The 72,089-nt window shown below is 41.6% G+C and overlaps 1 pseudogene; it reads left to right on the top strand.

The window, feature by feature from the left end:
- The first annotated feature begins 37,706 nt into the window (after nt 1-37,706).
- Nucleotides 37,707-37,824, top strand: LOC126485335 (5S ribosomal RNA; annotated as a pseudogene).
- The last annotated feature ends 34,265 nt before the right edge of the window (nt 37,825-72,089 follow it).

Genomic DNA, 72,089 nt, shown 5'->3' with positions numbered 1-72,089 from the left:
TTGAATTTAAGTTTTCAATATTTCTATGTTCTTGGCGAGCCTGTACCACGAACACATCCATATCGCAGCCACCCACAACCTACCACACGGAAAATTAAACAATCCGTTTTCACCTCATGGCAGGAAGGACGCCGTCACACAACACGTTTACTGCGCCACGCTTTTAACTTAGATCGTTATATAGATGCACTTCTGGTTTTCCCATTTTCTCGACGAGTACCATGAGAAAAAGCATAAAATCATCAGTAGAAATGACAGTATGATATTTGGAAATCTGTAACGGGTTACAAAAACGAAGGTTAGAGTTTTAGGTCCCGCCGCAGTCAACGTCATTGGAGACGAAGCATTTGTTAAGAGTGGGCGGGAATGGAGAAGAAAATCATCGAAGGAATCGTCCTGGCTTTTACCTAAGAAATTTAGGGAAACTACGAGGAAAATTAATTTGGGATCTGAACGCCAGACCTCGCGAATGCGACTCCAGTGTCGTGGTACTGCATCACATCACTCGGTATCAGCGTCTCAAAAAGTGTTATACTAAACAATGACTTCATGAAACTCGTATAGCGAGGGAATAATTGTTCAACTTTTGGTGGTTCTGCCTTAATCATCTTCTATAAATCCGCCACATATTTATCGTTATTTGGCTCACTGTTTCTTCTTCTCCCTCCGCCCCCTCCCCTCCCCCTCTCACGCACCTTTCTTACAGATGGGCAACCGCAGAAAGACTCTTCTAGATAGACTTCCCTTGTTTCAATGATCTTTTGAATTCTGTAATACCAGCAATGAAGTAACAGCTTTCCAGAACTAATTTCGCGTCTAATTCCTTATCACGAGTTCCGCTCAGAAAAAAGCACGAGGTCTGAAGGTGCCGACGTACAAAGCTGACTTGTTTGTATATGAAGATGTACAACTGTCTCAGTACTGGACAGAATGAAAGAAGGCTAGGACAGATTGACTGAGTTACTAATTTTAAATCTTCCACATTTATTCAAATAACAGAACTTGTAAAACAGGCAATTTCAGCTCCAGTAACAAGACCTTAAAATGGTTACCTGACGTTATCAGCAGCTGGCCCAGTACCTTAAAACACTACAGTAAAAACAAAGCTCACAAACAATTTACTAAAGCCCCTCGGGAGTACAAATTGACATAATCAAATCAGAAAACACTGTGCAAAAACCGGAGCTTTTTAAAATACAGCTTAATAGTTATAAAATCAATACGCAAACAGAATATGAAAATAATGACAAAGCTTATGAAACAAGGTTCTGGGATTAGATAAAAGCCAACCTTGCTGAAACTGGCTCCTTTTAAACAGCAGCAGCTGAATATTAGACAGAGAACACAACAACATGTTAACAACATTAGCAAAGGTGCCTCTCTCTGAGGCTTAATAGCTTACACGGAACAGAAACTCTTGCAAAGAGATAGCTACATAACAATATGCAAGAAGCCAAAACAGCCCCTACTGGCCACTGGGAACTGATTTAAAATAGTAGCAACCCTTAATGGGCAACAAAGTTTAGATTATCTGTGACATATAACCTGATAAATAGCGGCCAGTTTATTTAACAACTTATTACCAATAACAGTTCAGTAGCTACAGGTACGCGAAGGCAGAATCAGGATTGCAGTACCTGGCCGAAAATCAATCCTCCCCAGTACATGCACACTTGCGGGTCCCACAGTTTAAGGGTCAGAATGTCAGAATTCTCAGCTACATTTGCGAATAGAATACCAGCGAGTCACGCATTCCAAAACATCAACCGCCTATTCCGGACCGATAGAACAGCGGGCTGCCTCCACTGTTGACACTCGTTGCCGCTCGCACTCTGCTATCAACAACCATCTCCTCGGCTCACAGCGAAGCCACCACCCGGAGCCGCGAGATATCACCGAATTCGCCAGAGGGATCAAATACTATCTCTGTCCAGGGACTCAATGTGTGTTCTTAACCTTGTTACGATTACAATGAACAATAGTGCTGTGCACTTACTGCTCTTAAATATTGTCAGATTTTCAACGTTGTTTAGCCGGCCGGAGTGGCCGTGCGGTTCTAGGCGCTACAGTCTGGAACCGCGCGACCGCTACGGTCGCAGGTTCGAATCCTGCCTCGGGCATGGATGTTCGTGATGTCCTTAGGTTAGTTAGGTTTAAGTAGTTCTAAGTTCTAGGGGACTGATGACCACAGTAGTTAAGTCCCATAGTGCTCAGAGCCATTTGAGCCAACGTTGTTTTCTGCTTGGTTAAGCCTCTATTACGGCAGTAAGTGTCAATTTTCTGACGTTTTCAAATCAGGATGTCGTATGATGTCCTGGCTAAATGGCGTGTATGACATGTGAAGTTGACACAACAAATATTTTTCAACTGTGGGGATAGTTCATGATCGAAATCGGTGGTGTATAAATATGTTGTAAGACAGCACAATGCATATCATGCCTTTCTTCAAGCCGATGCTGTTGACAGTTGCCTGAGAAAAATTTTTGGTGCCACGTCTGATAAGCCAAAACATTATGACCACCTGTTTAATATCATGTTGGTGCACCTTTGGAAGGTAATTCATCGGCGATTGAAAAGTTCTCGGCCCACCCATAAAAAACTTGTCCTAGCCGAAGGTCAGTTTAGCGGGTAGTAGTGCATTCCTTCTCCAGTTTACAAAGCAAATTTTTCACTAATATCTTTTGTTTGTTCAAGTAGTGGAATTTCAAGTGTCCGAGGAGTACAAATTTTGAAAAATGGATAAAGATGGTAAGCATGCGGTCACCAAATACCTGCTGAAATAGGGCAAACGTGCACAGGAGATGCATAATGTCATGACGGAAACATTAGGGAAGAATTCTCCTTCCTATTCCACCGTGAAAAACAGGGTGGCGAAATTCAAGCGGGATAACACCTCTGTCCAAGATGCACCTCACATTGGAAGACCGGTAATGGCGAGTACGGAGGTAAATGACACTGCAGTCCAGGTTATCATCGTGACAGACCGGCGTTTGACAGTACGCTGCATTGCTGAGAAAATGGGAATGTCTCAGTAACGCGATGGACACATCATAAGAGTTGTACTTGACACGCACAAGGTCTCATGTCGATGGGTAGAAGAACGTTGACAGCAGAAAAAAAAAAAAAAGTCGGAGACACGTCACGTGCGCCGAAAACTTGAGGCAGATCGTGTGACGTTTCTCAAATATTTTGTGACAATGGATGACGTATGGCTTCACCACTTTCAACCCCAATCGAAGGTTGATCGAAACAATGGAAACACCCCGCCCCACCTCACCCATTCCCAAGAAGTTCAAACCAGGCGCAACAGCTGGCAAGGTGATAGTCTCTGTTTATTTGGGATTCGTGGGCTTTCATCCTGGCTGAATACCTCAACTAAAGCGTTTGAGAGAAACACATCGGGTTGTTGACCGAACGAGTGCTCTTTCATCAAGACAACGCACTCGCACACAGTTCCGTCATTGGGATGTCTACCATAGAGCCCTGTGGCTTCGAACCGCTTCGGAATCCGCCTTGTTTATCCGATTTGGTCTCCTCTGAATTTCATCTCCTCCCTAAACTCAAGAAACATCAGTCTGGAACCATTTTCAGTTGGATGATGACGTCATGGTTGCGATGTAGGACTTTTTTTAGGTGCAGGAAGAGACGTTCTACAAGGAGGGTACAATGCGGCTGCAGCACCGGTGCCAGAATTGTGTGGCTCTAAAAGAGAACTAAGTTGAAAAACAACCACAAACATTTGGACTACCGACAATTTGTATTGGGTGGGCACATAACTTCTCAGTCATTACAAGTAATACCAGATTCTAAGCGCAGGTCACACATACCTGTAAATGAGGCACCAGTGATTACTGGGCGCGGAACTGGCGCACTGCGTAATCCCCCTTGTGTTCCATCCGGTTCGGATCTGGCGAGTTTGATGGCCAAGAGATCAAAGTGAATTCTTTCTAATACTTTTCAAACCACTGCAGCACGATTCTGGCCTTGCGACACGGACGTTTATCCTCGTGGAAGATACCACGCCGTTGGGGAAGACATCAAACATGAACGGATTCAGGTAGTCCGCAATAACGTTTACATAGCCCACAGGTGTCACGATCCCTTCTGTCACTGACACAAGTCGCATGAAAGCCCAGGAGTACATCCCAAGAAATTAACAGTGCACACGCCGGCCTGTGTCGACGGCGCGGTGCATGTTTACAGCAACTGTTCGTCTGGATAACGGCCTATCCGCACAAAAGGATCATCTGCCTTAACAATATATTTGAATCTTCCTACCAGGTAATACGTTTCCGTTTCTCTTCTTATTGAACCAAGTAGTCGCCAACATATTTTCGTATCTGTTTTGTCTTGGTTTTCGTCTCTAAATGCTAACGCTGCGCTTATACCGTACAATGAAAGATCAGTAGTCTTTTATATAATTGGGACCCACAGAGCGGAAAATAAGCGGAAAAAATTTGACAAGTTTTTTCCTCCTTAGTTTCACAGACTTAAAACAATGGGCGAGCTAAAGTTTCACCGGAAAGTGTAAATTAGAAGCCGGGAGAATGTTCCGGCCATTGTACTACTTAGGTCCCCTAATTAGGCTCATGTATTGTTCTGCGTCGTTGCTACATTGCTGAAAAATTACTCATTCGTCGTAATTTAATCCAAGCATACCGTACATGCATAACGTCCGAAACAGCGTATCTTTGTAATATCGACCACTCGCCTTCCCTTGCAGGATGTTCATTTAAACAAGCAGACTGTTACTTGAAGAGAACACCATGTACCTCTTAACAGTTTTATGCTTATTATAAAAGTTATTTTTATGTGATTCTGTATTTTCCGCATACGAGTTACACTATATGTTTCTCCTCTCAGCAGCCGTAACTTTAGTCACATGGTGATAAATGCTTTCGTTTCGTAGAAACTGGGTAGCACTATCGCCATAAGATTGTGTAATGATTTATCGCAGATTTCACGCAATCAGAGGCTGCATTTGAGACTGACGATCACTCGGTGTATGTCAAAATGCTGCATCAAAAGCCATTTTGAATGATTCACACTGACATGCTGTGGATCATTCCAAATGGCATGTGATGCAGAATACTGTTTTCTGTATGTGGTCACAAACATAAAAGCCGGCCGCTGTGGCCGAGCGGTTCTAGGCGATTCAGTCAGGAACCGCGCTGCTCCTGCGGTCACAGGTTCGAATCCTGCCTCGGGCATGGATTTGTGTGGCGTCCTTAGGTTGGTTAGGTTTAAGTAGTTCTAAGTCTAGGGGACTGATGACCTCAGATGTTAAGTCCCATAGTGCTTAGAGCCATTTGAACCTTCGAACAAACATAAAAGAATAAAATGGACAGCTACAGAAACACTGCCTTTTGTTCCTTTCCTTACTGCATCGATCCAAACTGCCATGATTATTAGATTTTAATTCCGTTTACGTACCGAATTATCCGTCTGATTCCCTTGTATGCCATCTATACCCCGCCATCGACTCTTTGCGAAGGGATTTCTTAGGCGGAAGTAATCACGATAAAAAGATTGGAATGTGATAGGGAGGCTTGGATATTGGAATGCAGTAGGGCTCTTTGGAGACAAAAGGAACTAAGTTGATTTCTGGCCAGACGAACATAGAGTAACATTACCAATAGAAAATAGTATAATAGGAGCAATATCCGTTATGATTACGGTAGTAGAGAAAAACAATGAGCTACTAGGAACAGTTCAATGGAGGAGTGCTCTCACCAGAGTCAACGATAAACCAAAGCAACTACAATTCTACAGATATACCTGCCGACGTCAAAACTAGAAGGTGAGCAGATAGAGTACGAGTATTTGAGGATACTGAATTGTCAACACAGTTTGTTGCATTACATCAGAATATCGACTAGGCAATAGGCCTGGAAGAGGAGAAAGACACTCTGCCTCCAGCAATACATTTTAGCTAGTAATATCAGTTACACTGTTAAATAATCGCAAGATGAGATGATGCATATGGAAAGGCTGGGAATGTGCCGGCTAAATTACATTATGGCAAGACAGAGATTCCGAAGTCAGATACTGGATTTTAAGGTATACCCAGAAGCATATCTACAGTCAGGTCACACTTTGATAATGATGAAGAGTAGACTGACGTTTAAAAGAATAGAAGAATCTACGTCCAATGAAATAGGGTGCTAAAATATTGAGGTAAAAAAGGAATGTAAGGCGGAATGGGTACAGAAAAAATGTGAAGAAAGTAGTCGTCACAGGACGAATTCAGCATACAGAATGACTTCCGGAACATGTAAAGGCCGCGTGGGGGATCTATAAGCTTGTACGATATACCCTACCTACAAATCCCTTATCGGCCTCATCCTAGCGTGCAGCCAGTCATCCCTGAACCGTGACTTTACTTTCAAAATCTTTTCTTAAAGAATTTACTTTATTTACTAGCGATTCATCAAGAAAATTAACACATTTAATCACACTATGTGAGCGTGGAAGTAGTTGCCAGTGGGTAACTGATGAAAACAAATTTCTTTCAACAAATGGAAATTTTATTCCTAAAAACTCTTAAAAAAAACATTTAAGAATTATAATCAGATAGCACCCTCTAAATATCAAGTTACAATTTATTCAGAGGCAGTATGAGCTTTCGGGCTGAGAACCTTGCCGCTCCCTTTTAACACGGCCGTAGTCACGACCGCTCACAACAAACTCTGAAAGACTACACTGGTGCAAATCTGCAACACACCAGATTACTTTAAACTAAAACTTTTAACAACTCACACAAACACACAAACTATGCACCCCATAGGAGGGATGGAAATGGTACAAAACACATTAAAAAAAAAAAAACCTCTTTCGGTGGAAGGGTGGCAACTTTATATACTAAAATGACCATTTAAATAAAAACCCATGAAATGCAGTCTTACATAAAATGTACAAACATGCTCTACATTACACATATGCCGCCTCTCAAGATGATAGGCAAGATAAAAACATATTCCAGGAATTCGGCCTTTACACTTCAAGGAATAAATTCGTTAACACCGAATCCGAAAAACATGACAGAGGCAGCTATTAACATATGCCAGACCGACAGACAGACGACAGACAGACACTAACTGCCTAACAAATGCGGACGGGAGACAGATGAGCAAGCTGGGAACGAGAGACTGACCAAGAAAACAAGTAGAATTTAACAAGTAAATGAATCAATATATCACGAATCACTTAACTTCTAATAAACTGCGATGTCTGGCCAAGACTTGGTGCAGCACGCCCAAAACTTTCTCCCGAACCGTCCGCTGCCAGCCGCTTCAGCGGACGCAGGAAGGCGCGCCGATCTCCCGCCTCGCGGCGTCGCAGCTCACGCCGGCCAGACCGATGTCATGGGTTGACTCCTATTGCTCTCGTGTCGGCCGCGAAGCCACTACACCTCGCTATACGGCGCGGCCCACTGGACTGACGTGGCGACCTCTCATGCGCCGACGCTCAATACGGACAAGTCATCTTGTGTCCCAGTGTGAGACCGACCAACCGATCGATCCAACCGCCAATGACCGTTGCCCGAGCAACTCGAGCAGACTCGCGGCCTAACGCGCAGACTCAGATGTAGGAACTCTGCCGCGACCGGGCGACCACTCGCTGAGTTCTGTTACTGGCGGAGTGGCAAGACTCTCATTTTCTGGCTTTAAAGTTTGGTCCTAACGACACACACTGACTGCCCCATACCGACCCGGCTGACCAAATGACCAGACTCGCCGTGACTGACAGACTGCCGAGCTCATAGCGCCCCTTAAATGAACGTCAACAGGCAACCATTCCCCTTTTCCACCAGAGGGAGATACCAAAGCTGCGATTACCACAGCGTCGCCGCCGCCAGAAACAGGGGGCGACTGCTTCACACTACGCGCTGCGGCGCGCTCTTCAAACCAGCTATTTTTACCACGCTTCAATCCCCCTACAGGTGGAATGTGCCGGATAAATAAAATGAAGCCACAGCTACAGACTGTGAGGCATGGACTGTAAAGACGAAAACTGATTAACAACTGAGTGAAGTTCAGCCAGAAATGGAAAGCAATACGTTAGAAGTTGCTAAAGTAAATACATTATTGATATTTCAGGTGTAATTCCTTCAAAATTTTGATGAAACTGAAGTGCCTTTACGTATGATGTTGCAAAAATTTCAAATTATCGATCTGAAGTTATTTAAAAACGCGGCCTCATTGTATAGAGGAGTAAATCATACTGAAGATCAGTAATATTTAGCCAACAGTTACGTGGATGAGGCGGCAGTATTGTATGTTGTTGTTAGAGCCGCTGCATATCATATATATTCATTACTTAGCGACGAATATTCCACCAAACTCTAGGTTCAGTTTTATTACTGCTTCAAACGTTTCGTTACTCGCATGTTTCTGGTTTTTCTCATACGCAGTGTCTCATGACGACTCGACAATTTTAGAAATCATCCAATTTTACTTTCCATAGACGTTTCGACAATTCCGTGAATTCACATACCTCGCGCGAGCAGTAGACGGCGTGAGGGATTCGTACGGGAACTACTGTAAGTGTCTCTCACAACAATCAGTACGACCTATCTACGTTTCTTTAATTTCATTTGCACAATTAAACTGTGACCTGAGTGGAGAGATTACTTCTATTTTACAGCACATCGTTATATTTTTGGGTTGCATTAACGATAATTTAGCACGTACACTATCATATCTCTTTGTCAAAGTTGATATGTCAAATATCTATGTCAAAGAAATTTGATGGTGTTATAGGGAACCTTGTCAAATCTCGCCTGTCGTCAAGTAAAGATGATCAAATTTAGGGCCTCGACGTAGATTTGATCATAAAAGTCGTTCGTCATCTGTTCACTGCAACGTAAGTGTAACCGCTTGGAGCGCTGGCATCGCAGCAGCTATTTGACGTCGCTGTAGCGTGTTCGTAAACATGGCTTCAAAGTTAATGTGTTCCTTCGACTCTTATTTTTTTATATAAACTTGTTTCGACTATGGTGGGGGTTTGAGCAAGGGGCATTGTGCATATTATTAATTGTGTGTTGGTAGGCAGATGGAATATGCCGCAGGCGACTTCATGTCCACAATCACAACTACAGCCATCCACCTCTACATCTGGAAACATCCAGGCAGCTATTCAGAAAGCCGGATTTGTTTAAACTAGTTTTTCGTTCTACTTTGTTTTTGAACTCAGGATGTCACAAGTTAAAAAGTGCTTCACCTGTTTCGTGCTTTTTATTCATTTTGTAGTTGTTGGAACACTAATTCCATTAAATTATTCAAAAATAAAAATGGTTATTATTGTCCTTATAGTATAAAATACATTTATTTACCTTTAAATATTCTCCTTTCAGTACTTCATAAATAGCTTCACACGTTTCTGAAATTATTTTGGTTAATGTGGAATGTGATATTCGAGTGCTGTGCTGTAAACTGGAGTAGCTCTCTCTTGTATCAAAAAACTGCAGTGTCAAAGTTTTCCTGTCTTCTGCACATACAGCATTTCTCAAGAGAGTATTCTGTTTTGTAATGTGAGACCCCACTGTGGTGAGCAAATACTGAGATACACTCTCATCAATTTGTAAGTAATTTATATATTAAGACTTGACTTGCCCCATTTGCAGCTCTCGTAACAAATTTTGCTGAACGCTTTTATTATCTCGACGTAATACCTATGGCTTAATCCAAGTATGTTTCCTTTTTTCCGCCGTTTTTCTTTCAAATACACAAACGATACAATTGTGGTACTAGCAATGCAACGCATAATAATAAGTTGTCCGCCATCTTGAAATCTGAAGAGAAATATGACGTCAGTGTAATACCCCTCTTTAGCGCCACGTCAAAGATCTTTGTCAAAGAAATTTCACGAATATTTGATCGCATTTCTTTGTCAAAGAAATATGATAGTGTAATACCGGCCTTACGCCTTGCATCTCGCCTATCGAAGTCGGACGAGGTCAGATAGCTTCACGCAGATGATGAGTCACGTCTTCTGCAACAGATTTGCGCTTACGATGGAGCATGATCTAGTAGTACGACTACAGTGAAAATGTGTCAACATCTTACGGGCTATGAAATCCTCAGTAGTCAAAATCATCTATTTAGGAAATGAGACTTATTTATCTTCTGCAAAAATTATGTCTTTTATTTATTTAAACTGTTTAGACCCATAAAGGGTCACACAAAGCAAACTACGATCTGTGGTTGCTATTTTTCTTGTCCTTCCAGACTTGTTTTATCCACTCGCTATGTTTAGCTCGACGCTCTTCCGTCCATTTTTCCGAGATCTTTTGGATTTTTCTTCTGGTGCAACTTCCCAGCACTGTCTGAGGATTTTTCGATCTGCGATGTCTGCGGATGTGGTTTTGGCATTTTTGAGATCAGTTTGAACTTGTTTGATCCAGACTGTTGTCGTTTTAGTTTCTGTGAGTGCATTAGAATTTTCTTTGTTAATCTGTTGTCACCCAGTCTCATGATACATCCATAGAACTTCAGTCGTCGTTTGCGGAAGTCCGTTTCAATGTTAGAGTATTTTACTGTTGTCGAGTTTGTATGTAGCCGATATCCTTCGTCTGTGACCTTTGGACCCAAGATTTTGCGAATGATTTTCCTTTAAACTTTTTTGATGTTGTCAATATCCCCCTTGTAATTGAGGTTTAGGGTCTTACTTGCATACAGTGTTACGGGTTTAATGACAATCACATAGTGTCGAATTTTTGTTTTGATATTCATGCTCCTTTTGTTGTAGATGTTCGCAATTTTTCCGTATGCTTTTCTCAGTTTGACTTCACGTGATTTTTAGGCTAATCTTTCTGTTCATGTGGGGTCGATGATTTCACCCAAGTATTTAAAGTGATTGACTCTTTTTATTGTGCCGTATTCTGTGAGCAAATGTTCTGTTTTGACGTGTTTTGTGGCTATAAATTCAGATTTTATGAAAGAGATTTGGAGCCAGACATTTTCGGCACATTCTTTAAGTACTTTGATCTGACGAACTGCTGCATGTTCATCCTCCGAAAAGATTGCGAGATCGTCAGCGAATGCTAAACATGCGACACTGATGTTTTCCCGTTTTTTCCTAGCATGATGGGTCTTCAGCTGTTTCGCTTTTTTCCGTTCCTTTTCCCATTCTTTGATGACCCTATCGAGAACGATGTTGAAAAGTAGTGGGGAGAATCCGTCACCCTGTCGGACGCCGGTTTTGATGAGGAAAGTTTGGGAGATTTCTCCGCTGAGCTTGACTTTGGAAGTTGTGTCGGTTAGGAGTCGTTGTGTTTTCCGGACAACATTTCTTTCTTCGAGTGTATTAAAGAGCGACTGTCGATCGATGGAGTCGTAGACTTTCTTGAAGTCGACGAATGTACAGATGGTTGGGAGATTTCGTGTGGCTCGAAGTTTTAATGTGGATTTCAGTTTGAAAATTTGTTCAGTGCATGATCTGTGTTGTCTAAACCCTGTCTGGTTTTCACCAATTAGGGGCTCTAGCTGTTCTTGTGCTCGTTGTAAGAGGCAGGCGGAGAGTATTTTGTAAGGGGCGGGGAGGAGGGAGATTTCTCTGTAGTTATTTTCGTCGAATTTGTTTCCTTTTTCATGGATTGCATGGCTGAGTGCACATTTCCAGTCGTGTGGGTGTTTTTCACTTTGCCATATTTCTTGGATGATGTTTGTGATTTCCCGAAGAGTAGTGAGGAGAATCCGTCACCCTGTCGGACGCCGGTTTTGATGAGGAAAGTTTGGGAGATTTCTCCGCTGAGCTTGACTTTGGAACTAGGGGACTTTGGACTTTCGGACTAGGTTTTGGAAACGTTCGGGTGGTCTGGGGCAGTTGAGAAGGTCGGAAAAGTACCGTGCCAGTTCTTCGCGGTTTTATTGGATGGTGAGTGCAAGTTCTGTGACGATTCCATCTTGTGCTGATGCCTTTCCATTCTTGAGGTTCTTGATGTTGTGATGGATTTCTTCTTGTGTTGGTGGTTCTGCACAGGGTTTTGTGTGCTTTGGGACTAGGTTTTGGAAACGTTCGGGTGGTCTGGGGCAGTTGAGAAGGTCGGAAAAGTACCGTGCCAGTTCTTCGCAGTTTTATTGGATGGTGAGTGCAAGTTTTCCATCTCGTTACCTAAAAGTCAGATTTTGCGGTGAGTAACCTTTAATTTTGCTAGCGAAAGTCTTGTAGAAATGTCTGCTGTTGAAGTTCCTGAAGTTACCCTCTATTGATTTGAGTTGTTCAATGATGTAGTCGCGTTTTGTTTTCCTGGTTGTTCTGTCTGTCTGTTTGCGGATGTTGAAGTGCTTTTGGGTTTCTGGTGACTTGTGGCTGTTGTATTTTGGAAGGCGAGTCGGCGATTAGTGTTGACTTGATCATAGTTAGAATTCTATCAGAGGTGTTTTACCTTCTTTTGCAGTGGGATCAGTTCCTTGGCCCTTCCGATTATTTTCTTGCGCAAGTCAGTCCAATCATCCGCCGGTTCTTTCTCCCATTCTTCTGCGATTTCTGTTTCCTGAATTTTCGATATATCAAATGGTCCAAATGGCTCTGAGCACTATGGGATTTAACTTCTCAGGTCATCAGTCCCCTAGAACTTAGAACTACTTAAACCTAACTAACCTAAGGACATCACACACATCCATGCCCGAGGCAGAATTCGAACCTGCGACCGTAGCGGTCATGCGGTTCCAGACTGAAGCGCCTAGAAGCGCAGGGCCACACCGGCCGGCACAGAATTCTTGCCAATGATTTTTCGATAGATATTTTCCTTGACAAGTTGAGCAATGAAGTCTCCCATTAAGATTTTCACGTTACCTTCATGAATTTTTCTTAGGGTCTTTTCGAGTTGGTTGCAGAATTTTTTGATTGTTCTTATTGTCCACGTTGGTGGGGGCATGTGCGTTGATGAGGGTATGCTTTTTGCTAAGTCAATTTTTGAGGGGTGAGATTTCTTTGACAGAGTTGATGATAGATCTATGCACAAGAAAAGCCATGTCGAAGATTGGTGCATCTTTCGCGTCTTTCTGTTGTGTTTTGCTCTTGAAAATGCAGTAATTTCAGCAGTCCATGGTTTCGTCGTGAATGAAGGTTTGAGTGCAAAGTAATATATTAAATGCGTAATGTTATGACTATTAACTGAGGAAATGGTAGAATGTACAGACAGATTGAATCATACGCTGAGAGGAAATTTGTAAAGTGTAATTCGCAAGTTTATGGTACTGGGGAAAAAAGAAAACTGTTACGATAATTCAGTTATGTAAAAAGAGAGTTATTTTGACATTTGTTTGTCTTCTAAATTTGTTCATTTAATAAACTACTCAGTAAAATCTACTAAGACGTGATTGGTCCATCGTAAAAGATGCGGGATAGCACGGGTTTCTACTGACAAGTCATTGGCTGTAACGTTTCTCAGCCAATGGGAAGAGAGTATGTTCATGTCCATTTGGTAAGCTAGAAGAATCTGTTTGTGGAATCTAAGCGAAGTTCGGAGTTCAGCCACCAATTACAGTAGGACGTCTGCATTAGCAGCTACCGGTTCTACTACAGCTACTGCAGTAGAAAAACATTCGTCTTTTAACAGGGCAGGTTTGTGGATTGGACTGCGGAAGAAGATACCACCGAAAGGTGAGTGGACATTTTCTGTAAGAAGAAAAATTAAGTACACCATCGCCCCAAGGAGTGGCGATGTTAGTCCTTGCCAACGGCTCTGGTGAATAAAGTACTCGGAATAAAAAAAACAAGAAAGAAAGGCAATTTCAGAATCAATCGATAGTGACGTGGAAGTTCTCATACCCAGTGTAGAGCCAGTTCGAGAATATTTTCCCAAACAAGCGGCATATCATTTGGCGTAATCTGCCCCTTTCTTTTGAGAAACAATCCATTTCCACTGTAAAAATTTATTTTTACTTTTTTTAAAGTCCGTCTTCGTAGCCGAGGGTTTGTAGTCCGGCTTAAAGCCTCGTCACGAGGAAGTGTTGACGCTGAGCTGTGCACCGTAGAAAGCAAGACAAGTTTGTCGTATTGGACGTTGAATATTTGACTGTTGTATGGTTGTTTTTGTTAATGTGCATTATTCGAAGGTGTCGATTTTAAGAAGAGATACTTTGAAGTTCAGTTTTGATCGTGATCGTGTAAACCCCAGATGGTGTTATTGGTGTGCATATTTCGCAGTTCATTACAGGTGCTTACGTGAAACTTAAGATATTTGTGAATTTGCAGTTCTTTAATATAAGAGACAAGAGACAGCATGAAACACCACATGACAACGGAAGTCTAAGTGGGGTTTAGGTAACATAAGTTGGCCTAGGATTGTGCACCATAAGAGTATTCAAGTTCTCCTTTGAAATCCAGTGTGGTCATGTAGGTGAGGCTTTAAGTGACTATCGAGTAATTTCTGTTTATCAAGAGGGATGTAGTGACGGAATCCGTTGTCTGGCCTCAGTGGAGCTAGGTATTTTAGGACTGGTATATTGAAACACATTCCATCATTCACAGTTATACCAGGCCACCGTGCACTAGTTGATGTGTGCAAACTGTAATTACTCTGAGCACTAGGATGGGAAAAACCGACGGGTTAAAATCGATACCGGTATTTCCGTTCTAAATAACTTCGTATTTTTCGGTATATGTTTGGTCTCAGTCATAAGAGGGTATTTCATTTTTTGCTAATGACCAGGTAAAAAACCAGCATATCAATTTGCCATAGCAGCAGTGCAAAACTTTTTTTTTAACCAAGTAATGTATCATGGAGATAATTCCCTCTTTTCAACTAAATGGAAGACAGTTTGTTTATTGCCAAACACATTTGCCTTCTTGTATTCGTGAAGCGTTTTCAGTGACCAGTAATACATGTCTGTTTTATGTACGAACAAATAAGTTATTTGGCCTTTATAAGTATGTTACCATGCTACGTTTTGTTTCAGGTTTGAAACAACTTTTGCAACACATGTTTCGTGAGGTTAAATTATCGTCCGGTGTTACTTATCAGAATTTAACCTCAAGAACGTTGTGCTGCAAAAGTTGTTTCTGACCTGAAAAAGAAGAGTAGCTATAACAACAGAAAACAGAATAAAGTAACGTACTTGTAACTGCTATATAATTCATTTATTACATAGATAATACAAACCTGCGCTACAGACGACTGAAGATGTTTCACAAATAAAATAAACGAAACGCGTATGGCAAAAAACAAACTGCCTTTCACTTAGTTGCAAAGATGGAATATACCCCAATAAATTTTGTTTAATTGATGAAAGGAGAAAATAAAAAAATGCAGTAAATGAAGCAGGCAAAAAGGAATACAAACGTCTCAAAAATGAGATTGACAGAAGTGCAAAATGGCTAAGCAGGGATGGCTAGAGGACACATGTAACGATGTAGAGGCGTATATCACTAGGGGTAAGATAGGTACTGCCTACAGGAAAATTAAACAGACCTTTGGAGAAAAGAGAACCACTTGTACGAATATCAAGAGCTCAGATGGAAACCCAGTTCTAAGCAAAGAAGGGAAAGCAGAAAGGTGGAAGGTGTATATAGAGGGTCTATACAAGGGCGATGTTCTTGAGGATAATATTATGTTAATGGAAGAGGATGTAGATGAAGATGAAATGGGAGATATGATACTGCGAGAAAAGTTCGACAGATCACTGAAAGACCCAAGTCGAAACAAGGCTCCGGGAGTAGACAGTATTCCATTAGAACTACTGATAGCATTGCGAGAGCCAGCCCTGACAAAACTCTACCATCTGGTGAGCAAGATGTATGAGACAGCCGAAATACCCTCAGAGTTCAAACAAGAATATAATAATTCCAATCCCAAAGAAAGCAGGTGTTTACCCATGTGAAAATTACCGAACTATCAGTTTAATAAGCCACGGCTGCAGAATACTAACATGAATTCTTTACAGTCGAATGAAAGAACTGGTAGAACCCGACCTCGGGGAAGATCAGTTTGGATTCCGTGGAAATGTTGGAACACGTGAAGCAACACTGCCCTTACGACTTATCTTAGAAAATAGGTTACGTAAAGGCAAACCTACGTTTCTAGCATTTGTAGACTGAGAAAGCTTTTGACAATATTGAGTGGAATACTCTCTTTGAATTCTGAAGGTGGCAGGGGTAAAATACAGGGAGAAAAATGGTATTTGCAATTTGTACAGAAAGCAGATGGCAGTTATAAGAGTCGAGGGGCATGAAAGGGAAGCAGTGGTTGGGAAGGGAGTGAGACAGGGTTGTAGCCTCTGTATATCTGTATACTGAGCAAGCATTAAAGGAAACAAAAGAAAAATTTGTAGTAGGAATTAAAATCCAAGGAGAAGAAATGAAAACTTTGAGGTTCGCCGATGACATTGTAATTCTGTCAGAGACAGCAAAGGACTTGGAAGAGCAGTTGAACGGAATGGACAGTGTCTTGAAAGGAGGATATAAGATGAACATCAACAAAAGCAAAACGAGGATAAGGAATGTAGTCGAATTAAGTCGGGTGATGCTGAGGTGATTAGATTAGGAAATGAGACACTTAAAGTAGTAAAGGAGTTTTGCTATTTGGGGAGCAAAATAACTGATGATGGTCGAAGTGGAGAGGATATAAAATGTAGACTGGCAATGGCAAGGAAAGCGTTTCTGAAGAAGAGAAATTTGTTAACATCGAGTATAGATTTAAGTGTCAGGAAGTCATTTCTGAAAGTATTTGTATGGAGTGTAACCATGTATGAAAGTGAAACATGGACGATAAATAGTTTAGATAAGAAGAGAATAGAAGCTTTCGAAATGTGGTGCTACAGAGGAATGCTGAAGATTAGGTGGGTAGATCACGTAACTAATGACGAGGTATTGAATAGGATTGGGGAAAAGAGAAGTTTGGGCACAACTTGACTAGAAGAAGGGATCGGTTGGTAGGATATGTTCTGAGGAATCAAGGGATTATCAATGTAGTATTAGAGGGCGGCGCAGAGGGTAAAAATCGTAGAGGGAGAGCAAGAGATGAATGCAGTAAATAGATTCAGAAGGATGTAGGTTGCAGTAGGTACTGGGAGATGAAGAAGCTTGCACAGGATAGAGTAGCATGGAGATCTGCATCAAACCAGTCTGTGGACTGAAGAGCACAACAACAACAACAACAACAAATTTTACCGCAACTAAGGGAAGACGAAATCGGAAAAAATAAGGAGTAATGTTTATCCGTAAAATTTCTATTGCTTTGAAATATTGGTTATTATATAAATTCAGAAACGCGATCAGTTCTGTTTTAGTAACAACACCGAAAGATGGAAACTAGCAACAAAAGCATAAGAGTCGGTACGGCATTGCTGAGACAAAAATCTACCTGTTACCGTGTGGCGTGGCCTATTAGACGTTATGCATGTAGTTTATCGCTATCGTCACCGGACATTAGTTTTATTGCAGAATAGCACCTCCATAACTTGGAAGGATTTTACGAAGTGTGTCGACAGTGCAGTACAACGCTCCGTTTGCTTTAAAGGATAAACAACGGAAGGACGCACAATAAACTTGAGACGTCTTACACGGAGGAAGCATCCATAATGTTCTTTAGAATTTCTTTGACATACTTACAATATTGGTATGTTATGAACTCGGGATAGTATTTAAAGCCTTAATTTTTTGGTCACTTGAGGATGGAAACTTGATACCATACAAAAGTGAAGATGCAGGAAAGTAATCAGCTTGCGACCTTTCTCTCTCGCCGTCGTCGTACCCGTCTCCTTCACCTCCACCACCTTTACTGGACACAGTGGTACCGATTTCTGCCTCAGCCTCAACCCCCACATCAATAGAAATCTCTTACTGCTTCATCTTCATTAGATTTTTCCATTTTATTCTGAGACGACATTTCTTAGTGGAACTAATAGCAATAAAAATCGAAAATCGGTTGTTTCAGAAACCGGTTATTTTAATCGGTTTTAACAGTCAGGTTAAAGTGGAGACGAAACGAAACGGTGCTACAAAAACTTACTGTTGCAGCGATAACCGCCAGCCGGCCGGAGTGGCCGAGCGGTTCTAGGCGCTTCAGTCTGGAACCGCGCGACCGCTACGGTCGCATGTTCGAATCATGCCTAGGGCATGGATGTGTGTGCTGTCCTTAGGTTAGTTAGGTTTAAGTAGTTCTAAGTTCTAGGGGACTGATGAACTCAGATGTTAAGACCCATAGTGCTCAGAGCCACTTTGATAACCGCCATCTCTACTGAGCACGGTCGTGCTGAGTGCTGGCGGCGGCGCATGGCCCGCTGCCGGCCAGGGGCACTGCCGGAGCTGTAAACGTGACGCCGACGCGTGCGGCCGCAGCGCAGTTCCCGCATGCGACGCCTCACAGCCTCATGGGAACGGAAAGCGAGAATGTCTCACAGGCTGAAAACTCAAAGATTAGCGTGCAGATTACAGTCAGTGGAAGATTTTTCCTAACAGAAAATAGCGAAAACCCTGCAGTTCGTCTACTGAAATCCGTAACGGATGACATAGAGAGGCGGACAAAAAAGTATTCAGACACTGTCAGAGAAGTAAACCTTAAACGAGTTTTTAGCTCAAAATATATATTTTATTCTTTACAAATGTGTAATACGTAAGTCAATCTGAACATATGCAGAACAACAAGTAACAAAACACGCATATGTAAAAGAAAGAAGAAAATCGAAATATGCAATACACAAAAGTATTCCGACAATAATGCGTCCCTTTCTCTGTATTACAGCCCTCAGTCTTTGTGACATGGAGTAAACAACCTTTTTCGTTTTATCCGAACCGATATTCACCCATTCTTTTTCTATCAGTACACGGAAATGTGTCAAACTGCTCACATGCCGTTTGTGTAGCCTCGTTTTCAGTTCATTGCAGATGGTTTCGATGGGACTGATGTCCGGAAACTGGGATGGGATAATGAGGCGATGAGGCTTGTTGTACAGGATCCACAGTTTGACAATTTTCGCCGTATGCTTAGGATCATTGTCTTGCTGGAAATAAAAGTCACCTCCACTATCCAACTTCGCGGCACTTTTCGTCAGATTTTGTTCGAGTATATCGAGATAAACAAATTATTCCATGGTGCCTTCAATAAAGACAAGCTCGCTAACAGATCTGGAAGACATGCATCCCCATACCATCACACTGCCGCCTCCATGTTGATGGTTGCTCGTATCTTTTTAGCGTTTCCACTCTGTGTGTACTTGACTCCACACTAAACTGCGGCATCCAGGTGGCTCGACGTAAATTTTCTTTCAATCACTCTACAGAATCTTGTTCTAAAAGGTCACATCCTTGCCGACAAATTCTTCTGCAAAAACTATCCGCCTTTTTGCGTTACACTTACTGACGAATGGTTTCCGTCTTGGCACTCTGGGATTGTACCCAGCACTGTTCAGGCATCTGCGCACTATTCTAACACTAACTTCGGTACCGGTTCAAATGGTTCAAATGGCTCTGAGCACTATGGGACTTAACATCTCAGGTCATCAGTCCCCTAGAACTTAGGACTACTTAAACCTAACTAACCTAAGGACATCACACACATCCATGCCCGAGGCAGGATTCGAACCTACGACCGTAGCGGTCAAGCGGTTCCAGACTGAAGCGCCTAGAACCGCTCGGCCACCAGCGGCCGGAAACTTCGGTAGCAACGCCTTCTGCCAGTTCTGCCGAGAAGGCAAGGCCCGTTGTCCGCGAGTTGTTTTTCACCATTCGAACTATCTTCCTGTTGCCTCTGTTCGTGAGTTTCTGATGACGCCCCCGTCGTGGACGATTGACAAGAGTTTGTTCGTCTTTCCATTTCTGGACGATACTAAATATACACTCCTGGAAATGGAAAAAAGAACACATTGACACCGGTGTGTCAGACCCACCATACTTGCTCCGGACACTGCGAGAGGGCTGTACAAGCAATGATCACACGCACGGCACAGCGGACACACCAGGAACCGCGGTGTTGGCCGTCGAATGGCGCTAGCTGCGCAGCATTTGTGCACCGCCGCCGTCAGTGTCAGCCAGTTTGCCGTGGCATACGGAGCTCCATCGCAGTCTTTAACACTGGTAGCATGCCGCGACAGCGTGGACGTGAACCGTATGTGCAGTTGACGGACTTTGAGCGAGGGCGTATAGTGGGCATGCGGGAGGCCGGGTGGACGTACCGCCGAATGGCTCAACACGTGGGGCGTGAGGTCTCCACAGTACATCGATGTTGTCGCCAGTGGTCGGCGGAAGGTGCACGTGCCCGTCGACCTGGGACCGGACCGCAGCGACGCACGGATGCACGCCAAGACCGTAGGATCCTACGCAGTGCCGTAGGGGACCGCACCGCCACTTCCCAGCAAATTAGGGACACTGTTGCTCCTGGGGTATCGGCGAGGACCATTCGCAACCGTCTCCATGAAGCTGGGCTACGGTCCCGCACACCGTTAGGCCGTCTTCCGCTCACGCTCCAACATCGTGCAGCCCGCCTCCAGTGGTGTCGCGACAGGCGTGAATGGAGGGGCGAATGGAGACGTGTCGTCTTCAGCGATGAGAGTCGCTTCTGCCTTGGTGCCAATGATGGTCGTATGCGTGTTTGGCGCCGTGCAGGTGAGCGCCACAATCAGGACTGCATACGACCGAGGCACACAGGGCCAACACCCGGCATCATGGTGTGGGGAGCGATCTCCTACACTGGCCGTACACCACTGGTGATCGTCGAGGGGACACTGAATAGTGCACGGTACATCCAAACCGTCATCGAACCCATCGTTCTACCATTCCTGGACCGGCTAGGGAACTTGCTGTTCCAACAGGACAATGCACGTCCGCATGTATCCCGTGCCACCCAACGTGCTCTAGAAGGTGTAAGTCAACTACCCTGGCCAGCAAGATCTCCGGATCTGTCCCCCATTGAGCATGTTTGGGACTGGATGAAGCGTCGTCTCACGCGGTCTGCACGTCCAGCACGAACGCTGGTCCAACTGAGGCGCCAGGTGGAAATGGCATGGCAAGCCGTTCCACAGGACTACATCCAGCATCTCTACGATCGTCTGCATGGGAGAATAGCAGCCTGCATTGCTGCGAATGGTGGATATACACTGTACTAGTGCCGACATTGTGCATGCTCTGTTGTCTGTGTCTATGTGCCTGTGGTTCTGTCAGTGTGATCATGTGATGTATCTGATCCCAGGAATGTGTCAATAAAGTTTCCCCTTCCTGGGACAATGAATTCACGGTGTTCTTATTTCAATTTCCAGGAGTGTAGTTTTTCGGCTCCGGTTCACGATCTTGCCTATTTCTGCATATGATTTTCCCTCACTATACAGCTGCACAGTAAGCCTTCACTCTTCCATTGTCGTCTTTCTACCTTTACAGGACATGGCTCTACGTTCGTCTTTTTTGACGACGTCGGTGCTTTCCTGTAGTACCAGACAGCTGCCTTGCGTACATTGACTGCTTCCTGCCGCCGAGTTGTGCCGTCAGAATGCGGTTACGTTGTCCAGTGGGGCGGTGACTGATTTCTTTTGTCCCGCGTGAAACACACATTTGTGATGGTAACACAGGACTAATCGTTCCACGTATAGGATATGGTGACATTCACATACTCGACGTCTTTCGAAATATTCCCTGCATTATGGCATATACGCAGATACACATTTCGTGTATGCATTAGTCGCAATTGACCTTGAGATATCCATGTGACCTGCGTCTGAATATTTTTTGTCCGCCTCAGCACATATTGTGGAAACGGGCGCATCTGAAGACCGTGTTAAAAACACCATAAGTATAGGATAAGATGAAAAGCTCATCGAGCAGCTGGAAATGAGACTTCCAAAACGAGATTCAAATCACGTCGAATCGAATTGAAAGTAAAGAACAAACTCACAATATATCAGAAGGAAGAAAAGAACCCACCGATAACCCTAACACCAGTCGCGAAAAGGAAGATATCAGAAGCAACCCGTTCCTCCTATCAGAACATAAAAAAAAAATCGTAGAAGGCCCGTCAACTAACGGTATCACACCGAGAAGAAGGAAATATGAAAAAGTAACGAACGTACAACCCTAGGTATGGTAGACTGGGCCACTGAAATGGAAGCCGGAGAGGAAAATCAAGCACTGATAGACAATGGATCACTTGAAATGTTGGACGGCCGGAGTGGCCGAGCGGTTCCAGGCGCTTCAGTCTAGAACCGGGAGACCGCTACGGTCGCAGGTTCGAATCCTGCCTCGGGCATGGATGTGTGTGATGTCCTTAGGTTAGTTAGGTTAAAGTAGTTGTAAGTTCTAGGGGACTGATGACCTCAGAAGTTAGGTCTCATAGTGCTGAGAGCCATTTTGAACTTGAAATGTTGATCGATGGAGAAAATGATGACGAAAACCTTTACGGAATAAGTCCTGAGTCATTATGGTAGACAGTGGAGATCAGTGGTATTCCTGTATTGCAAAAGGAAATGAGTCCAACCCAGTAGGATCCGACTTAGTTTGAGGAAGACAAAATTTGTATTGTATTTGAATCTTGTGGATATCGTAAGACAAGTTTTGGAAGTATGCTACAACTAATATTTAGCAGGCAAATAATTTATTTCTAATATTTTTGAAACTTGATTTAAATTGTGCTAGTAACACTAATTTACAAATATGAACACTATGTCCTAGCTACTTAAATCTTTGCCATCTCTGTCAAGAATGTTACCAAAGTACACTCACTATGTGCGCTACATGTCTTATATTTGCTTTCGGCTCTGTTTAAATCACTTTCAGTAAGTGATATTGCCTAGGTGCTGGTGTAAGTTACCCTAGGTGTGGTGTAAGTTACATTTCATCATCATCATCATCATCATTTATTGCCTTATCGGGCCTTTAAGGCCTACAGCAAGAAGAACAAAAGGAAAAGTAAAGACAAAAAGACTTACAAAAGTACTCTATACAGTAGTAAAAGTTACATATGTACATTACAGCTTAAAGAAAAAACGAAAAAATAAACAGGGCATTCAATCAAAGGTTTAAAAGGCAAGAGGGATACATTACAGAACAAAAAAAAAAACAAAAAAAAACACACACGCAGTGTCTGTCAATTACACGAGAGGAGGGAGCTGTTGCAGATGGCAGTCCATCTCATCCGGTCGTTGGCGTCCTCCTCCACGGCTGCTGGTTCCACTTCTTTCAGGATCGTTGTTATCCTATCCTTCCATCGAGTTCTTGGGCGTCCTCTAGGGCGTTTTCCTGTGGGTTGAGAGTGGAGGACTCTGTTTGGAAGGGATCCGTCTGCCCGTAGGATGTGGCCAAACCATTGGAGTCTCTTCTGCGCCAATATTCGTCCAATGTGTGGCTTTCCATACCGCTGGTATAAATCTTCTTTTTTTCTTCGTTCCCATTTACCTTCCATGGCATTGTAGATGGGTCCATATATCTTCCGAAGTACCTTCCTTTCAAATGCACATATTGCTTCTTCTGCTGTTGCTGATGTTGCCCAAGTTTCACAGCCGTATAAAAGTACTGGTCTCACCAGTGTCGTGTATAGGTGGATCTTGTTCTTCTGCGATATCAGCCGAGATCTGAAAAGATTGTTCAGGCTAAAGAACATGCGATTAGCATTTGTTATACGTTGCTGTACTTCTTTCGTTACTTCACTTCTATTTGTTAGTATGGAGCCCAGGTACTTGAACTCTTCAACTCGTTCGAAGGTATGCCTGTCGACATCAATGGAAGGAGGGAGATCTCGGCGGCGTGATACAACAAGATATTTAGTTTTTTCCTCGTTCACCACCAGCCCAATTTTCTCTGCATTGTGGAGGAATCGGGAAGTATCCCTGCGTACTTGCTCTAGAGTGTCGCCAAGGATCACAACATCATCAGCAAATGCCAAGATTGTGTCTGCTCCCACCATCTCCATCTCTCTGGTTCGACAAGTGTCACGGCTTACTTTTTCCAGGGCCAAATTGAATAATATTGGCGCCAATGGATCTCCTTGTCTCAATCCATTTTGTATACTGAATGATGGTGATAGTTGATTACCAAACCGCACTTGGGCCGTAGACTGAGAGTAGCAAGCAGCAATTAAGCGGATGTATTTTGATGGGATGCCAAGTTCCTCTAACGTTTCCCATAACGTGGCGCGGTCAATGCTGTCATAAGCTTGTCGAAAATCGATGAAGATGAGGTGTAGATCCTTATTGAATTCGTAGAATTTTTCTATCAACTGCCTCAGAGTAAATATGTGATCAATTGTCGATCGTCCAGCAACGAACCCACATTGATAGGTCCCTACAATTCCTTCAGCCAGTGGTTTCATGCGGTTTAGTAGCAGTGTTGTAAAAACTTTGTAGCCAATTTCAAGTAACGAAATCCCTCGGTAGTTGGATACATGAGTAGCATCTCCCTTCTTGAATATGGGACATATGATTGCTCCCTTCCATTCCTCAGGAATAACTTCTGCTTCCCAGATGGTAGAAATTAATCGTTTCAAAGCACCCACCAGTGTTTCCCCTCCCAAGCGAAGCATCTCAGCTGTGATACCACTACCTCCTGGAGCCTTGTTGTTCTTGAGTGCTTTTAGGGCAACACTGATTTCTTCCTCAGATGGTTCAGGGACTTCAACTCTGTCAAAAACGGGCATCCGTCTGTGTTGTCCCTACTGGTGGGTTGTCGGGATTCAATAGGTTTTCAAAATGTTTTTTAAATAGGGTTGCTTGCTCTTCTGGCGGTACAACTTTACCCGTCTCATTCGTTAGGACCAATGTACGTTGTCTGTATGCGCCTCTGGCGAATCTTGAGGCCTGGAAAAACGAGCGTGACGACTTTGCTTCTTCGACTGCAATCAACAGACTTTTGTGGTGGTCCCGTTTCTTCTTTCTCATGAGTTGGTCCGTGTTACGCCTCGCTTCGTAGTAAGCTACCCTTGCTTCTTCCGAGAGTTGCTGTAGCCATTTTATCCTCTTCGCTGATCTAATCTCAACAGATTCTCGACATTGTTCATCGAACCAAGGTTTACTTCTTCGTTTTGCATCGCAAACTAGTTCTTCATTTGCACTTTCTAACACTGCATTCCTCAGCAGCATCCATGCGTTCTCCACACTGGTAGGGTTCTCTGTTATTGTGAGATGTTCTGCAATTTTTTCTTGATAGCGCTGTCTCACTTCTACATCTTTCAACTTATTCTTGTCGAAGCGGACCATCATTTCAGAATTTCTTCTCCACATGGTTGAAAGTTTCAGACGTAGTTTGACTACCACTAAGAAATGGTCTGAATTCATATCTGCCCCGCGAAAGGATCTTACATGCTCGACACTACAATGATGTCTTCGGTCAACAAGAACGTGATCGATCTGGTTCATCATACTTCCATCTGGGGATATCCAGGTTACTTTATGCACTGCTTTGCGGGGGAAGTATGTGCTTCTAACGATCATTCTCCTTGTATCGGCAAGGTTAATTAATTTGATACCATTCTCGTTGCTTGTTTCATGGATACTATCAGGCCCTATCGTTGGACGATACTGCACTTCTCTTCCCACTTGGGCATTGAAGTCTCCCATTATCAACTGAATTGAGTGTCTTGGGAGTTTGTCTACTACATTTACTTTCTTTTAAAATAAGTACTATCTACAGATTCCTCTGTAACGGAAATAAATTTCTGAATATTATTGCACTGTTAAATATCGAAAGAAGAAACAATTCATTTCCATTTAAGGTGATTTCTGAGATCTTTAAAAGCTTTTACTGGAACCTAACGCTATGTATTGTTATACGGTTGAGGAACTGGAGCAGAAAATTGCGCAGTCTGGTCAAGTTTATGAAATGATCCGTGGGTATTTGAAACGTACCTCACTGCAGTCACTATTGTAGTAGTACTACAGTATTGCCTCCAAATGTAAGGGCGATATGTGAAACGCCTCCTTTAATACGTACGCGCCCATAGTAAATTTTAACACGTACCATGCTGAAATAGCATTGCATTTCTGATTAGATTAGAAGTTGTGTGAAATATGAGCCAATCAGTGGGGCAGTTAATCTAAGAGTTTATATTTCAGATACATTTGTACCACCTATGAAAAAAATATTTGATACTGAAGTCAGTGGTGCTCATTTGCTGATCCATATTTAATGGAACGTTGTCGTATGCTTTCACCCACCAAATTTTTTTTGATACACCTTGTAGTCAACTTTGCACTTGGGTTCCACTTGAGTCCGTCACAACTTGGTGCCTCAAACTGTGTGGCTTGGACCTGCTCCCAAGTTTAGATTGGTACGATCTTCTGTATAAACAAAAAGTAACCCAAGAATAAACCTTTTGTCGCTCATCAATAATATTACAGGAGCTGGTGGTCGCTGTGCTTATAGGCGGCTATACTCTGTTCATCTACTTTGAATCTTCGTGTTCAAATGGTTCAAATGGCTCTGAGCATTATGGGACTCAACATCTTAGGTCATAAGTCCCCTAGAACTTAGAACTACTTAAACCTAACTAACCTAAGGACATCACACACACCCATGCCCGAGGCAGGATTCGAACCTGCGACCGTAGTAGTCCCGCGGTTCCGGACTGCAGCGCTAGAACCGCACGGCCACCGCGGCCGGCGAATCTTCGTGTAATCAAGCGTATGATGTGACGTTAGTCATCGACTGCAATGGTCAAGTATCTTGTTTCGTAGGACTACTGGATGTACGCTTTCTGCACTGCCCAGTCACGTTAATGGGACCACCTGTCAACAGTCTGAATAACTGCCTTTTGCAGCGCGAGACAAGTAGGAATAGAGTCTCGAAGGTCCCGACAGGGACAGAGCCATGCAGATACGGTGCTGTGGCCAACTGCGCTAGGTTCCTCCGTGGAGCCTCCATGGTACAAAGAGCTCGATCGATGTGGTCCCAAACATATTCGATTTGATTTAAATCCGGGGAGTTTTGTGCCCAGGGGAGAAGGGTAAACTCATCATTTTGCTCTTCGAATCACGCACGTACACGTGTGACCCGTTGCATTGTAATGCTGGTAGAAGTGATTGTGCCAAGGAAAAACATTCTCCGTCTGGTGGTGGACATGGTCCCTGGGGTTAGATGCATACTTGCGTCGATCCATCGTGCCTTCCAGAATTACGACATCATCCAGGGAATGCACGAAAATATTCCCCAGAGCATGACGCTCCATCTTGTTTGCAGGCTGTTTGCTTCCAGGCGTTTCACGCTATACACGCTAAGGGCTATCTGTCCGATGGAGCACAAAACGTGACTCATCTGAAATTGCCGCCAGTCACCATACAACGGACATCCAGTTGCGGTATTGGCGCGCAAATTGCAGCCTTCGTCACCGATGAACAGCAGTCAGCATGGGTGTATGAACCAGACGAACCAGGCGTCTGCTGCGCAGATCCATGCGCAGCAACGTTCGCTGAACGGTCGTTGGGGAAACAAAGTTGGTAGCCTCTTAGTTTATCTGGTGCGGTCAGTTGCTCAAAAGCTTCACGTCTATTCTCCCGTAAACTTTTCGGCAGCCATCGTTCATCTCTGTCATCTATGAACTTGGCGGCGATTCTGACAGCGCCATTTCGCCTTGCGCTGTATACTTTAGCCACGGCGGCGCGCGAACAGTTTACGAACTTAGCCGTTTCGGAGATACTTCCATCCTTGACCCCAAAGCCAATGATCATGCCCTCTTGAACGTGAAATAAATCGCTCTGTTTCCACATTAAGAGAGGATCTGAAATGTTTTCTGCGGCCCCTCGACACGCCTTGTGATTCTCCACAGTTAGTGCTGCCATCCGCCGTCTGTGAGAACTTACTGCACGTAGACGTCGAACATAGGCGGTGGTCACATTAATGTGACTGGACCGTGTGTATGCATTAAGATTTTGATGCAGCATCGACTTCTCTACCTGGTTTGGTGAGAAATATAAAACAAACACGTGAAGAAGTAGTGCCTAAATACACAGCCAAAGGCATCCAAAACAGTTTTGCGGTTAGAAAGTCAATAAAGGTGAATAGGATGGCTGGTGAGGTGACTGAATGTAAGGCGCACATGATGTGTACTCAGAAAGTGTATAAACTAGAATGTTTCAAAGTAATGCATAGGTTCACAAGCGAAATGGAAAACAGATCTCACATATATCACGCCATTTCATCTGACGTCATTACCTGGATGTTATCTTGAAAACTGTGCAATTTAATCTCGTGCCAAATATAGGAGAGCTATAGAAAAAACAGTGTAATCAATTAAATAGCTGCTGTTAACTTTCAGGTGGTAAAGCTGATGAAGAGCATTGACACTGTTTCCCATTTGGATATTCTGATATCAGAGTAGTGAAAACTTACTGTCAAATTTAGCTATATTGTCGACAGAATAAGACATAATTGCAGAACTTGAGCGCAGTGACACAATCAATGTATTTGCTTTGCCCAAAGAAAGGAAATGCAAAGTAAAACAAAACTGGAAAAGGTTTTTTTCCCCAACTCCCATTATAGTCCTTTTTTCTGATTAATAATTTCTGAACAATTAATAATTTATAGGGGGCAAATAAAATCTGTTCTTCTTATATATAATACTAAAACTAATGTACAGTAGCTGCCATAAATAGTAATGTAAAGACTTTTTTTTACAACATTTATACAATTCGTAAGTTCCTGAATACCATGATACATTCAAGTTATTGCATGCAATGTTTGCCAGTAATGCTTGATTTATATTGAATCCACTTAAGAAACTATAAAATTTGATAAGTCCACGTAGAAAAAGTTGGAAGACTTAGTTTTACAGAGACTGGAAGCCGCCAAAGCTTTTGTCAGTTGTGGCCGGACCACAAGATAACCTCGGTACTGTTATGGCTTTGAGGATATGTTTAAATGGCTTTCCTACGTCAAATCTTAGGTGAATCACCTTCCTCTGAAACGCTAAAATAAAAATGAAAATTACTGTCATAAACGTAAGGCCATAAAATTAAAGGAATGTGTTTCATGTACACTCTTCAAAGAAATAAAGTGTCAATAATTCAGCCAATGATAACACACTTTCATTCAGTTTTTAATTTAAGCTATTTACACGATGCACACATTCAACCCTGTTATTCACGGTCTTGCGTATGCTCTTTTGATTCTTCTCGAATTCTTTCTGACATTTTGAATATCCTCACACGTCTTAAATTCTGTCTACACGTGCAACACAGCGAGGCGAAGTAATCAGTCGTGTTTTCAACATGACATCCAGGTAATTCTCTGAACGCAGTGTCAAGAACTGTTCTACATAAATAAAGAAAAAAAGTGACAACTGTGGCGGTAACTCAAAGAATTACCTGTAGAAAGAGATAAAATTTAGTAAAGGACTTGGAAACGTAATAAGACATTAACAAATATAATTCAAAATACAAATGCAAGAGGTGACGAGGTGTTTTTGATACTATAGTTACCACCATCGCAAACTCTCCGTAATACTGTCGAAGACGAACTTTCGGTGTGTGTTTTTGCATTGTTCTACATAGGTCTTTTCGTTAGCTGTTACTTCTCTTGGAATACACCTATCAGACGTTACGTATGGTGCAAAAAGATCGGTCCAATAATTCGTGTTGCTGCAACTGCACACTTCACTTGTGAAACTACATAATTAAAAGGTCATTCAGAACTCCAGTGTCGGCTGTTCTGCAAGTTCACAAACCCCAATACGAGTAAATACAGCCACACTCCATCACAAAAAGAGCATTTCGGGAACAACCTTTCTTACAACACAGACTACAATGGCCAGTTGGTTTATTGATGTTGAGGAACAATATCTTAATTGGCTAATCAACTTACTGCCGTTACCTTGTAAAGTTTCGGTGCGTACGCAGCTCTGTGAGGAGACACTGCCGACTCATCGGTGTGAAGTGCTAAATGGCCCAATGATTTTCTCGGACCTCTAATTTATTTTTTGGGTGAAACCAACACACAATCTGCCGAAGTACGAGGAATAAGCCGAAATTTCAGGCGGTAGTCGCAGTCTGCCTACGGGAGCTCTGTTTCTCGTAAAACGGTGGAGACAGCACAGCACCCTGTGATTCTGCTTGTGATTCCTGTTGTCACATATGAGCTGTGACTCAAAGCCAACGTAAAAAATTTTCAGCTCTTCCTTCCAATGAGAGTACATTTAGTGATCAGTGGGTATTCTTCCATGGACATGCAAGAAAGGAATCGAAATAAAAATTTCTACAGCGACAAAATTCCAATGCAAGTTTCTTATTAATTTGCTCACGATCGTACGCAAAAAGATTCTTGGGGAAGTAGTAACTATGCGCCAGACACACAACAGGTAAAAAGTCCTTGCTTCGAACATAGAATAGAGAAAAATGATGTGACGGTATTAATGGTGACTGGCTTTCAAGTCATTATAATGATAACTGGAAGTAGGACAGCAGTGCATGGTCTGCCACAAACAAACATCGGGGAACGCATCACTTTCGGTGACGTATTAACACCGTAACTGATAAGCAGCATGTTTCCCCACGGGGAATCACTGGAAACTGATCAAGAGCATGCAGGGGAGCCCCATCCCTTCCCTTTCCCCTCCTCTCCCTCTCTCTTCCGCGCCCCCTGGTCCAATCAGTTTCACACACCCCTTCCTATCTTCATCTTTTATAATTGGGACACTTGAGTGAGTTCATTCTGGAGCTATATAGCACAGGGAGACTATAAGGCTGTGTCTATTCGTTAACAACAAATTATTGCAATTACTTTAAATCACCTCAGTCGAAACCTATGTGTTAACAGCAGTTTATTATTACGTGATTTCCGTCATTTGTGGCACTAGCAGAGATCATAACCAGGCAAATATGTAAGTACTCTCATTTTTCCACAATTTTTCTTATTTTTTCAAATTTTACTTGTTTTATCCTATTATACGAGCTCCATCCCACGGCTCCCAGTGTCACATCAATAGCACATCGCGTCAGCGTCATGATGATGCTCTAGCCGATCACAAAGGAACAAAATGTGCCCAGATTATCTTTCCTTGCGAAGCCATCACTACATTACTAGATATTGTGTGTGATAGCACAGAGTATGTGCAAGAAACGAACACGTTGGTAGAAATAATGATGTCATGACATATTAATGACATCATAGCAAAATCTATAGGCACTACAGTTTTACCAATTTCCAACCAAAGATACTGTTTGTATAAGAAACACAACACTTTAATGAGAATTTTCTCCGTAGTATGCATTTTCAGCAACGCCATGCATACAGAAATAAAATCACATTCATCCTACTCTTGCCCCTAGGATAATCACATGGCAGCACACACAGGCACTTATAAACACACACAGATAGTGTTTTATTATATGCAGAGTACGAACGAAAGTGCAGCCATCTTGAGTCTTTCGCCTAAGTTTCTCTGCCACCAACATGAATCACCAACTAAACTGTGTTTGATTTATTGGCGACTGATGCAAAATATTATCCGTCTGTCTAAAATTTTAGTTACGTAACGTAGAAATCGATTACGCAAACTTGTGCTGATGTTGAGCTCTTATACAACAATGTTTTCTGCATCGTTTACGACGCAATAGAGAGCATAAGCGCTGGATTGAGGACGGAAGTCAAGTTTGTGCGTATTATTTGATCAAAATACACGACTTAGACTTACCTAAAACGATATCACACGTATCCATATATTATGACGACCCTGCGCGCTAGGCTGACATTATCACATTATTCCATTTGACTGTCGGGCCTAGGAGGGGCACCTCGAATTCTTTGATATGCATCAGGCCTAATACTGTAGTAGGCCTATCAAATACACGCCGCTAAGTATGCAAGTATCCATTTTTGGTGTTCAGAGTAGCACTATGCATACAGATAAAACATACTCATTTTTCTTGTTGTTGTGACACCCCACCACATGCCCCTGGGTTACCCACGTCATAGCACGCACAAAATATTATAATTGAATTGCAAGTCCACTCACATTTAGAAGGTATGACCAAAAGATCGCTTGACTGGAACTGTTATCACGACGTTCACCCGAAGGTTTTTGCTATTACTATAAATAATCAGCATCAATAAAAGCATTAGCTCTTGATCGTTCTTATCATATTGGTGTGCTAAGATGCATTCCATTGTTTGTCTCACACATTTACAAATATTAAGACAGACTCACGTGGTACTTAAACAATCTCCTGGAGAATTAAAATGGATGTACAAAAGTTCCAGGTAAGCAAAGTCAATAATTAGTTATAAAATTATGCTGTGTATGTCTATAGTTTTAATTATTTAACCTGGAAATCGATTGCATGAACTACCAGACAGTGATGCTGTCAGTTCTACTGTGGACTGTCTCTTGGTGAATGACTATTTGTGGTAATCAAAAGAGTATGCGATACAATACCTTCCAGGAGATTTTTTTTCTAGTGTTAAGAATATTAAAATTCTAAGGACAGTAAATCTGAGAATACAAAGAACAGCTATACATCTCTAGAAAGCCTGACTGCCTTGCTTGCAAAGATATAGAACAAATTATACCGTCATGATATGTAAAGGAGGCAATGCGTCGAGTAGACTTAGATCATTATCTGTTTAAGTTTTCGTGTATGTAGGCATAATGTAATTTTGCAGTTTTGTCTACTGGCATGTAATATTAGGCTGTATGTTGATCAGGTGATCATGACGTCATTTCGTGTTGTGACTCCTAAAATTAGAATATATGAGCGTTATATTTTAGCTGGATGTGTAAATGTTGTGGAAGACTGTAGGTTTAATTGAATATTCGGTAATGGTAGGGCGCAATACCATTCCTCAATACTTGAAAAAAAATTCTATATCTATAATGGCTTATGAAACAATGCACGGCATGCCCATAGTTTTAAATATATAATATGAATATATATATATATAATATGAATATATATATATATAATATATAATATGAATATATATATATATATAATATGAATATAATATATAATATGAACCATGGACCTTGCCATTGGTAGGGAGGCTTGCGTGCCGCAACGATACAGATAGCCGTACCGCAGGTGCAACCACAATGGAGGGTATCTGTTGAGAGGCCAGACAAACGTGTGGTTCCTGAAGAGGGCCAGCAGCCTTTTCAGTAGTTGCAGGGGCAACAGTCTGGATGATTGACTGATCTGGCCTTATAACACTAACCAAAATGGCCTTGCTGTTCTGGTACTGCGAACGGCTGAAAGCAAGGTGAAACTACAGCCGTAATTTTTCCCGAGGACATGCAGCTTTACTGTATGATTAAATGATGATGGCGTCCTCTTGGGTAAAATATTCCGAAGGTAAAATAGTCCCCCATTCGGATCTCCGGGCGGGGACTACTCAAGAGGACATCGTTGTCAGGAGAAAGAAAACTGGCATTCTACGGATCAGAGCGTGGAATGTCAGATCCCTTAATCGGGCAGGTAGGTCAGAAAATTTAAAAAGGGATATGGACAGGCTAAAGTTAGGTATAGTGGGAATTAGTGAAGTTCGGTGGCAGGAGGAACAAGACTTTTGGTCAGGTGAATACAGGGTTATACACTCCTGGAAATTGAAATAAGAACACCGTGAATTCATTGTCCCAGGAAGGAGAAACTTTATTGACACATTCCTGGGGTCAGATACATCACATGATCACACTGACAGAACCACAGCCACATAGACACAGGCAACAGAGCATGCACAATGTCGGCACTAGTAAAGTGTATATCCACCTTTCGCAGCAATGCAGGCTGCTATTCTCCTATGGAGACGATCGTAGAGATGCTGGATGTAGTCCTGTGGAACGGCTTGCCATGCCATTTCCACCTGGCGCCTCAGTTGGACCAGCGTTCGTGCTGGACGTGCAGACCGCGTGAGACGACGCTTCATCCAGTCCCAAACATGCTCAATGGGGGACAGATCCGGAGATCTTGCTGGCCAGGGTAGTTGACTTACACCTTCTAGAGCACGTTGGGTGGCACGGGATACATGCGGACGTGCATTGTCCTGTTGGAACAGCAAGTTCCCTAGCCGGTCCAGGAATGGTAGAACGATGGGTTCGATGACGGTTTGGATGTACCGTGCACTATTCAGTGTCCCCTCGACGATCACCAGTGGTGTACGGCCAGTGTAGGAGATCGCTCCCCACACCATGATGCCAGGTGTTGGCCCTGTGTGCCTCGGACGTATGCAGTCCTGATTGTGGCGCTCACCTGCACGGCACCAAACACGCATACGACCATCATTGGCACCAAGGCAGAACCGACTCTCATCGCTGAAGACGACACGTCTCCATTCGTCCCTCCATTCACGCCTGTCGCGACACCACTGGAGGCGGGCTGCACGATGTTGGGGCGTGAGCGGAAGACGGCCTAATGGTGTGCGGGACCGTAGCCCAGCTTCATGGAGACGGTTGCGAATGGTCCTCGCCGATACCCCAGGAGCAACAGTGTCCCTAATTTGCTGGGAAGTGGCGGTGCGGTCCCCCACGGCACTGCGTAGGATCCTACGGTCTTGGCGTGCATCCGTGCGTCGCTGCGGTCCGGTCCCTGGTCGACGGGCACGCGCACCTTCCGCCGACCACTGGCGACAACATCGATGTATTGTGGAGACCTCACGCCCCACGTGTTGAGCAATTCGGCGGTACGTCCACCCGGCCTCCCGCATGCCCACTATACGCCCTCGCTCAAAGTCCGTCAACTGCACATACGGTTCACGTCCACGCTGTCGCGGCATGCTACCAGTGTTAAAGCCTGCGATGGAGCTCCGTATGCCACGGCAAACTGGCTGACACTGACGGCGGCGGTGCACAAATGCTGCGCAGCTAGCGCCATTCGACGGCCAACACCGCGGTTCCTGGTGTGTCCGCTGTGCCGTGCGTGTGATCATTGCTTGTACAGCCCTCTCGCAGTGTCCGGAGCAAGTATGGTGGGTCTGACACACCGGTGTCAATGTGTTCTTTTTTCCATTTCCAGGAGTGTAAATACAAAATCATATAGGGGTAATGCAGGAGTAGGTTTAATAATGAACAAAAAAAATAGCAGTGCAGGTAAGCTACTACAAACAGCATAGTGAACGCATTATTGTGGCCAAGATAGACACGAAGCCCACGCCTACTACACTAGTACAAGTTTATATGCCAACTAGCTCTGCAGATGATGAAGAAATTGATGAAGTGTATGATGAGATAAAAGAAATTATTCAGGTAGTGAAGGGAGATGAAAATTTAATAGTCATGGGTGACTGGAATTCGACAGTAGGAAAAGGAAGAGAAGGAAACGTAGTAGATGAATATGGATTGGGAGTAAGAAATGAAAGAGGAAGCCGCCTGGTAGAATTTTGCACAGAGCATAACTTAATCATAGCTAATACTTGGTTCAAGAACCTTGAAAGAAGGTTGTATACATGGAACAACCCTGGATATACTAACAGGTATCAGATTGATTATATAATGGTAAGACAGAGATTTAGGAACCAGGTTTTAAATTGTAAGACATTTCCAGGGGCAGATGTGGACTCTGACCACAATCTATTGGTTATGAACTGTAGATTAAAACTGAAGAAACTGCAAAAAATTGGGAATTTAAGGAGATGGGACCTAGATAAACTGAAAGAACCAGAGGTTGTACAGAGTTTCAAGGAGAGCATAAGGGAACAATTGACAGGAATGGGGGAAAAAATACAGTAGAAGAAGAATGGGCAGCTTTGAGGAATGAAATAGTGAAGGCAGCAGAGGATCAAGCAGGTAAAAAGACGAGGGCTAGTAGAAATCCTTGGGTAACAGAAGAAATACTGAATTTAATTGATGAAAGGGGAAAATACAAAAATGCAGCAAGTGAAGCAGACAAAAAGGAATACAAACGTCTCAAAAATGAGATCGACAGGAAGTCCAAAATGGCTAAGCTGGGATGGCTAGAGGACAAGTTTAAGGATGTAGACGCTTATCTCATGAGGGCTAAGATAGATACTGTCTACAGGAAAATTAAAGAGACCTCTGGGGAAAAGAGAACCACTAGTATGAATATCAAGAGCTCAGGTGGAAAACCAGTTCTAAGCAAAGACGGGAAAGCAGAAAGGTGGAAGGAGTATATAGAGGGTCTATACGGAGGCGATGTTCTTGAGGACAATATTATGGAAATGGAAGAGGAGATGGATGAAGATGAAATGGGAGATACGATACTGCGTGAAGAGTTTGACAGAACACTGAAAGACCTAAGTCGAAACAAGGCACCGGGAGTAGACAACATTCCATTAGAACTACTGACAGCCTTGGGAGAGCCAGTCCTGACAAAACTCTACCATCTAGTGAGCAAGATGTATGAAACAGGCGAAATACCCTCAGACTTCAAGAAGAATATAATAATTCCAATCCCAAAGTTAGCAGGTGTTGACAGATGTGAAAATTACCGAACTATCCGTTTAATAAGTCACAGCTGCAAAATACTAACGCGAATTCTTTACAGGCGAATGGTAAAACTGGTAGAAGCCGACCTCGGCGAAGATCAGTTTGGATTCCGCAGAAATGTTGGAACACTTATCTTAGAAGAAAGATTAAGGAAAGGCAAACCTACGTTTCTAGCATTTGTAGACTTAGAGAAAGCTTTCGACAATGTTGATTGGAATACTCTCTTTCAAATTCTGAAGGTGGCAGGGGTAAAATACAGGGAGCGAAAGGCTATTTACAATTTGTACAGAAAGCAGATGGCAGTTACAAGAGTCGAGGGACATGAAAGGGAAGCAGTAGCTGGGAAGAGAGCGAGTCAGGGTTGTACCCTCTCCCCGATGCTATTCAATCTGTATATTGGGCAAGCTGTAATGGAAATGAAAGAAAAGTTTGGAGTAGGTATTAAAATCCACGGAGAAGAAATAAAAACTTTGAGGTTCGCCGATGACATTGTAATTCTGTCAGAGACAGTGTCTTGAAAGGAGGATATAAGATGAACATCAACAAAAGCAAAACGAGGATAATGGAATGTAGTTGAATTAAGTCGGGTGATGCTGCGGGTATTAGATTAGGAAATGAGACACTTAAAGTAGTAAAAGAGTTTTGCTATTTGGAGAGCAAAATAACTGATGAGGGTCGAAGTAGAGAGGATATAAAATGTAGACTGGCAATGGCAAGGAAAGCGTTTCTGAAGAAGAGAAATTTGTTAACATCGAGTATTGATTTAAGTGTCAGGAAGTCGTTTCTGAAAGTATTTGTAAGGAGTGTAGCCATGCATGGAAGTGAAACGTGGACGATAAATAGTTTAGAGGAGAAGAGAATAGAAGCTTTCGAAATGTGGTGCTACTGAAGAATGCTGAAGATTAGATCGGTAGATCACATAACTAATGAGGAGGTATTAAACAGAATTTGGGGGAAGAGGAGTTTGTGGCACAACTCGACTAGAAGAAGAGATCTGTTGGTAGGACATGTTCTGAGGCATCAAGGGATCACCAATTTAGTACTGGAGGGCAGGGTGGAGGGTAAAAATCATAGAGGGAGAGCAAGAGATGAATACACTAAGCAGATTCAGAAGGATGTTGGCTGCAGTAGGTACTGGGAGAGGAAGAGGCTTGGACAGGACAGAGTAGCATGGAGAGCTGCATCAAACCAGTCTCAGGACTGAAGACCACAACAACAACAACAACAACAAAAGGTAATGATTCTGTTGATGACCTAAAAATGGAATTCAATGGTACTCTGCCGCTTCAGTAAAATCGATTTTTCTGCCGCGTTGCTGATGACGGATACTTCCTATAGCACCAAGACTGGTAAACATGTTTTATTGTGCAGTCGCCGCTATGTCTGGCAGAAATATAGCCGTCCTAGAGCTGTTACACCAGGCAACGGCCTTGCCGCAGTAGACACACCGGTTCCCGTGAGATCACCGAAGTTAAGCGCTGTCGGGCGTGGTCGGTACTTGGATGGGTGACCATCCGGGCCGCCATGCGCTGTTGCCATTTTTCGGGGTGCACTCTGCCTCGTGATGCCAACTGAGGAGCTACTCGACCGGGAGAGCGGTGTGCTGACCACACGCCCCTCCTATCCCCATCCTCATCTGAGAATGATACGGCGGTCGGATGGTCCCGATGGGCCACTTGTGGCCTGAAGACGGAGTGCTTAGATGTGTTACACCACGCAGCACTAATGTCAATATGATGATGTGTGTGAAATCTTATGGGACTTAACTGCTAAGGTCATCAGTCCCTAAGCTTACACACTACTTAACCTAAATTATCCTAGTGGCACACACACACACACACACACACACACACACACACCCATGCCCGAGGAAGGACTCGAACCTCACCCGGAACCAGCCTCACAGTCCATGACTGCAGCGCCTAAACCGCTCGGCTAATTCCGCGCGGCTTTAGTTTGTGGGGCGCTCAACTGCGCGGTCATCAGCGCCTGTACAAAGTCCCAATTTTTACACACTCCATTTTTTTCACTATCTAATCTAGTCACTGTCATAAATAATAATGATATTGATGATGATGATGATGATGTCGAAATGATGAGGACAACACAAGCACCTAGTCCTCGGGCAGAGAAAATCCCCACCCCGGCCGGGAATGGAACACGAGACCCCGTGATCCATAGGCGGCAGCCCTTGCCACTAGACCACTAGCTACGGACTAATGTCAGTATGTGTGTTGTAAATAAATACTTACGGTTATCTATCGAATCTATAATTATTTATTATATATACAACATGTTTGGGATTTCCGGGGTGTGTTATGACAAATATGGCATTGGCTCATCAGTTTGAGACACTTACCAGGTTGGATTCACAGATGTGGGCTATAATTATCGCGAGAACTGTGTTGTAGCTCATCCATGGAACCCTGTTTTACCCCCAGTTCAATGTTTACATGTTTAGGGCTCATGATGATGTCTCTTCTTCAAGTATTATTTAAATTTTTTTAGACACACACACACACACACACACACACACACACACACACACACACACACACACTCCATAGGGTACCTTGTACCACTCACAAAAACGGTTCTAAAGAGGGAAACATTCTATCTGTACGAGCTCTACTTTCATGAAATGTACGTAGTCAGCTGTGAATTTCAGTCCTCAATAGTGTTTTCGCGAAATGAGTGTTGTCCGGTTTGAGTTCACGTAATATACCGTGCTGATCGAAGTTACCGGTGACAGGTCAAGCATTACGTTATCGGTTTTTGGGTAAAGTCTTCTACTAAGTTAGTAAGGAGTGTGTTAACAGCTTTTATGCATGTAACAAAGGATTCGCTACTAAGAAATGCAGTCAGCGAACTTAGAAATTCCAAGGGCTGGCTATAACTTTTTTATTATTTTCTTTCATGGGAAACAATGTTTAGACCTGTCTTGTGATACAGCGATAGTAGCTTGCCACTGAATACGTAACCAAAACATACATTTAACGACCCAATCACGATGGTCAGCAGGAAACAAGTTACCGTATATTTGTCTCAGAACGTTTTTTCTTAATACAATTGACTTAATAAATTCCTCACGCAGGGGAAAACTCTGCTACCGTTAATAGTATGTTATTGGTATTATTCTCAGTATTTAGAGAAACATATAGTGAGAAATAAAATTTATAACGTTTTCTAGCGGCCTGTGTTCAGCGCCCACTGACTCTCACACATTCACACGTTTCTGACAGGTACGGTACTGCCAGCCTTATCAAGCAGCAGCTTTCTGCGACGCCGGTAGTGTATAGGCGTACCCAGCTCCTGTTCATTTACGAGCTTCTAAGTAGCCTCCAAGTTCTCGACACTGCGATCGCGGACGGCGTGAAGGAATTTCTTGACCATTACCACAAGCAACACTCAGGTCGGCGATTTCTTTTATTAGTTTTGCGCAGGACGCTTTCGGCGGCTACAGTCAACCAATGTCCGCACGTTGAGGCTGTGACCGTTCTTTCTCAGGGCGAGAAGTTTCAGTTACACGAAGAGTGTCGTTGCGTCGACAGCTGTATTCCTCTAAGCTACCTGGAGACTTGCAGTAGTCGAGGCAGCGTTCACTTGAGGCAGTTTCGCGAATCAAGTAGGAAGGTGGTGATTCTACTGTTATCACGTTTCTGCAGGCCATCTTTTCAGCAGTCATTGCGCGTGTGTCCTTTGCGAGTTAAGTCCCGTTTGTGGAAGATTAACTATAATTACATGTGTGTCTGTAGAAAATTAAGTTATCGACAGAAAGCGCGTGAACACTGCTGCTCTTTCTAATGTCGCATTTTGTGGCGTAGCGAAAGAGGTGACGTGACCTCTGTGAGTCTATGACAGCATTATGTAGAAACAGTTGATTTGTGCTGTTCTGTGGCCATTGTTCAATCTCATTTGGGCGGTGGGTACATATGTGTGCAATGATGTTACAAACTTTCAGGGATGATGGAGGAAGGTAAATGTATCAATTTTAGGTACGGTCTCGGAATGACGCATAGAAAATATAGGAAAAAGTCGTTCTGCTATCTCTGACAGTGAATATTACTAATATTGTAGAGTAGGCAACTTTCAGAGGTGGTTGTCTGCAACAAAACAAGAAAAAATGTCTGGTTGACATTCGCTCTAAAACGCATACCTCAATAGCTAAGATCACTTGTTCATCTTTGGTATTGTGAAATATTTCTTCTCCTGCAAACTCTTTGGTTTCCATATATTTGGAGGGGGTAGCATGGACCAAAGCAAGGAACAAATGTCCAGTAAGCAAGAGCATTAAAGTGCATAACATATAAGCTGTCAGCATATATTCATCTTCACTGCCGCGAAACACATCTTTTCTACTTAAGAAGTGCTCTTAAGGTATAGATTCTAGAGCTCGTTTACACTAGATATTTGTTTCTTATTTTGATCCCTACCCTAAACATCAGCATATACATATATTCCATTATAAGGTGTATCAGAACGATTTTCGTTTAATAGTTTCGACTGAGTCGTCGTGTTACATGTCCTTTTATTCTGCCTTGGAGCCTTGCAGACCTCATACACTATCATTATGTTTTGTCGCTAAATTATTCCCAAAGTTCCCCGTGTGGTTCATGTTTAGGGGAAAGGGGGCGGAGGGTATACAGCAGTTAAGGCCAGTTCCCACAGGGTTGCTGCAGGGCAAAACCACGCGGCAGGGCCTTTGTTGCCATGGAAACGCTATCTGCAGCGCGGCATATATGCGCCGCGGTTTGCACATGTCGAACCGCGACCGCTGCCGCGTGCCGAGCTGCAGGTTCGTGCTGCCAGCCACAGAACGCGCCGAGCGTGACGTCAGGTACAGAGCCCCCGGGTATACGAACTTTCGCCAAAGCGATGGCTTGGGCACTGCAGCAGCTATGAAATACTTACCACCCGATTTCAAGAAAAGTATTTGGTGAAAAAATTTGATTCTTCTGCATCTTATAGCCTGATATCTACGTTCGATAAAGGACTGAAATTCTTTTTGTTATCTGTTGTGGTTACTTGATCAATCGCTTTCAACTACACCACTACACGAAATTTTATTGAGTGTGCACAGGTGAAAACACATTGAGTAGATTTCGCGTACAGTTCATTCTAGGTAATACATTATTGGGTATGAAGTTAAAAAACTAATGGAAATAGCTACCACCGTTCCGGCATATTGGAGTACATGTCTGCGGACAGGCCGCGCGGTGGCCGCGTGTGGGTCGCTCACAATGCGACCGATGCTTCGCCCTGCTCGTCGTAAATCGTGTGGATGTATCAGCGCTAAATTTCGTAGACGGTTCATCAAACCGAAACGTGTCTTTTTTTTTTTTTTTTTTTTTTTTTTTTTTTTTTTTTTTTTTTTTTTTTTTTTTTTTTTTGCAAATGATAGTTCGTAAAGAGCACATATTTTTTCGCGTGGTAAGTGTTTATTTGTACTTATTGAGATGTGAAAGTAGCAATAGTTTTTCACGATGGCTCGAACAAATTTTTTAAACAGCATGTGAAATGAGCATTACGGTGACATGGAACACATTAATACTTACAGTATTCTTCGTAGACCTACAGAAGTTAAACTGAAACTAGTTTTCTAGTATGTTATAAGCTGTAATTAGCTAAACATCTACAACTATTGATTATTTAGTTTTGTAAGTAACACACGCTTTTTCTTGCTGCAATATATGTTACTTGTCCCAGACATGTTTCGTCTCTTACTTTAAGGCATTTTTAGTGTAATCTAGAATAATTCAATTTTGTTTTGATATGTGATATTTGTAGATAACAGTCCGTCCCCGCTAGCTGAGTGGTCACTGCGGCAGAATGCCATGCCAAGACGCCCGGGTTCGATTACGGGCTGGGACAGGAGATTTTCTCCTCTTAGGGACTGGGTTGTCATTTCATCCCCACCTCCGACGCGCAAGTCGCCCAATGTGGCGTCGAATTCAATACGTACTTGCCCTCGGCGACCGAACTTCCCCGAATGGTGGACTCCCGCATCACGATGGATTCCGCATGACTTGACGGAAATGCAGAAATGGATGCGTTACGACGCTGCTCAGACGCACTTGGAGCGCTATGATAGCGAAGGAGAGGCTTTCTTACGCCGTATCGTAACAGTGGATGAGACATGGGCCACATCGTACGAGCGAAAACTGAAACGCCAGTCCAACGAATGGCGTCATTATGGGTCGCCGCGAAAGTCAAAAGTGCGTCAGAGCCCCAGTATGGTAAAAGTTATGGCGATTCTCGTGTACGACTGTGATGTATTATCCTAACGCATTACGTTCCTCCACGGCAGACCGTCAGTACGCAGTATTATTGTTCATTTTTGGAGCATCACCTGCGACCAGCTTTGCGAAAGAAGCGGCGACACTTTCTGCGCAACCCACCCATCATTTTGCACGGCAATGCGCGGGCACATACAGCGCAAGCTGTGGATGCTCTGTTCGGTCGATGGGACTGGGAAGTACTGTACCATCCATCATTCTCCCCGGACTTAAGTCCTTGTGACTTTGATTTGATTCCGAAGATGAAGGAACCACTTCGTGGCATTGGCGAGATTCGACAGGCAGTAGACCGCTCCATTCGCACCATCAACAGAACAGGCTCTGCTAACAGTATACTACGCCTTCCACATCGCTGGCAACGGGCTCTACACAAGGCTGGCGACTACTTTGAAGGACAGGAACAGGTGCAAACATGTAACTCTTTTGTATCGGTTGTGAATAAAAAGCTGCGACTATTTAAGTTCCAACCCAACCTTCTATGCATCGTCTTCAATATCCATGAAGTCTCACTAATCCCAGACTTTCAAGTAGTTATTAAGGACCAGTCATAATAATGGGTTTCACAGTTACCACCTTATGTGTTATGACGCAATTGCCGATTTTATATTTGGTTTCCAAAATGGAGTATTTATTTTCTGATTAACCTGTTTTCCCGACACAAACGGCAATTGAAAATAGTTTAATGCGAAGTTAGTAGATTCTTTAAAAAGTTTGAGAATCGTCACATGATATTTGAAGTCAGCAGAAAAGCCTCAAATGCACAAAAAACCTGTGATAGCTTATGCAGAACTGCATTAAGATACATTGGCCACCGAAGACTTCTACAGAGTATGAGAACTGCCCGTGCATTCGAAAGTCACGTAAATACATAACAAATCACTGGTTGTTGGTTCATGAAGGAATGCATGTCTTATGGAAACTACCACAAATGGCAGAGTGGCCACAACACTACTTCAACTTTATCATTTGCTGACAGTTGCCATAATAAAACCGCAATCAAATTGCAACTTTTCCCTAGCATGAGCCTGTTTGCAGTGAGAAATAGAGCTGCATACACAAATACATCACTAGTGACATGTGCGACAGGCTATATTAAAGGAATACTCTGGCAATAAATACGCAACTGATCTACCTAATCAAAAGTAATGTTATTTGCTGCTGGGTTGCGTTAACTGAAAATACAATTCGTCTCACTACTTTTTTGCTGTGGTCTTCAGCCTGAAGACTGTGTTGATACAGTGTTGTACAGTAGTCTATGCGAATCTGCTCTCCGTTGACAAGGCTTGGTCTCTCTCTCTCTCTCTCTCTCTCTACATTTTAACGTCCACTACCAAATTGACGATTCCTTGATGCCTCAGAATATGAACTGTCAACTAATCCCCTCTTTTAGACAAGTCGTGCCATAATTTCCTTTTCCTCCTCACTTTAATTCAGTATCTTTTCTTCAGTTATACGATCTACATATCTAATCTTCAGCAAATGTTCAAATGTGTGTGAATTCCTAAGGGACCAAACTGCTGCATTCATCGGTCCCTAGACTTACACACTACTTAAATTAACTTACTCTAAGGACAATACACACACCCGTGACTGAGGGAGGACTCGGACCTCTGGCGGGAGGGGCCGCGCAATTCGTGACATGACGCCTCTAAGCGCGCGGTTAATCTTCAGAATTCTTCTTTAGCACCACATTTTGAAAGCGCCCACTGTCTTCTTGACAGAACTGTTCACCGTCCACGTTTCACTTACATACAAGGTTATACTCCACACAGATACCTTTATAAAAATACTATCCAACCATTTAAATTTATATTCGATGTCTATAAATTTCCATTTCCAGAAACGGTTTTCTTGCTATTAGCAGTCTGCATTTTATATCCTCTTTACTTCTGCCTTCTTAGTTACTGCTTCCCTTTCAAATCATTGAAGTCTTACAAGTGCGGTTTGGTTCCTGCGCAAGTTGTAGATAATCTTGTGTCCCTGTGTTTTATCGCTGATCCTCCAACGTTTCAAAGAGTGTCCTTCAGTTAAGATTGCCAAAACCTTTCTCTGAATATACAAATGCTATAAACACAAGCTTGCCTTTCTTCAGTCTATCTACTAAACTAATTGATAGGATCAGTATTTCCTCTGCGTATTCAGATATTTCACAGGAATCTGACATTGTGCTCACGTTAGTTTGTATAGCCCTTCCCGCTCTCCTTTCTGGATATTCCTTACACCTTCCAGCCTTCTTTTCTTTGCTTAGTTATGACTTGCCAAATGAGCTCTTGACAGTTGCTTCTCTTCTGAACAAAGTTTTATTTCCTATTTTTTTCTTATTTAGATTCGGCTTCTATGTTTTCCAAGTGCAAAATCGCAGTTGCGATTTTGGACTCTGTCAATGTCATTTTTTAAACATCTCTGTTCCCTATGGCCTACTTTATTTGGTGCGTTTTTATATTTTACCTGTAGTCAATTAAATTCAATATATCGTGTTTTATCCAAGGATTTATACTGTATCTTTTCCCCATTTACATCCTCTGTTGCCTTCAACACTTCTTCTCTCAAACATATCCATTCGTATTGTAGTGAATTCCTTCTTCCGTTTCAGTCAGTTGTTGTTTAATGGTTTCTTTAAGATTATCGAGAATCTCTGGTTCTTCACTTATTCAGGTCCCATTCCCTTAATTTGCTACGGTTTACTAACTTTTAGTTGTAAACGGCAGCTCATAATCAATAAATTATCTTCGGTGTGCTTCTGCACCAAGAAATGTCTTACAATTTAAAATCTGGTTTCGAAAACTCTGTTCCAAATATGCGTCCTTCTTTCATGATTCTTAAGCAAAGTGTTGGTGATGATTAAATTACGCTCTGTGAAAAATTCTTTCAGTTAGCTTCCCTTTTCATCCCTTCCCCAAGCCTATGTTTTCCTACTATTTTCTCTTTCTGTGCCTGTTACCGAACTCCAGTCTCTCATCACATTTTAAATTTTCGTCTCGCTCTTTTATTGTGTATTGTTTCAATCTGTTCATCATCTGTGGTGCAGGTAGGCATGTCAACTTGTATCACTGTGGTGTGGGTGTTAGCTTTACGTCTGCCTTGGTAATGAAATGTTAATGGCAGTTTAGAGATGGAGCTTGGTTTTGTGATACTACTTTATTGGTAGTTTCAATAACTAACATTCACAGAGTAGTGAAAATACTTGACATTAATATATCAAATACTGAGGATGAACTATCAGACATTTTCAATTATACATAAATGACTTCCATTTCACTATAGTAAACTGCGTTTAGTTACTGCAATTTGCAGTACTAAAAGCTGTTATGAAGGTAACAATAAGTTTGTGTTCTGGGGTGATGATTTTCCAAACAAGACAGTAAATAGTTATGAGCAAAAATCATCAAATCTGTTTATGGTGAAATAAGAAAACATGAATAATGGAATTCGTGAAAGTGTACATCGTAAAGAAAATAAGAAACTGCTATGTCTTCATCCAAGTTCGTCTTTCTTTCATGTTAAGTTCACGGTGTGGTTAATCAAATGCACCGGGCTTTCAGTGGGTCCCGCCCCTTACATCAGTAGCGGTTCGTCATTGGCTATGGTCTGCCGCTTCCAGATGAGAACTCCAATTCCGCGAACCGCCGCGTCACCGCGTTAAAACGCTTGCCGCTGCCGTTGCAGCTCGCCGCACTGTAGTGGGAATCGGTCTTTATGTCCCTCCTGCCCACCTTTAAAAGGAACTCCAGACTGACCTTATCAGTGTGTAGCTCTCCTATTCGATTTTTTCGTAGTTATTTACATGTCTTCTTACAATGTCAAACACGCTCTAATAATTATGCAATAGTTTATTGCGGGTTACACAGTTGATTCTGCCTCGGAGCTCTGGCTGACCGAGACTGACATCGTCGACGCATAAGCGGTAGTTTTGAAAGTTTCATTCTGATTGGACCAGACAGAAAGGAGGGAGGTGATAGCCAGGCGCCTATGTGCAACCCAGTCCCCATTTCCAGCGACGGGTTGTGGTATGTTTGCCGTGGGCGGGATAGCTGTGCCTGCTTTCGTAACTGTTTTACTCCGCTACCAACTAAGTTGGAAACGATTACGCATAAAAAAAATGCAAATTTCTCAGCCCTTACTTACGTATCTTCCTGGGTGTGATCTTTGCTGGTTCCTCGAAAGACAAAAAGCACATAATATTGAATTGTTATTAACAAACAGACCACGAGTGACATGACTAAAAGTAATTACAATAATTTGGTACTTACAAGTCATCTCCCTGTGCTGTGCAACCCATACAAGCGCCCCACTTATAAAAGATGAGGATGGGGAGTGGGTGTTTGAATCTGATTGGTCCACGGGGTGGGGAGGGGAGGGGGAGAAGGAGAGGGGTCGGAGCTGCTCTGGATGAACTCGATCAGTAAGCTAGTGATTCCCCAGGGAAGATGGGATTGGAGGGCTAACCTTCATTGTTATAAGTCGTCCGGATGTGTAACCGGACACCAGAAGTCCTTTTCAGTCCCTTGTCGTATTATACGTATATGAACTCATACCTGCGCTGATAACCTACAGCGTCGCCCGATGTTTGCCTGTGCCGGAACATACAATAAAATAAAAACCGCATGTGACTAGGACCTTCCATCAGGTAGACCTGCCGTCTTTTAAGTTGACACCACTTCGGCGACTTGAGTATCGATTAGGGTGAAATGATGATGAAGACAACACAATATCGAGTCCCCGGGCAGCGAAACTCTCCGACCCAGCTGAGACTTGAACCAGGGCCCCTCGCGTGGTTTCTGCCGCACAGACCACTCAGCTATGGAGGCGTACAGAAGATACACTGCTATCCCACTACTGGCCAGAAGATAGATAGCTTTACATATGAGGAAAAACATATCATCGTTATTGAGTACACAGTAAACCGCTGAAAACGACATACACTCCGAAAGTATTTCAGAACAAAGACTGTGGACAGCTGTTTATCTGAATAAGATTTATATGCTGTTTTCTTACCATATCGTGAATATGACTGTTCCTCCTACGAAAGTTTAGAAAGGGAAATAGCCAGTTTGTATATGCCAAATATCGAAGTAAAATAGAGATGCAAGTATCATCCGACATTTACATTATAAGACAATTATTATAAGCCACAGGCACCACAATTTCGTTTTCTGTAATTGTAATTAGTTCTGAGTAAATAATAACTTGATCGTCATTATGTTTATCTCAAATTGGGTTCTCTACGTTGTATAATTTGATATAATTAGCATTTTTAAATAGTACGAGACCAAAATGTCGATATTTGGTTAAAGCATTCACTGATCTGACGCATCAGCATGAAATAATTATTAAACGCGCAAACGAAGTTGACACTCGGCGCGTTGGCTGATGGGAGCGATCGGAAAGGCATTTCCCATTTACGGTCGCTCCCATCAGCCAACGCGCCGAGTGTCAACTTCGTTTGCGCGAGTGTTGCATCAGTCAGCAGCCATTAAGTACGCCACATCTCCGGACAGAGGTAACGAAATACGATAAAAATGCGTAGAGCTACAACAACATTCTATATATAACTTACGGTATAATTTGAAAGATAATTTTTGTGAGACATTATTTCGGGACATGTATGCCCCTTGGAGTGGAATGCTGTTATATCAAAAGCAATGCAGTACAATATCTTAACGAATTCTTTGTTATTATCACAGTCTAATAAATACAATCACGACACTTACAACACGTCTGTCCGCTACTGCTATACCATAACCTTAAAGTTGGAAGCAGGTCGTGAAATGAAACTATCTTGTTAACGCAATTATGGTATAAAGCAACAGAGCGGTGTTACCCTCTGAGAGGAATTTTGTTATGTTGACCGTGTTGTACCTAACGAAGGTGGCTTATCGGAAATGAAAGTCAGAATTACGTAAATATTTGAACAGTAACAAACAAAATTTTGTCTATCTGCATTGTTTAACTGATAAAGAAAACGGTCGCCAGCCTAACTAGGCAAGAGAATGATTAACATTCTCGTTCAAGAAAACAGTTATTAGTAACTTTAATGGATAAACACAACCTATACTTGGCCACACGCGAGAGCAATGAACTCTGACACATACATATGTTTACGTTAAGATTGAAGCTAACAACTGGAGCCCAAACTACTTGCAAAATTATAACAGATACCGAAACATACTATTACTTTCTGGGCTTACACAAACTGAATGGTCGTTATAACGTTACTATTACTATTCACTGCAGAATCGTTAACTGGATATAGGTTAAGTCTCTCTCAGTTAAATACTTTATTATTTAAAATGAAAGTTAATTGGAATCCACTAACAGGTTGCTTCTATCATTTGAATAAAGAAATTATGGTTTTCATAATTAGTGGTCTTTCCTTTACTTGTTACCGAGCATTAACACAACAGACAAACTGTGGATCCTGTTATACTATTAATATGCACTTCTAATACACAAGAGAGACAAACACTTAGCAAACATGAATATATAACGATTCACAGCTGCAGTTTACCACTTTCACTACAGTGAGAGACAAAATTAACATACATGTAAGATACTGACTCACCTTCTGCGATTTACAACAGGCAGTAATGTGATCATTTACTAAGCAAACCTTTATAAGCCTCCATCTTAAGAACTTTTAATTTGAAGATGGCGACAACACATTAATAAGCAGTTTTACTAGGAAAATTATTTTCAGCAAGCATCATTAACTTTAACTCACTCTCTTGCCACATTAACTTTAGCTTTCTTTTTACTATGTTCAAGAGGCATCAATTAGCAAAACACTGGGCTTTAATGTTCTTTCAGTAAGGACACTCGGAAATCACTTTTGTTCAAACGGAAAGGAACCTGAGAGGTGTTATGAGGAGGAGAAAAATCAAGGTAGGTACATAAATTCAGATATAAATTACCTTATATTTGAGCACACTAACACATCCATTAAGCTGATCCTTCACTGTACACCATTATAGTATTACGTTACAGTGATTGCGCAACGTGGTGGCAACTGCATGTTGGTAGGTGGATTCGCAGGCAGAATTGCTGGACTCTGGCCCTTCTTGGTGGCGACGATGAATACCAAATCCAGAATCGTTCCAGCTATTTATCCATCCATCTGAGGCATTGGAAAGTAGCAGAAAAGCCTCTCTCGGAACCCGCACAATATGCAATTTTTACATGGCAGTGCACAGTTTGGTAGCTCGTCCCTGACTCGTAGCTCGTCCCCGACTGACTCTTGTTCCACCTTTTCTACCTAGGCCAACCACAATTTGCGCACGCTACACAGTTCTGTTCCCGAGGGGAACCACCACACCTTTTACATACAAACTAAGAACCCTAAGTGAGGATCAGCAGTTTACATTACAGCAACCAAATACATTAAATAGAACAGATCATTTGCACATATTGACATTTCTACAAAAAATTATTTACACAGAAATTACAATTATATATAGTAAGTTTTGTTCCCTCCAAATGGGACAAAGAATTTAAATGACACATACACTACTTTGCATAGAATCAAATCATGGCACCAAAGTTTTTACAAAGAAAGGAGTATACCATTTTGTGTTATCTATTCAACCAAACACATTTACAGAAGCTCAATGATGTAACATTAAATAAAACGAAAGCAAAATAAATCAGTAAACCACTAGAGTTATGGTGTTACACACTCTCTTGTTCAAATGTGTGTGAGTCCCTAAGGGACCAAATTGCTGAGGTCATCGGTCCCTAGACTTACACACTACTTAAACTAACTTATGCTAAGAACAACACACACATCCATGCCCGAGGGAGGATTCGAACCTCCGGTGGGAGAGGCGTGCGGCACGACACTCTCTGGTGCGAAAGTTGTTGCTATTTGACAGCATGAGCGACACTAGCGCTCCAAGTGGTGAGAAAGCAGACAGTCACCTGCGTCGTATGGATAATGTTTGTTTTTAATTATTTTCTACGTAATTAACTGAATAGTTATTATATTTTTGCGTTACATGCCTTAGGGATTTATCAAGAGATGAGAGCTATCTTGAAATACCGTACATCTAAAAACAGTCGAATCACTCTGATTCAATGATGCAATTAATGAAGAAATGCTTTTGTTGTCTTTTGTTAATATCATAGGCACTTTTCTTGCCACTTAATAATTTTTTATGGAGCCTTTTCTTACACGTCGCTCGACTTTCTAATATACGAATATTTTTGTAAATGTAATTACTTCTGCTTCAGAAGCGAATGTGTTGAAGATTCTTTCCGTTTGTGGCTGAAATTCCGCAACAACTGTGAAATTTATTTTCTCCTGTGCTGGGAGACAGTTTTACTGTTGTTGACGATTTATTATCACGTTTCTGTGGTTTTCTATTAAGATACAATTGTGGTGACTTACTTGATACGTTAAATAATATAGATATTAAATTCCATATAGGATTCCTACGTTCCACATCCACTGATTTGGCCGAAAGTGTAGCGAACAAAACCCTTACTTCATTGAATAGATATACGACGTCTTTCTGTAAAAGGACAGGTCTTCTCGTATTTAATCGCAATTTTTTGTTGTTAAAGGAAAACAAGATTATTCAGTAAAGATCTGCACGTTACAAGAGAATCGTAAATAAACGGTCCTTTAAAGATCGTTTCGTGTCCCTCGGGGTGCTTAGGAAACTAACTAATCACGAATGTCGCGTAATTTTTTTAATTATTATCGATTTTTACGATGCTACATACACACTGTTTTGTAAAACCTATGTTACAAATCAATGTAAAAGTTAGTAATCGCATTCACCCGACATCGAATTTAGAAGTGTTGCTTGCTGGCCGCTTGGAACGCTGCTATCGCTGGGAAAAAAGACGGAGTGTCGCGACTCTTATCTTAGACTGTGGTTATTATTGCACAGCGTTTTAATTTATTTCGAAGTCTGTAGAGTGGGTGTGTGGTATACTATGGGGTAGAATTTTTGTATATTGGTATCGCACTTTCAAGCACTCCAGCATAACAAACCAAGAAAAAAAGGACGTTTCTCAGCTAGGTCTTCAATGGGCTGTAATACTGAAACTGCATGTTTGCGCAATAAGCAAGAGTAAATATAAAATCTATCAAATACGGCACGGTAGCTTTGGAAACAATGACTTCGGGATTGCGCTGTGCGTTGAGCTGTGGCTACACTATCCGGGCACACGGCAGGTGATTGTCTCAGCCAATCAGAGCACAGAATGAGAGCACCTTACACGTTATGTAATCAGCCAATCATATCATCACATTTTCAATGCGCGAACACACAAACGACGAAAAAATGTTAAGAATGAAATACGAATAAGGCTTGTATTCCAATGTAATGTACGATACCAAGCAAAGCGATGTTGTAACATACCTGTAATGTTAACGAAACTGAAGACGCCGGTTTCCTCGAAAGCCATGAAATTGTAATCACCACCAGTCGTGCTTCGAGCATTCTTTGAAAGAATTATTGCATGACAGTTCCGCCGAGAGGGTAATGTTTACAATGTTTCAACATTTCTTTCTGGCAATATGTTCGACGGAACATGTACTCAGTTAGGTAACATGTGAACTGTTTAACTTTCCTGCCACATCGTGGGACGTCACGTCGGCTCTTCCGAAACATTCTGTCGACGTTCTGTGTATGAACGGAACGATATTTCATATCTACAAAATTAAGACTATGATCCACTGTAAGATACTGAAATCCTTCAGCATCTAGAGCATTGTATGAACTGAAGCAGTCACTAACAATCGTCGTACCATGAAAGATCTTTTCTTATACTATTCTGAACAACACTTCCTTGCTCCGAAATTCAATGGGCTCAAGGAAGTATTTTATCGAGCATCGCTAAATTCTACCGAACACCCAATTTCCTACGATATCAAGTCCTCTGTTGCGTCTCCTTTTCCCACATTTCGATTCGCTAACTCACAACCAAACTGTTGCAGTCCAACCTAAACTAGATCTCTGACTACGCTACAGATCACTCTGTCACGACGCCCAGACTTTTTCTTTCACATTCGTTGGCTTCGCCAGCTCGCAGTCAAACTGTTGCATTCCAACCTAAACTAGACCTCTAGCTACGCTAAAGATCAGTCTGTCACCACAACCAGATTTTTTCTGCCAATTCAAACTGTGCTCTTAGTTCCCAGAAATCGGCGTTATATTCGGAAAATACATCCGAAAACAGCTTAACGAAACTCCTGGAAATCACGGCCTATTCGTAGAACAGCGAATTAATGGTAACAACAAAGAACATAAAAGTCACTGCTTTACCCCCAGAAACGTAACCCTAGATCTCTAAGCCCTCCAAGAATTTAAGATTGCACTTCGCACAAAATCGTGATACCCACCAACATTTTGAGTAGTTTAATTGCGAGTATATGGTGTAAAAATCACTTTTGGTACTTATTCTGTATGTGATATACCACTTGAGACATAATTGCAATTAACTAGTACATAAACAATAAATTATCACTTGCTTTTAATAAAATATGGAGTAGTAAAATTTAAGATTGTTTAGTAACAACGTCGCAAAAAAAAAAAAAAAAAAAAATGGTTCAAATGGCTCTGAGCACTATGGGACTTAACATCTATGGTCATCAGTCCCCTAGAACTTAGAACTACTTAAACCTAACTAACCTAAGGACATCACACAACACCCAGCCATCACGAGGCAGAGAAAATCCCTGACCCCGCCGGGACTCGAACCCGGGAACCCGGGCGTGGGAAGCGAGAACAACGTCGCAGTGTTCCCTTCGGCCACCTCCTTTAATATTCTAGAATTTAGATCTGTTGTTACGTGCAAGCCGTACCATACCCTCGGAAATCGCGATATGGAAACCACGACATATCCGAAATAAAAGAGCCATACATTTCTTGCAAACAAGAGTAGCAATGTCATTGCTTCACTTGCATCAATTTAAGATGTCATCTTACATCATAGCCTAACCACATATCTGATGAAGACAAAGCAGAACAAAATTATAAATGAAGTCATAGCTCTACTATTTCTATACTGTATGTATATTAATTTGTGTGCGCACGCGACGAAACAGTCACGTTGCCGTAGGCTGAATATATCACTTCCGCTATGCTCGTTGTAATTGGCTAATTAAATCACGTGGCCTGTGCTCAGATTGCGTAAGAAAAAGAAAACCGTACAGCGCAATCTCGATTTCATAGTTTCGGAAGTTATCATGCCATATCTGGTGGATTTCGTATTTATACTTGCTTACAGCAGAAATATGCAGTTTCAATACTACAGCGCATTAAAGATCTATCCACGATACGACCTTTCCTTCTCGGTTTGTTGTGTTGTAGAGCCTGAAAGTATGATAGTGATATATTAAAATTTAACCATCTTTGGTAATGGCGTTGCTAGCTCCGTATGAATATCTTTGAGGGGTTTCGAGGGCATTTTTAAGTGTGTTCCGAGACAGGACTTCAGCAAGTTTAAGGAACGCAGCAAGGTAATCATCAAACTATATATTACGATATAAGAAAATGTCTGTTTATTTCCTTTCTGTATGTAATCGGTCAGGGCATTTTGCACGCTTCAAAATTCTGTACGATAGTGATAACATCAGCTGTAAATAGGTAACATCAGTCGTCTATAAGAACGTTTTTTATTAAAGCAGTGCGCGTTGACAGCAGCAATAGTAACTATATGAACAAGATAACTGTCACTGTGTCTTCTAATTTGCAACTGCAGCCGAGAAGAACTTTCTGTACGTTTAGCTGATTGTTCTGTTTTAGCGAACTATACGGCGCTACTGTTGTTTTTCGTCACCATGGTGATTACGTAATAGCGGCCCCATTCGACACGCTGCTTACAGCTCTGCTGCTTCCTTAAAGCTCGTTACTACAGCGCTTCCCTTCACAGCCGAAAGAATTTACTTCGATGAAACAAAAGTTTTCGTTTCCCTTCTTTCTGTATGTAACCAGAGACTTCCCATCAGACTATCGCACACAGCTTACATTGAGCAGTACGGTAGAGATAAGTCAAAATAATATCTTGAAAGCTATGCTGAAAAGTTCGTAACTATTGACAAATGAGAGAAAAGGTTGTTACGAGGTACAATTGCGAAATGCCGTTTAGCAGAATATCATCCAAGAATTTTAAATAAGCTGATGTTAAAAAAGTCTGCGTAGTCATTTTCTTTTTTCGAGAAAAATTTTTTTTTTTGTAAGTATTTATAGATTTTCTAAGACACCAACCTTCCAGTACAGCGTCAAGGAGCATCCTGTACTAGCTCCGAATGATAAGCCAACTTGTTCCTTCCGCACTTAAGAAACTTAACGGGAATTTCTTTCCTGATTTCCGCTCGGGATTTAATTGCGCTATTTCAGGTATTCTAACGACTACCATCGTTTTTCCAGGTGTGTTTTGGATAGCCACAGGGCTTACATTATTTTGTTATTATTTTTAGCTTACGGTCTGTAGATCATACAACCAGTTTATATTCTCTTCTAGTCACTGAATACAAGGTATAGACGGCAGACTTTGTCCTAGCTTATCAGTTGTCTTACTGGTGCCTGCTGCCCATCCCTCATGTTGAGAAATCATTATTTTAAATTTGTATTGTACTTTAAATAACCGCGTATGTGCAAAGTGTGGACATACTGTTTAATAAACGGTTCAACGTATGGAAATAAGGTTTTCAAAAAACATTGGATATTAACACAAAGGGAGGAGTGTTTTCCTATGTGTTCAAGATTCACATTATCCTATCAGCTGACAGCTATACCAACACTATTTTTTTTAAATGGAGCGATTAACTTTGTAGCGACATTTAATAGTACATAAGAAGTACTGAAATGTAACTTACATTATTGATGTGCAACTGTCCTCAAAAATAGTTGAGAAATTTACTAAACTTGGGCCCGAACTTGTCAGCTCTTAGTATATCGGCTGTCGTTTCCTTGTTTACACATTGCCTGACTGAAAACTTCACTGAGCCAACAATTTTATTTGTGTAAATCTTTTCTATAAAAAGTCACATATTCCATATCACTGAGCAAGAGCACTACATAACTGAAAACGTCACTGAACAGACTATTTCTTAATGTAAAGCTTATCTGTACGTACTCTCATGTGCCATACTACTGAACCTCTTTTTCCAGCTCTATAAGAAGTCATTCTATAAATTATATCGTTGTTAGTTCCTCTTCTTGGCCGATAAAATTACGAACATTACCCATACCGAAAAACATTAATTTCTTCTGTGTTCTGTCATTTAGTGCAAACGTTGTTTCTTGATTTCGAATCAATAGCGAGTGGCCACGTTGTTCATTGAACTGTGACCTAGAAATAGCTGACGTATTTTATACATAAAGATTGTGTAACGTATGCAGCAACAAAAAATATATTTTTAAACTCCTGAAGAAATACAATCCTTACAAAACATATTTGTTAAAATACCCTTTTAATGACAGTAAGGAATGATTATTTTAGTAGCTTACTAACAGGACAAACTATTACTCAAAACAGCATAAAAAGATGATAAACTAAAACAAAGCTTTAATGTGAGACATTGCATCTGAAGTTTTTCAAAGTCTGGAGTCATATTTGATGTTGAAGTTTTTAGTGTGTGTTCTGAATGTTCCGTCAGTTAAACAACAGCGAAATTTGCTTTTATTTAAGTTCATAACAGAAAATGTCTTTCACATATGTAAGTGCTACCAACAATATTGATTTTTTTTTATTCCTGCGTCTCGTTGGTTATCAAATTTATTTTTGTCCAAGCTTTTATAGAAAAAAAGAATAGAACATTGTCTGTACTTGATTCTATAAATTGAACACTGAATTTTTATGATCTCCAGTTGTAAGTCCACAGATATCCCTTGGGGGATTGCAGAAAAAGGATCTTTAACCACGTTGAACATGATTTCCTCCTCTTTTGATAACGCAAACCTGTTGTCGAATTCTTCAATTAATTTATCATCGTAGCGAGAAAATTTCCTTACTGGCACAGCATGTTTATCTGAACAAATTGTTCTGCAAGTAGGTAAATGAGTAATGTTCTTTTCAACAATTGGATTTTGAGGAGTGCAAGTTTCGTTTCGAAAACACGTATGGAAAATAGACAGTAACTTTCCCTGTGGTTTTGACTGCAGCTCGTTTAAGTGAGCCATCATATCAGTAAGAAACATACGTCATTGATCCAATTTTCATTTTTCAATTCAGGAAAGTCCTTTAGGTCGTTTTTCATATAACATACTTTTTCCTCCATTACGATATTGTAGTGTCTGTGTTATACTGCAGCGACCACAGCCATTACGAAACACATCAGATGAATTCGCAGTTTGCGAATAATGACTACCATCAGCTGTAGAGTGGAATGACGACGGTGAAAATCTGTGCCGGAGCGGGACTCAAATCCGGATTTCACGCCTATCGCGAAGCGGTCGTCCTACTATTTGGCCATCCTTGCACGACTCACAGCCTGACCCTAACTTCCGTATGTCGTCAACCATACGTCTCAGATCTGCACTCGCACATTCATTATGTGTATTCCCGTACAGATCAGACGTTGTGCTTGAAAGTCGCATGCCCGGTATCGCCAGACAACTGTACCGGACCGGGACTCGAACTCGGCACAATTTTCATTGTCATTCCATTCTACAGCTGATGGTAGCCATTATTCACAGTTGCGAATTCATTTGATGTATTTCCTCTCTTAGTGCAAAAATGCGTTGCAGTGCTTTCCCACGACTTAGCCAACAAACGTCCGTGTGATACAATAAATCCCCGAATTCTGTTTCTTCAAGAAATGCACAGTATGTACGGCGTTTAAGCCCTCTCGGACGTAGTTAACAGAAACCACAGTTGGCATGATATGATCGTATCCCAGAAATTTACTGTATAACACTAATTGGTGCATAATACGGTGGAATTCGCTTTTTTTCGGCATGTTCTCCCAATAGTGATACTGCACCAACCTTCTTTTCATACACAGAGGATTCTCCATCGGTGCAAATGGCCACAGTATTTTCAAAAGTCAAACCCAGTTTCTTCGTGAGACATTCTTTCACTTTGTTAGAGATGTTCCCACTAGTTGCTCGCCCTTTCATGGAAGACAATCCTGACAGTTAGTCTCTGATGTTGAAAGTGTTATCAACAGGGCGGATGAAAACTAAAAGCTGAATGGCATCATTTATGTAGTACTGTCATCCATGGCTAATGAGTAGTACTTGAGTTCTACAGCTCTGTTTTTTGACTGGTCTTGAAGGTTGGTAGAGATATCATGCACTCTTCTTTGAACTGTCATCCTGGACAGGCTTATGCTCTCAAAAATTTGATTTTTCCTGGACATAGTGCTGATACGGCGATCATCATGCACTTTCTTAACAAATCACCTTGCGTGTAAGGTTTTCCAGCCGCAGCAGCAGCAGTAGCAATTTCTTTAGAAATTAGGAAGGTTACTTTTGTAGTTACTTCACACACTCTCTCTTTGCTTTCTTGAAAAACTGCTGTTGATTTAACAAACATTTTAATAAATGTGACGCCTTGATTTTCCTCTCGTTATCTTCCCACTTCCCCAAATCAGCATGTTTGGATTCAAAATGGCATCGGGTACTGTATTCTTGTTCAACTGTGATTGATTCGCGGCAAATCAAGCAAAGTATTTCACCGTTGTACAGTATTAAAAAGTACTTATTTGTCCACTCCGTATTAAATTCTCTGCTTTCAGTTATAATTTTCCGTTTGCAGTTGTTGTCTCTCATTCTTCCTGGCCACCTTGAAGTGAACATTAATAATTACAAATCGTACTTTATCGTGCACGCACATAAGACAGGAGAGGGCTCGTGGTAATTGACACAAGCTCTAAGTAAAGTGGTATGTTCTTCTCAAGACATCTGAATTTGAACTTCAAACTAAAAACAATAATTTTCTTCTTTAATCAAAGCTATGCCAGCAGTATTAATTAGACAAGAGTACTACAGATACATAGGTATATGTATGATTCAATTATAACAGTAGGATGTAAACATTCTTCAGAAATTAAACATATTTTGGGACGACCTTACTACAGGACACATACGCTATACAACAGTACTGTGGCAGCTTTTCCCCCTTTCAACAACCTGTAAGTACTGGAAACAGTTCACACGTCGTCCTCTGCTTTCCCTTCAGAGGAATAAACTTATCGCCTTTTACGAAAGATTTCCGTTCACATGTCACTTTAAAGCGCAACAGTCACATGTAGTGTATGCTTGTGCGTGTATGAAGTAACTAGCGTATATCCGCGACTTAGTCTTCGTGGGATAGGAGCGATCTAGCAGCTTCCCCTACCCTATATCACTATCTGAGCGCCACAAGGGTAGGTGCGCATACCATATGTTTGTTGGGGTGCATTAGTAGTGCATTTTTTTCTGACTGCTGTTCAATGATATTGCCAGTGGACCCAAGCCCAAAACTGCCATCTTCTCGCAAACACTTCCGTTACTAAAATGTTAAATACTGTAAACCTAATTTAACGTAGCTGTCGCAGGGACTCCAGTTGGTAATAACACAAAGAATTTTTAAATGCTACCTGGATGCTACCTAGATTTATCATCATAATAGATTCATCTAAAACAAATCACAGAATTATATCAAAAGTATGTAACTGACCATTCTTCAAAGATTGTCGTACCGAGTGAGGTAGCGCAGTGGTTAGCACATTGGACTCGCATTCAGGAGGACGACGGTTCAAACCCGCGTCCGGCTATCCATGTTTAGGTTTTCCGTGAAGAATTTTATTGACATTCCTATCTACTGTGTGTGTAAGTTACTGCTTTACCATGGTACAGCGGTAGATGATCTAGGGTGGGGATACCACCTGGTTTGTGACATTATTTTGTAGTGTCTGTGGGGATTGTTCTTTGTCAACAATATGTTTTATTAGTCTAATTAGAGTATGGTTGCTGATGTCTGAATACTACGTGTTTCTTCTCTAGTATTGCTTTTTTAATTTGGGATGTTCTCTTGTACGTGTAGCACATATTTTTTGTAGCTAAATCTGACTATTATCACGTCCTTTTCTATTGTAGTAGGGTGCTGGTTTTCTTGCCTCAAGTGTTTTGCAAATGTCGAATGGCTGCTGCCACACTTCCGTCCTCTTTTATGTTCCTTATATTTCAAAAGTTCTGCTGGTCTGTCCTAGGTTACACTGCAGTTACACTGCAGTTAGTAAATGCCAGATTTTTGGTAGATGTCCATTTGATCCTCCTTTTTTTAGACATTGCAGAAACTCATCACATACACGTAGAAGACCAAGAAGAATGCAATGAACAACAAAAATCAGTGATTAACGAAAAGAATAAAAACTGTTTATACTAACAAGTAAAGCAGGCGAACTGTTAAAGATCGTAACAAAATGTTACACTGACCACTTAAAGATGCTTTAAAATGAAACGAAAGGCGTCTGGTCTTAATAAGACTTTTATTACAATTACTAAAGACGCCAATTAACCTATACAACTCGAAATTGTCAAAATATCTAATTTTTAAAGAGGTTTCTCCTGTTCTAGAACTGATTCCATACATTTTTCTTACTGCAGACATCAGTTTTTATAAAAAAAATTACCCTGTAACTATAACTTAGCTAGAAAATGGTTCCATTCATTTCATGAATGAAATTTTGTAAAAAAGTAGTTATTTGTTTTTAAAGCACCTATACTGGTAACCATGCGTACTGCACAAATAATGAAACTTAATAGGGTTTTTACTGAGCCCGTGAGGTACATTTGGGCTACGTTGTGTGGACTGTAGCACGTTTTCACCGAAATTACTTGTATGTGTTAGGGCGGATTACTATCATACCATGTGTTCTTATTGTTGCATACTTCTCTCTCCACTCACAAACCTAGCTACTAATCCCGTAAAGGTGAATTTTATTTAGTAAACGTCGGAGCGATACTGAGTCTATAGCTTTTGGAAATCGACAAACTCATTTATTCCTCATTTGCTCTGTCAATGGCGCCTATGATTCATGTGTGCAGAGCGTAAACTGGGCTTCATATGGTCTATGTTTTCGAAATCCATTGTAGTTGCCATGGAGAAGATTATTTTGTCCCAGGTAGATCATTAGATTTGAACTCTAAACGTGTGCAGAATTCTTCTACAAATGGAATACAATATAATAATTTAAAGTCATACTGACTGTTAATCGACCGTGACTGTTTCAAAAATATGAGAAACTTTCTACAAATACCGCTAACAATCACATTATATGTTGACTACTTTAATTGTTTAATTAGTAACATCGTTAGAGGTGAGATCTCGTCATCAGGCTACAGTGGTAGTGCAAAAAAAAAAAAAAAAAAAAATTTCGATACAATTGCACGTATATATTGAAGTTTCTTTGTATATTCTTCGCACGTGCTGAGGTCATGCTATGAAGAAATAGTAGGATTACCTAATACGAGGCCATGCCACTTTGTATATTGGTTTGGTGTTCACGTGAACTTTTTTTAAATAATCGCTCACTCTGCTCATGTGGCGTGGCAGTTGTCTTATCATGTGTTGATGTACCTCCGTTTCTCTGCCTCTTTTGACTTTGTTAGCCATTGTTCACAAACTTCTATGCTGTCATTTTTTATAAAATTATCATACTCACCCATTTTGTAATATAAACGCCAACCAACAGAATCAGTGATGCAACAGCAAAGCGTGCAGAAGACACTGCAAATGACTGACAACACCAGGATCGACGTATCAATAGTCAAATCGAAATAAGTTTTGTTTTGACCGCTATCTTATTTCCTGTGTTGTTGATGTGTTTGTGGCAACGCGCTTCAAGGTATACTTAGAAGTTTATGAGCATTGACCAAACAAGATCAAAAGAGCAATACAAATAGAGGTATCTCAACACATGGTAAGAAGACTGCCACGCCACGAGAACAGAGTGGGTACTCACTTAAAAAATTTTCATCTGTACAGCAGACCAACATACAATGTAACACCGCCTCTTATTCCGTTATTCACCTCTTTCTCCACATGATGATCGCAGCACATACGAAGACTGTATGAAGAAACTTTAATATATATGCACTTTGCTTAAATGTGTTTTGCATTGCCACTGGAGCCTGATGGTGAGGTCTAATTACATAATTAAGTAGTCAACAAAAATTGTGATTGGATCGCGGTATTTGTAAAACTTTTTCTTAGTTAACAACATAGTTCGTAGTTATGTGGTTCGGTATTGTTGCCTTTGTTAAGAGCTTGTGACCTTGATATTTTCAAGCAATGGCTGCATTTTCCTTCCCTTGTAGATATCTGGTACATGTGGTTATGACTTGAGATAATTCATTTGCAAATTCTGGGTTGAAACCGACGGGCTCCTGCGGACTGAACAAATTCCAGACGAACCCTGAGGTAGCAACGCTAACGCTAGTAGTAATGACTTTTGTACCACACACCTTGGTAGTAGTAAAGTAAATTGACTGGTACACCTGCTTCCAAAGTTTTACTTGTGGACGGCTGATTGAAGAGAGAATTCATCATTTTCATTTTCCTTTCGCGATTGTCTGCTCCGGCCAATCTGTAGCAAATACGTATCTGAATACTAACTGTCATGTAACTGACAGGCTCAGCCTATAATTAAGATATCTTAGGTTTTTGAAAGTGGTCTCAGCGGTAGTCTTGTTGGTACCCAAGCGTGTTTCGATTAACATTTGACAATCTGCGATATTATGCACTGCTTTTTAGTTATTTTTCGGCAGGTGTTCTTTGTGAAGAACTTCAGTGTTACTGTTTCTGCATTAATGTGAGATTTCTGTTGTTTTCAGATATTCTGCAAGCTACAAATTTTACAGCGTTTGGTAAAATATTTGCTTTAACATTTTCTAGAGTTACTATAAATGAACATTGTTTGAATTACATGACTGTAAGTCGTGTGTGAAAGAGGAACTAACTTCTCGTTATCCAGTTTACTGAACACATAAACGGGTAACGTTTTGTAGCCATTGGTACGCCGGAATCATTATGGCTACTACTGTGTCATGATCTTTGATCCCATTCTCCGTCCGATCGTTCTCCCAGAGTTCGATTTCTAAGTCATGAACAGGAATAATGTATTTATGTCGCGGGCGACTATCCTAACTATATATCATTGTAGTTTAGGAAAAGCTTTTAGATTGATTTGACAGGAAGTTTAGAATCGTCAGCCACTAATAAAATTGTTGTTCTCCCAGTCTATTGCAAAGTAATTAAAACGGTTTGATATGTTCGGTGAACGTAGAGTACTAGCGAATTGTTAAGACTGTTTTTGAAGTTTTCAGGTAGTTCTATGGACGACTATGGTGGCAGGTAGAAGGATTTAAAAGTAAGGTTTAACCTACAGCTAATTGAACTACCTTAACTACCTCTAATGCAGGCTTAAGTTCTGTCTGAGTAGATTTACGTTTCTCGTCTACTTATCTACTAACATCCATCCCATGTATCCAACCCTTTTGGTATATATCTAGATTCATTCCAGGTATGTCAGTTCTATCAGTCTCTGGCTTTGGACAGCTTTCGTCACCGAATGTTGAATTACACCTCCTGCCCACTTTATAGAATGCATCTGTTGGGAGCATGTCTTGGTGCCTGAAATGATTATTTTGGTGACCTCTACAGCCCATTTCGCCCGTCCAGACTGACAGCCGTCTGAAGTAAGAAAGCATAATGTCCGCCTAACATACAGCTGGCTGCACTGGTAGGTTCCTCTAATATATAGTGCACGCCTGAGCCTTCTGGAGGGACTCCGCAGCTATATACGCTATGGTGCGAATCTAAGGAGACCTAACCCTAATGTTACAGAATAGTTGAAGACTTTGTTTTAGGCTGTCGCATATAAGATATTCCTTCTACCAGTCTAAACCACCACGCCCATTTTGTTACATCGATAGGTGAAATACCACACCATGATCTATTGTTTTTCACCAAGTTACCGACTCTGACTCCACCATTTATAGTCGCTGAATTCATAGAATTTGCTACCCATTATTAAAATTTGTCAGATATTGTAGCGAATTCTTTCTTTCGGATATATAAAACTGCTTACACACCTTATCACAGTCAAATGGAGAACCTCTAAATTACACAGCACCAAGAGAAATTTACCAATCATAATTCTATCTTTAAGAAAAAGTTATCACAGATGTGAAGACAACACTGGAAAGTATATTCCTATTTCCTCGTAACCATTATCTATCCAGTAAAAGAATTAATTATGTTTTACTTTCCTGTTCACTATTTCTCTCATTTGGCATTAGACAAATATTTCGCTCACAGCTCCGAGATACAAGAAATCGATAGACTTGACAGATACTGTTTTTTGCCATAAGCATACCATCGAAATCAGTTCCTAGAACGGCCACTTCAGATAGTATTTCTTGAATAAGAAATGATCGTATGTGGCGCAAGCGAGACAGTCATTCTTGAGAAATGCCTTGCCGAAAAGTTCGTTGCTGTGGTATCAGCTGTTTGATACCAGAAATTCCCTCAAATCTACTACATCAATTTTATGATGCTACAAAAAAATGCTGTATCATTTCTCTTGGCAACTGAGCTAATAAGTGTTTGCAGCTCACTTACTTATTCGCAATTTCAACCTACTGTTCTCTCACGCCTGCTTTCCAAACTCCACAAAAGCTCTTTTGTACATTTTGATGAACTGCAGATTCCAACAGCAGGGATCACAGTGGAAAGTGCAACAATTTGATCTGAAACACATTCATTACGTTTACAAAATATTCCTTTTCTCATACTGCTCTTTACTCGTGTGGCAGCTTTCCAGGAAAATGAGGGGTCTGCTATTTATCACTTCTCATTATTTCGATGTATGATTCTCGATGGTGAGTGATTTATTTGGTTCAAAACTTCTAGTAAAAATAGGCAGTTTTGTAATACCGTGTCGTGCTGTGTTCTTTGTATTTCATGTGAGGTTCTGCTGGGCACTGCATTGCTTACAATTCTGATAGCTTAACTAATAAAAGCCTAATGTCTGAGTTTCCGCGCATACCTCTGTACCAAATAGCTAATTTTTTAAGTTATGTTAATACTTCATAATACCAGTGCATATCCTATTTTCTCGATGAATGTTCTCGTGTGTTGCAGTGTGTCCCGTTTGTGGTTTCATTTTTACTGCTCTAGCTTCTGTCCGTAGTGGTTTGTGTATGATTGTTTAGATTATTAGCTTTCGTAGATTATTGTCACGCTTCTTTTTTCCCGGTTAATACTGGCGTACATGTAGACAAGACCACCTACAATGAATTGTATTGTAGGTGGTCTTGATGTAGGTTGCCCTCCTTCGTGTATACTGTGTTTATCTGCACTATGAAATTGTTTGTTTATCGTCTTCAATAGTAGCTCTATCTGTTGTTGGTTCACTCTATATTCTTGTAAGAAGTATGTAGCCCCATACAGATACAAAACACTTGCTTTCAACAGCGAGTGCTAATAGCCATGTTGGATGTGAGGTAATTCTTTTTATGTCACTTAAAAGCTGAATAGCAGTCTTTGATATTTTGTATGAGTATTGTTAGTAAATGTTAGGGCAAGTGCTAAGTGGAAGCTATCTGTCTGATAAGTAGTACAATATGTGGCCACGCTAATTGCAATTCTTGAGATAGCCTTGACACCAGAAATGAAAACACATTTTTATTAACACAAAGCATAAATTCTGCACAGTAGTATTGTGACATACGCGATCACTGCAAATAACAACTTAATACAAAACTGAAAGTCATGACACTTGTACTTAGGCATATAAATTCTACGAAAATGTAGAAAAGTTTAAATATAACATTCCTTCCCCAATTACTTTGAGAATGGGCTGCAGCGAACCACATTTCGACGAATCCTTCTTGATCTTTTAAGTTTTATAGAAATACCCGCAATCTGTGTATTTTCTGATTCAATCCCTAAAGCAGACTGGGGTTCATTTTCATCCTCTTCTACTGCTGGTTCTGGAGGCAGTCGAATTAAATGCCACTCCTTTTCAGTCCGCGTGGCCTACTATTCTTCAAGATGTGGTATTTTATGAATTTGTTTTTGCAGTCTTACGATGTACGGAATTCTCCCAGCCGTTAGACTACGCTGCCAGTGATTTATTGTGATCCACTCGACAAATAAAGTGAGAAATTTGTGGTATAGACTTGATTATCAACCTCAGACTTTGAACCCTTCTTTGGCTTTGCCCCCTGTTTTGATGAAAGAATCAGTGACAATGTGGTCTTGAATGACAACTATGAAGTAGTATAACAATTGATTTGCAAGTTATTTGATTTAGAGTTGTGCGATAAGCAATCAGCATTTTCTGCGGAGAATCTTGTTTGTTCTCTCCTTCCTAGCTTTTTGATACCTTTCATAAAAGTTTTGACAAATCTTTCTGCTTCACCATTTGAAGCAGCGTGGAATGGAGCTGTGGTTAGGTGTTCTGTTCCATTTATGTCACAGAAATCTTTGAATTCGTTTTGTGCAAATTGTGGGCCATTGTGAGACTCTGTGGTCGTGGGGCACTGTGGCTTCTGAAGTTGTTTGCATTATGTCCAATATATATGGGAACTGTGGGTATGCACCCACACACTTGAACTAGGGTGCTTTCCAAAATGATCCAGCATAATCAGTGTGAGTTCTTTTCCGCAGTTCTCTTGCTGGAGACTCATTTTGAAAACACTTTTTTGGATCTGGTTTTGTAATTTGATAAGGTTCACATTGAGAAACCATTTATGGTCATTTGTGGCCATCAACAACATCGTCTTGCTATTTGTTTCATTCTGACGATGCTCCAGAGTCCATCATGAAGTACCTTCAAAACTTTCTTTGTACAGTTTGGCTATAATATTGCTTGCAAAACCTCTCTGAAGAAGTAACAAGCCATTGGTGGTTCTGATGATAATCCTTTTATCAAAACGTCCTTCGGCAAATCGTCTGGCCACTGATTTTTCGTGTAACGCAGAATCATTTTTAATGCTGCATCTTTGCTCACGGCCTCGATTTTTTCTGTGGTTAACTGAAGATGAATTGATCTGTTTATTAATATCTTCACAAAGTTGCAAGCAGGATTCTTCAGACATATCGAATTTTTTGTCCGAACCATCAGGCAGCCTTGATAAAGTATTTCTGTGTTCTTCTGTGGGCCTGTATGTGATTTCATAGTTATAGCCCGTAATGTGGTTGCCCATCTTTGTTATCTCTAAACTGTTATTAATGGAAGCTGTTTGTTTAGATGAAATATTGAAACAAGAGGATTGCGATACGTGATCAGTTCAAACCTCCTTCCATGGAAGTATTGGTTAAATTTCTTGACGCCGCAAATTATGGATAGTCATCATTTTCAGTCTGACTTCAGCTGCCGTGATGTTCATTTAAAGTCTTGGAAGCAAAGGCGATGGATTTTTCTGATCCATCGGAATACTTGGGTAACAATGTTGCTCTGTTTCCGTACGATGATGCATCAGTGGCTAATACCACAGTTTGAATTGGGTCAAAGTACACCAATCTAGTTTCCTTGATAATTTCCTTCTTGAGTTTCAAAAATGCTGTTTCTTCTTGCTTGGTCCTTTTGAAATGTGCGTTTTTCTTTCAGAGTTGATACTGTGGTCCAGCGATCTCAGCAGATCCCTTTATGGATTTGTTGTAGTAATTTATTTGTACAATTAAATATTCTAGTTCCTGAATATTCTTTGGATGAGGCAGCGTTTTTATTACTTCCATATTAGCTTTGGATGATTAGATTCCGCGTGCATCAATGAAGTAATCGAAGCCCTATTTTGTTTTTGAAGAATTCACATTTCTTGTTATTGCATTTCAGGCCATTTTCTTCCAGTCTTGTGGAAAGAAAGCACAAATTCCTCATGTGTTCACCCATATTTTCATAATTATGTCTTCCAGATATGTACTTGTGATGCGTTCCAAAATTGCTACTTACTATGCCAAATGGTTACCTTTTGTATTTAAACTGTCCAAGCGGAGTATTGACAACCGTCATGTCTTGGATTCTTCATTCAGTTCCAACTGGAGATGTGAATCTGTAAATCTGTTTTTGTAAAACATTTACCATTTATGAAATTCTGAAAGAGCTCCTCAGTCCTTGGAATCGGATACTGTTGTATTTCCAGGTGTGGATTTACAGTCACTCTGAAATCTCCACATATTCCAACTTATCCACCTATCGTTGGTACGGCTTCAACTGCATGGTTTTCACCGGCTTGCCGATTCCTTCTTTGGTCAGTCTTTCAATTTCTTATTCAAATTCACCTGTCACAGCAAATTGTACTGGTCTGAACTTGAAAGGTTTGGTGTGGCTTCTATCTTCAGTTTCAGAATTACTTTGTATTCATAGGTCTTGCGGGTGCCTAAGACGGCTGGAAAAGAGATTCACGATCCTGTTGTATTTTCTTCTCGGCTACTTTCAAGCTATTTTGGTCCACCATGTTTGCAGTCAGTGACTTATTTTCGCTAACATTTAAATTTAAGGTACTGAACCAATTCATGCCAATTAGTTTGGCTGTTTTTTGTGAGTTGACAATCATTAATTGAATAACCGTATTTGTATTTGACCATTGCCATCGACTTTTTCTTTTAGTTAATCCGGGCTCCTTTTTCTGGTTTCAATGTCAAATATGAATTTAAGTATTTTGGTATTTCCAGCAATTAGCAAGCATCCGAGTTTATTAGCAAGCAATCTGTACCAGTCTCTTGCAGGAATTTCATTGTGCAGCCTCTGATTTCTACTAATATGCAGATTTTTCCTGCATCTTTGCTGCTGACCATTTCATTACTGCTGATTTCCTTAGCCGATGCAGCTTCATTTGCTTCATTCTGTGGTTTCCTGGTCTTTGAGTTTGAATATTTATTCTTCTTGGCAGTGTAATGAGGTTTATTTCTGAGTTAAGTCCCATAGCGCTCAGAGCCATTTTGTTTATTTCTGAGCAATTATACGGTGGGTATGTGGCCAGTATACTTGCAGATATTGCACACTGCATTTCTGAATTTTCATTCATTCCGACTATGAGTTACTCCACAGTTTAGCATGGCTAACATTTTTCCTACTGTTGCAATCCGGTGAGCTGGGTCGCATTGTGAACAGGAGGCCAAGCACGGAGTGTATGTGAGCGGACCGGTTTATGCCAGGAGACGTTAATGATGCAGTGATGACTGCAATAACATTTAATTATCCATTAAAACGTATAGAGCTACACTGAAGCGCCAAAGAAACTGGTATAGGCACGTGTATTCAAATACAGAGATATATAAACATGCAGAAAACGGCCCTGCGGTCGGCAGCGCCTATATAAGACTATAAGGATCTGGTGCATTTGTTAGATCGGTTACTGCTGCTACAATGGTAGGTTATCAAAATTTAAGTGGTGTTATAGTCGGCGCACAGGCGGTGGGACGCAGCATCTCCGAGGTAGCGATGAAGTAGGGATTTTCCCGTACGACCATTTCGCAAGTATACTGTGAATATCAGGAATCCGGTAAAACAAATCTCTCCACTGCGGCCGGAAAAAGATCGTGCAAGAACGGGGAAAACGATGACTGAAGAGAATTGTTCAACGATACAGAAGCGCAACACTGCCACAAATTGCTGCAGATTTCGTTGCTGGGCCATTAACATGTGTCAGCATGCGAGCCATTCAACGAAACATCATCGATATGGGCTTTCGGAGCCGAAGGCCCACTCGTGTACCCTTGATGACTGCACGACACAAAGCTTTACGCCTCGCCTGGGCCCGACAGCACCGACATTAGACTGTTGATCACTGGAAATATGTTGCCTGGTCGGACGAGTCTCGTTTCAAATTGTGTCGAGCGGATGGACGTGTACGGGTATGGAGACGACGTCATGAATCCATGGACCCGCATGTCAGCAGGGGACTGTTCAAGGCGGTGGAGGCTCTGTATGGTGTGGGGCGTGTGCAGTAGGAGTGATGTGGGACTTCTATACGTCTAGCTACGACTCTGGCAGGTGACACGTAAGCATCCTGTCTGATCACCTGCATCCATTCATGTGCATTGTGCTTTTCGACGGACTTGGGCAATTCCAGCAGGGCAATGCGACACTCCACACGTCCAGAATATCTACAGAGTGGCTCCAAGAACACTCTTCTGAGTTTAAACACTTCCACTGACCACTAAACTACACAGACATGAACATTATTGACCATATCTGGGATGTCTTGCAGTTCAGAATACACCTTCAACTCTTTGTACTCTTACGGATTCATGGACAGCCCTGCAGGATTCATGGTGTCATTTCTCTCCAGCACTACTTCAGACATTATTCGAGTCAATACCACGTCGTGCTTCTTTGGCTCTCCAGAGTATAATGTCAACGGATCGAAGGTTCGCGGCCGGACGTAGCCCTGGATGCGATGAAGAAGCACTGATGCTTTGTCAGCTAGTCGTGGCATCGTCCCGCAAGTCAGTGCCACAGCTGCGTGCTGTGCTGGCGACAGCGTATGGATTAGGAAAGAACATTCCACGATACAGTGCGACTACCAACTCAGTGCTCTCAAAGGCAGCCCGTCGCACTCTCGGGTGGAGACTATCAACTATCGTCCAGGATATCGGTTTAGTGAAGATTAGGCCCTGGTCATCCATCATGGATCGACCAAGGCTACAGCAGATGCTCGCGAGTCGGCAAGAAGGCTGTGCGAATGTGGCACACCTGGTTGGTTAGAGATGGCAGTCTACAGACCGTACACAATGACCTGAAGCGGGGGATGGATGGCTGCACACCAGCTCATCCGCAATGACTCAGTAGACAGAAATGACAGACCACGACTGAGGCATGCTTCAAGTTGTCTTCATCTCAGTGTTGAAGTCAGCAAGCAGGTAAGAGGCAGACCATCGTCGAACAGATTGTCATGATTTCACTGAAACTCAGCAAACCGTTATTCTCTCTGGTTCTAATGACATGGACAGAATGGCAGAACGACTGAATGTCTCTTTGAGCTCCAAAAGCCTTGTTATTTAACAGGCCAAACCCGCGCCTATGACGCAGTGACACTGGTTGTACGTCTGCGCTCTTTTGTAAGACCCGTCAGAGCCCCTTGTTTCAGTGTGCGTAATTCAGTAATTATTCAGGGTCGGCGAGCTCAGATCTTTATACCTACATTCCATTTTCCAGTGGCATTTGGGTGTTAAAGTTGTGTTGTGTTATCTCACAGTGCCTTGTTATTTAGCACAGCAACGGTTACGTTTCTGTCGTTCTTGGTCCGAGGTTTGGTAGCAAAGCTAACCTCTTGCCCTGACGTCATTTACATCGGCGGTACGGCTTGATGGCATTCCGACTGGCACAGAGGTCCAGAGCTAACCTTCTCTGTTCTGAGTTTGTCTGGCAGAACTTATAAAAATTTAATCAAGTACAGTAACATTAATGTGCTGAGAAACATTAGGGTTTCTTGCTTTTGAGGCGCTTCTTGAACGTGGCTTTATCGATTTGTACTGGCTGGTCATCCGAAAAACTTCCGGTGAATTTGTTTCCACAGTTAATTGTTTTCACAATTTTTTGAGTAGCTTCTTTTGCTTCAATAATTTTTACAACTTCATGCAGAGAAGGACTGCTGTATTGTAGAGACTAATTTCGCAAGTCAGCGTGAGGGTTTTGCCTGATTATGACATCTTTGGGCAATCTGTCAGAATAAGGAATTTCTTGACAGTGATTTTCGCATATGAGCGCTGCGTTTGGTCAGCAATTTTGACAAGGCACGTGTTGTTTTCACGCTTCCCGTTGTTCCAAACAACTATCGCTGTCGGAGCGCCCACATCTTCATAAGCTCCGAGCGGTTGCCACTCTGGATCTTCTTTACGATTTTTTGAATTCTCCTCGCCAGATAATTATTATTATTTGGCTGCCGGCTACGCTTATTGCAATTCTTCAAATACGTCATGCCATACTAAGCGTCATCACAAGCAGATGCGGTCTTTCTTAAAAACACATGAAACGAATTTGTAAAAGATGTATTATTTTTCATTTTTTAAAAATTCTTACGGTGAATTAATTAATCTGTATGAGAACAATGTCATGAAATATGTATACATCGTCAAAGACTAGAGGATGAATATTGGCTGTAATTCAAAGACTGTGTATACGAGAAATTAATAAAGAAAATTTGCATATCTCATTCAATGTTTTGTAAAGCGTAAGATTCAAAAACGAGGCCTTCCTTTTGTAACGCATTTCAGATGTTGCCTACGAACCCGTAGGAGATACATGTGACTGAAGTCTGTAATTTATCTCTTATATTGACCAATAATTGCCATACTGACAGTAAACGTGTCTGCATTCCTTATAGAAACCTCTAGTAAGGCCATATTAATTTTATTGTACGAGCTTTATGTTACAGGTGAATGTATCAGGGATTGTGTACAGATTGTTTGAAGGCAGAAAGACCGATAGCTTATCTCGCTCTGTCGTTGAAATAACTTACTACATTCCTAAAAAGTCGAATCTGGATAATGTTTCTACGAATTCAGAGCTAATACTTATTACGACATTTTGTGTGGATATCAGATTAATATTTTCACGG

Source organism: Schistocerca serialis, chromosome 6 (assembly GCF_023864345.2).
Source record: "Schistocerca serialis cubense isolate TAMUIC-IGC-003099 chromosome 6, iqSchSeri2.2, whole genome shotgun sequence".
In the NCBI taxonomy this organism is placed as follows: domain Eukaryota; kingdom Metazoa; phylum Arthropoda; class Insecta; order Orthoptera; family Acrididae; genus Schistocerca; species Schistocerca serialis.
This window is presented reverse-complemented; position numbering and strand designations above follow the sequence as displayed.